This window comes from Lithobates pipiens, unplaced genomic scaffold (genome assembly GCF_037356315.1).
Source record: "Lithobates pipiens isolate NorthernLeopardFrog02 unplaced genomic scaffold, aLitPip1_a1.2 Scaffold_27, whole genome shotgun sequence".
In the NCBI taxonomy this organism is placed as follows: Eukaryota; Metazoa; Chordata; class Amphibia; order Anura; family Ranidae; genus Lithobates; species Lithobates pipiens.
The window spans coordinates 181,897,588-181,969,676 of record NW_027507788.1 but is presented as its reverse complement, the minus strand read 5'-3'; the positions used below and the strand labels follow the sequence as shown (position 1 = coordinate 181,969,676).

The window sequence follows — 72,089 nt, the reverse complement described above, 5'->3', positions numbered from 1 at the left end:
TCCCCGATTATCAGTGCAGCCCCAACAATGTCCATCAGTGTCGGAGAGAAATTAAATACAAAATTTTATAACAACCCAGCCACTCATTGGCCAGGCCGAGAATGTCGTCACTCCCGTGCTGTGAATGGTTTTAGTCAGCTCTGCATTGCTAAATTTGTGCAATGAGCTGCACGTGCACAGCTCACTGGTCAAGGGAAGACAGACAAGTAACTAATGCAAAGAGACAAAAGGAGGTTTCTTTACGAAAGGCAAATCCACTTTGCACTACAAGTGCACTTGGAAGTGCAGTCGCTGTAGATCTGAGGGGGACATGCAAGGGGGAAAAAAAAAAAAAAAAAAAACAAAAAAAAACACATTTTAGCTTGCACATGACCGGAAGATAAAAATCAGCAGCGCTTCCCCTCAGATCTACAGCGACTGCACATCCAAGTGCACTTGTAGTGCAGAGTGATTTTGCCTTTAGTAAATCAACCCCAAAGTGTCTAATGTGTTAAATTCTGGGCTTAAAGAGGGATTCCACCAAAAAAAAAAAAAAAAAAATTTATTAAAAGCCAGCAGCTATAAATACTACAGCTGCTGACTTTTAATAAATGGACACTCACCTGTCCCGGGTTCCAGCGATGCCGGCAGCCGAGGCCGATCGCTCGGCTCTCGGCTGCTGCCGCCACCATTCTAGGTGAGGGAATCAGGAAGTGAAGCGAATCGGCTTCACTTCCCGGTTCCCTGCTGCGCATGCGCGAGTAGCGCAGCGCAATAGGAATTCTCTGCGCTGTCACTGGGACCCGTGTGTGTCCCAGCAGACAGCGCGGCAGGACAGGAAGAGGCATAGACTCCCACGGGAGTGGGTGTAAATACCTGACAGGTATCTCCACCCCCCTCCCCCCTGAAAGGTGCCAATTGTGACACCGGAGGGGGGGGGGGGGGGGGAGGGATCTGATCAGTGGAGGTTCCACTTTAGGGTGGAACCCCGCTTTAAGCAGTGGATGTTATTCCTGCTGAGAGCTTAGAGTGACATTTAGATTTGACAAACTTTAGGTAACATACAGTGAGGGGGAAAAAAAAAAAAAAAAAAAAGGATTTGATCCCCTGCCGATTTTGTACATTTACCAACTGACAAAAATGCTCTAATTTTATTGGTAGGTTTATTTAAACAGTGAGACAGAACAAACAACCACCACACACACATAAATTGATTTGCATTTTAAAATTAGTGAAATAAATATTTGACCCTTTCACAAAACATGACTTGGTACTTGGTGGAGAAACCCTTGTTGGCAATCACAGAGGTCAGACGTTTCTTGTAGTTGGCCACCAGGTTTGTACATCTCAGGAGGGATTTTGTCCCACTTCTCTTTGCAGATCCTCTCAAAGTCATTAAGGTTTGACGTTTGGAAACTCGAACCTTCAGCTCTCTCCACATATTCTCTATGGAATTAAAGTCTGGCTAGGCCACTCCAGAACCTTAAAGTGGTTGTAAACTCTCCCCCACAACTTTGTCCTATGTAAATCAGCATAAAAAAACCCTAATGAACACTGCTTGTAGATATCTCCTTACTTGCTTAGTATTGTTGTAATCCTTTTTGTTCTTTAGAAAAAAATTTCACTGCGCATGCCCAGATCTCCCCTGATTTACGGCACACTCTATGTCTTATCTATCTGTTATCAGGACTTCCTACAGCACACAGCACTGAACTCCCAGGAGGCTGCTAATCACTCAGAGCTTCCTTCTACACACCATGTGACCTCACATACAATGTACCGTATATACTCGAGTATAGGCCGACCCGAATATAAGCCGAGGCCCCCAATTTACCCCCAAAAAAACTGGCAAACTTATTGACTCGTGTATAAGCCGAGGGTGAGACATGCCTGTCCATCCCTGTGTGTGTGTCCGTCCATCCCTGTGTGTCCGTCCATCCCTGTGTGTCCGTCCATCCCTGTGTGTCCGTCCATCCCTGTGTGTCCGTCCATCCATCCCTGTGTGTGTGTGTGTATCCATCCATCCATCCCTGTGTGTGTGTGTCTCCATCCATCCATCCATCCATCCATCCCTGTGTGTGTGTGTCTCCATCCATCCATCCATCCATCCCTGTGTGTGTGTGTGTGTGTGTGTGTGTGTGTGTGTGTGTGTGTGTGTGTGTGTGTGTGTGTGTGTGTGTCCAGCCTACCTTTGTCCCGAGCCTCCGTCCCGTGCCTTGCCTCCTTGCCTCCGTCCCGTGCCGTGACTTGCCTCCTTGCATCCGTCCCGTGTCGTGCCTTGCCTTGCCTTGCCGCCGCCGTCCCGTCCCGTGCCGTGCCTTCCCGTGCCCTCTTCGTCGGCGGCCATTGTAAAGTTCAAAAGCTGCGCCGCCGCCTTCGCCTGTGATAGGCGGAACACTGAATTTCCCAGCAGCCTGTGTTCCGCCTATCACAGACGTCGTATCATCCTCGTCCGTAGTACGAGGATGATACGATGTCCGTGATAGGCGGAACACAGGCTGCTGGGAAATTCAGTGTTCCGCCTATCACAGGCGAAGGCGGAGCCGGAGGCGCGGCTTTTGAATAGAATGGCCGCTGTCTGTCTGCTCGACACGCTGATCGAGCGGGCAGACAGCGATGACTCGAGTATAAGCCGAGGGGGGCACTTTCAGCCTCAAAAAAGAGGCTGAAAATCTCGGCTTATACTCGAGTATATACGGTAAACCAGGGAATGGGACAGCAGTACTGCAGTCTTATCAGCTGAAGCGGATAGGACTCAGAGGCAAACACTAGGTAATCAGCACAAGTAAATACTATGAAATAAAACAAGTCAGCTATGAACAGGGAAGCAGGGTTGCCATAGAAACGTTGGATTGAGAAGGAGGCTTGGTCAACAGTACAGGAAGTGCTCAATGTAAGGGCGGAAATACACTCCACTGTGGACTCAGAAAACAATACTTAAGATGGCGCTGCATAACCCCTGCAAACAAGTTTTTTAAAGTTTCTTTAAACAGTAAGTAATATGCAATTTGGGCTGGATTACAGTGGCTATACTTTGATAATTACTTATTATAATGGACTAAATGAAAAGCAGCATCAGAGTGGTAGAGTTTACTTCCTCTTTAATATGCTTCTAGTTGAGCGACTCCTCTGTTGCCTTGGCTGTGTGTTTTGGGTCATTGTCATGCTGGAATAACCAGTCATGGCCCATTGTCAGAGGGAAGGAGGTTCTCTCCCAAGATTTGATGGTACATGGACCTGGTCCATCATCCCTTCGATTCGGTGAAGTGGTCTTGTCCCCCTAGCAGAAAAAGACCCTCAAAGTTGATGTCAAAGAGCTTGATTTTGGTCACATCTGACCACAACATTGTCACCCAATTTTCAGAATCATTTAGATGTTCATTAGAAAACTTCAGACGGGCCGGTACATGTGCTTTCTTGAGCAGGAGAACCTTGCGGGTACTGCAGGATTTCAGTCCTTCACAGCGTTCTGTGTTACCAATTGTTTTCTTGGTGATTATGGTCCCAGCTGCCATGAGATCATTGGCAAGACTCTCCTGTGTAGTTCTGGGCCGATTCCTCCCTGTTCTCAAGGTCACAAACGCCACAAGGGGGAATCTTGCAGAGCTCCAGACTGAGGGAGACTGACAGTTTTGGGGTTCTTCCTTTTGCGAATAATCGCACCAACTGTTGTCATCCTCTCACCAAGCCGCTTGGCAATGGTCTTGTAGCCCATTCCAGCCTTGTGTATGTCTACAATCTTGTCCCCGACATCCTTGGACAGCTCTTTGGTCTTGGCCATGGTGGAGAGATTGGAATCTGATTGCTTCCGTGGACAGGTCTCTTAAACAGGTAACAAGCTGAGATTAGGAGCACTCCCTTATTTCACTCATTAAAATGCAAATCAAATTAAAACTTTTTTGAAATGTGTTTTTTTCCTGCATTTTTGTTATACAGTAATGTCTCACTGTTAAAATAAACCTACCATTAAAATTAGACTGATCATTTGTCAGTGGGCAAAATGTACAAAGCAGAGGGATCACATACTTAAACCCCCTCCTCCTAAACCACTGTAGGTCTCACATTGAATCTCACCATGATTCTTATAACTCCCACTCTGCTCAAGCCTTTCATTATTTATCACATTCAATGAATGAAGATGCATGAATGAATGAATTAATGAAATACTTGTATAGTGCACAATGCGAACTGAATCGCCTCTAGGCATCACTGTAGATGCATCAGAACCAAGCCTCAGATTGCCTTTAGGCAGGCTGACTATGTGGCATTTTCACTACATGGGCAGAGAGGGGCATGAGAGCTGCCTGCCAGTTTACTAGCAGACAGCCAACTTCCTATACACAGCGTCAGGAATCTGTGGCAGTTTTCTACATTGAAAACTGATGCAGTCCCTTCATTATGTACAGAACCCGCACCAGTTCCTACGTCACACGGAATTAGGACTTTCTGTGCCACCCTCGCCAATTTCCATCTGCTTTTTATGCTTTGCCAGTTACCTGCACTGTTTGGTCTAATAGTACAGGAAGCTTTGTTAATTCCCCCGCTGAAGGGAAAGGGGCCACTAGAGCAGGATAGCAGTACTGTACCTTGCGTGGATTTGGGTGACTGCAGAGTGGGAGGTTTGCGATCATCTCTTGGTAAGAAAACTCGTCTCTCTCTGTGCATTGAATTAATCCGTCCAGAACCAGCACGTTCCCGTAAGTCTTACTGCGGAGAGTCAGATTGCATACACTCAGTGCACACGCCATAGACTGTCAGTCAATGTGCAATATCACAGCTTAGGACAGAGCCCAGCACTTGAATGAAAACAGATCCCCATTATGAGAGGGACAGGTGCAAACAGATAACATACATTAACCACTTAAGGACTGAGCCTCAGATTTTGTGTTTACAAGTTAGAAACAGTTTTATTTGCTAGAAAATTACTTACATATAATGAGAAAAAAAAAAAATATATTATATATTTTTATTTTTTTTTTGTAATGAGCATATAAAAATAACTTTGTCACACCATATTTGTGCAGCGGTCTTACAAGCTTTTTTTTTTAAAAAACATTTTAGAATCAAAAAATAAAACAGTAACATTAGCCCAATTTTTTTTATTTTGGGCAATATAATGTTACCCAACATGTCACGCTTCAAAATTGTACCCGCTCGTGGAATGGCAACAGACGTTTACCCTTAAAAATCGCCATAGGCAACGTTTAAAAAATTCTACAGGTTGCATGTTTTGAGTTAAAGGAGATCTAGGGCTAGAATTATCGCTCTCACTCTACCAATCGCAGTGATACCTCACATGTGTGAGGTTTGAACACCGTTTTCATATATGGGCACTGTTCGCAAACTTGACGGGACAGTACACGTTAAAAAAAAAAAAAAAAAAACACACACAAACATAAACACACACACACTTTTTTCCTACTTTATTGCAGTTTTACCCCAGATGTCATATTTAAGAGGACCCGTCATGCTTTCCCCCCCCCCCCCCCCCCTTCTATTGCAAGGGATGTTTACATTCCTTGCAATAGGAATAAAAGTGACCAAAAAAAAAAAAAAACACAATAGTGCCACTTTTATTCCTATTACACGGAGTTAGAGCTGCACAATGCTGGCTAAAATGAGAATCAGGGTTATTTTTTTTAGCTTAGAATAAAAAGAACACGATTCTCGCAACATAAAATCTTTCACATTATATAAAAAAAAAAAAAAAAAACAAGCCCCCAACTTTACTGGTTAGTGTTTTTTTTCATTAAAGTAATTTTTCCCCATAAAATTGCATTTGAAAGACCGCTGCGCACATACAGTGTGACTTAAAACATTGCAACAACCACCATTTTATTCTCTAGGATGTCTACTAAAAAAATAACGTTTGGGGTTCTAAGTAATTATTTATTTATTGCTAGAAAAAAATCTTGAAGCCAACAAATGTCAGAAAAAGGTTTATAGTGTTTAAAGAGGTTCTCCACCCTAAAGGGGAAGTTCCGCTAATCTGATCCCTCCCCCCTCCGGTGCCACAATTGGCACCTTTCAGGGGGGAGGGGGGTGCAGTTACCTGGAAAATCCAGGTATCTGCACCCACTTCCGGGACAGACCGCCGCAGACGCCCAAAAGTATTTTTAAGAGCTATGGGCGGAAGTGACGTTTTGACGTTGCTTCCACCCTGCAATGTTATGAGACGGGTGAGGACCATCTTCCCCTCACTCAGATCCATACCAAGCCAGGAAGAGGACCTGATCACCTCCGTTGCTCCCAACGGCTCTGGAGTGATCTTTTATCTGGAAGCGGACTGCCCGCTGAAAGGATACCGGGGTGAAGGTAGCTAGCTGCTGCCATAACAGTATCCCTCTTCAAAGCACCAACGTACAACAGCGGGCGATCCGGAAGTGGTTAAAGGAACAGTCCTTACACCACCTGCGCGCTGCTCTTGTGATCTGCATGCAGGTGGCAATGTATTGTTATAGCACCCCAAGCAGATCGCAAACTGTGCGTTTGTGCGCACCAAACTGCAGGCACTACTTTTTTTGCGGTCCAGTGCGTTTTACAACCCATTCAAATGAACAAGCATTGCTGGTGTTCCCATGGGAACATGCAAATTCCTATTTGAAACAACCCTGAAAGATGAGCTTAAAGAAGGCGTGCTCAACCTGTGGCCCTCAAGCTGTTGTGGAACTGCAAGCCCTAGCGTGCCTCCGTCGTTGGGACTTGTGCTTGTAACTGTCAGTGGCTTGCAATGCCTCATGGGACTTGTAGTTCCGCAGCAGCTGGAGGGCCACCAGTTGAGCACCCATGGCGTAAAGGACAAGTTCACCTTTTGAAACTGATAGAAAAAAAAATATAAGTGAATCCACCCCCAGGTAGCACTGCACCCACGATAGAACAATTCAGGGGTATAATGTAAGGCTCCTGCAGACTCAGGACAGTGATCTGTCTATACATCATATGGGAAGGGAGTTAATGGATAGACATGAGCACTGACGAAAAAGGTGTTATTTTTCATTTATTTTTGTTTGTCTCCCCCCCCCCCCCCCTTTTGATGGAGCATTCATCATTCCGGATAATTTGTTACGTTCACCAACAGCCAAATTCAAAAAGAAATTCCAATGCCTATAAATTTAATAGTTTAAAGTTATTTCATATTTTTGGGGATTTTGAAATTTACAGAAAAAAAAAAAAAAAAAAAAAAAGTGTTAAAAGTGGTTAAACAAAATTTTGAAAAAAACTAATACCACATATCTATTAATGGACTCACTAGCACCCTCACAGTTCATTGAGAACTACAAGCTGTCAGCTGCTTTGGCGCACAGTACTTGTAGGCATTCCTTCGCAGGAAACTGAACGAATGACGTGGCCATATGAGTGCAGCCCTGCGGTTTTCAAATTCTGACAGGGGGCGTGGGGGAGAGTCGTCCACAGAGGAGCTGCTCATCCTGAATACATTAAGCCCCAGGTCACACCGGTGCGACTTGCATGTGAATTTGACAGGTCCCAAAAATCACATGAAAAGTCGCACCCTACTGTCCGCAAGGGATGCGGTCACATTAGTGCGACCTCCCGACTCCATTGGAGTCGCACCGATTTTGAAAGGAGTCCAAGTGAAACTTGCTTAGACATCCGTGCATAAGGCCACACAGATGTCTTTCAAGTCGCACTGACGTGCAGCTTAGAAATTATGCAGCTTCAAGTGAAGTCACATGATTTCAAAGCCACATTCAGTGTGACCAAATGCGGACAGGTGCTGCAGGGACCGGACTATTCTGTTCTATATACAGAGTGGAGACGATGGGGGGGGGTTCTCCTTTATACCAGGTGATAGTCTTAGCCTGGGTTCACATTTAAGCATGCATCGCATGTAGGGACCTCGCATTCAGGGGTCTCTTATGTAGGATTGTGCCGCACCGACCCACATAGTGCTGCTGCACTACTGTAGTTTAGCACACACATCTGCCAAATTTGCAGGGGTACCATTAAGAAATAACAGCACCCCTCCCACGTATCCACTAAAGAGGGGTGCGATTCTGTGAATGTTCCCTGCAAGTAAGATGTGACCTTATGCAGTTGTGCGATTATATATTATGCACCCCCATACAGGACAGGCCCCACCCTCTGCACACACAGAGACAGCAGTCATACATATAGAGGTATATAGGGATGAGCAGTGTGCCGACCCCCCCCCCCCCCACCCCTAGGCTGGGCCCCTCACCTCCGGAACACCAGGATCTCCTGGAAGGGGCTCTTGCTGTGGTGCAGCACCTCATCCACCTGCAGGGACATGGCCTGCCCGGGCCACAGGCTGCACGTCTCCCGAAACCAGCCATCCCGCACCGGCACCTCCATTCTCAGTTCTGCCAGCAGCACCGCACTGCACACTAACATGTGCCGGGGCAGCCAATCAGACGGCGGGAGAGGCGGGGCCGGACGTCAAGCATGGTAGGATGCCTCGCCACGTGGGGAGCCGCAGGCTCTCTCGTACTGCGGCCGCCATCTTTAATAAGGGCACACAAAAAAAAGGGACCAGGCTGAGAGCCATGCAGCAATAACTGCTGCTAATCCACTCTTCAAAGAGATTTGCACGCAGGTTGTACTGTTGCGGCATTGTGAGAAGTAATATTCAGCTCTGTATATGCTGTATACACCATTCCTCAGTCCGCACCGTCACCACATCTCAGTGTGATCCTTCACAATCTCATCCTAAGATCCCTTTTCCTGTGACAGACAATCAACACTTAGGCTCCGCCTGGCGGCCATTTTGGGTAGGATAAAGTCCTAGCCTTACCAACATAGCAGGCAGTAGAGGTCAAACTAGTGTGGGAAAGAAATCCTGCTGGGGGTGGCCATTTTGGGTAGGACAAAGTCCTGATTATCTCCATATAACGGCCCAGGGGTCTCCGAACTTTCCAAAGGGCTGGTTTCCTGTCCCTCAGACTTTAGGGGGGCGGAACGTGACCATTGGGAGTAGAAAATATCCAAGGCCCTGCGTCAGTGAGAGCAAACACTGATGTTTAGTTGCATAGTGCCTGTGGAGGAGGAATAGTGCTCCATCATTGGTATCATTCTGAGGAATAGTGCCCCATCTAGGGTTGCCACCTGTCCGGGATTCACCCGGACAGTTCAGGTTTGGAGTCATGCATCCGGGTTTCAGACTGCCTGAAACCTGGACACATTATTCAGACTGGACTATGGCTTCACAGCAGAGTTGCTGGCTGCAGTTGTCTATGCTGAGAGTGTCTGTTACACTCTCTTTCAGACTGCCCAAAGCCAGCATTAACACCCCCCCCCCCCAAACACACACACAGACAGGAGAGGAGAGAGGGCTCTATCCTCACCTCTTCCTCCCGCCCTACCCCTCTGTGTCTGCCCATACTCCACTCCCCGGCACTGTGCCTCAGAAACTGAGGCCAGAAATCTGACATCCAGCAGCCTCAGATACATATGGATGAGAGGTGCTGACAGCCAAGGGGTGAGGGAGCTCACCATCCATCCCCGTCTGTTACTGAAGTCTCCCCCCTTTTCTCTCCTGCTTCTGAGTACACTAAGGTAAATCAGGGTTCTCAGAGCACCCCTTGCATCCGAGTTCTGCAGAGGCCCCCCTTACAGTGAAAGGGAACTCTGTGAGTTCAGATGTAAAAGGTGAAGTCTGTGGACTCTGATGTAAAGAGGGACTCTTGTTATTAATTTCATATAATTAGAAATGTTATTTATTAGTAAAATAGATGTACAAAAAAAAAAATGCTGTGTGCCACTAAAGGGTCCGGGTTTAATTTGAAGAAAAAGTGGCAACCCTAGCCCCATCATTGGTATCATTCTGAGGAATAGTGCCCCTTCATTGGTGTCGGTGAGAGGAATAGTGCTCCATCATTGGTACCGGTGGGAGGAATAGTGCCCCATCATTGGTATCGGTGGGAGGAATAGTGCCCCATCATTGGTGTCGGTGGGAGGAATAGTGCCCCATCATTGGTGTCGGTGGGAGGAATAGTGCCCCATCATTGGTGTCGGTGGGAGGAATAGTGCCCCATCATTGGTACCGGTGGGAGGAATAGTGCCCCATCATTGGTATCGGTGGGAGGAATAGTGCCCCATCATTGGTGTCGGTGGGAGGAATAGTGCCCCATCATTGGTGTCGGTGGGAGGAATAGTGCCCCATCATTGGTGTCGGTGGGAGGAATAGTGCCCCATCATTGGTGTCGGTGGGAGGAATAGTGCCCCATCATTGGTGTCGGTGGGAGGAATAGTGCCCCATCATTGGTGTCGGTGGGAGGAATAGTGCCCCATCATTGGTATCATTCTGAGGAAGAGTGCCCCTTCATTGGTGTCGGTGAGAGGAATAGTGCTCCATCATTGGTACCGGTGGGAGGAATAGTGCCCCATCATTGGTATAAGTGGGAAGAATAGTGACCCAACATTGGTGTCAGTGGGAGGAATAGTGCCCCATCATTGGTATCGGTGGGAGGAATAGTGCCCCATCATTGGTATCGGTGGGAGGAATAGTGCCCCATCACTGGTGTCGGTGGGAGGAATAGTGCCCCATCACTGGTGTCGGTGGGAGGAATAGTGGCCCATCATTGATAGCGGTGGGAGGAATAGTGGCCCATCATTAGTGTCAGTGGAAGGAATAGTGCCCCATCATTGGTATAAGTGGGAGGAATAGCGCCCCACCATTGGTGTCAGTGGGAGGAATAGTGCCCCACCATTGGTATAAGTGGGAGGAATAGCGTCCCATCATTGGTATCAGTGAGAGGAATAGCGTCCCATCATTGGTATCAGTGGGAGGAATAGTGCCCCATCATTGGTGTCAGTGGGAGGAATAGTGCCCCATCATTGGTGTCGGTGGGAGGAATAGTGCCCCATCATTGGTGTCGGTGGGAGGAATAGTGCCCCATCATTGGTGTCGGTGGGAGGAATAGTGCCCCATCATTGGTGTCGGTGGGAGGAATAGTGCCCCATCATTGGTGTCAGTGGGAGGAATAGTGCCCCATCATTGGTGTCGGTGGGAGGAATAGTGCCCCATCATTGGTTTCAGTGGATACAAAAGTGCCCATCCATAGGTGTGCGCAGCCTTTTGTACTAGGGTGTGCACCCCAAAGCTCAAATACAGAGCAACAGCGGCAGTAGCTAGGCAGCAATGAGAAGGAAAGCAAGTTTTGAAAATCAGAGGGCCGCTTGTCACGCTTCGGGCTCGGCCTCGCTGCGCTCGGCTCTTTTTTTATTCCTACTCTATGTCCACTTGGATGGTGGGGCTAGAACCTGGACTCATGGCGCAGGCACCGTTCATCCTCGGCTATTTTCAGAATATGTGTTGCTGTGTACTGCGCATGCGCAGTACACAGCGGACACTATCTGATGGGGGACCTTATATGATGGGACACCGGCAGCACTGCAATAGGAGGAGAAAGAGGATCAATATCTGCAGTAAGGCAGTACAGCCGATCCTCCTGCTCAGCAGGTGCCTGGGCCCCGCTTTTGAACTAATAGAACATAGGCCCTGTACAGGAGGGCAGGCTGCACTGCCTTATCATGTATATAACAAATATGTGGAAAAAAAACACGCTGTCTTATACAAATAGTGATAGCTGCCAGCACATCAGATAATCTATAGATAAGTGAACGAATAAAGTAATATAGTGCAGCGCTGATGAAAAATGAAATAAACCATGAGATTATTTCCAATAAAAATTGATACAGTATATAAATGTGCAGATAAATACAAAACAAATTAAGATTTCCCAACAACAATGAAAAACAGTGTTAGTGCATACAAAGTGCATATAGTCCATATAATATGGCAAAGAATAATGTGACTGTGAATCTGGGTGAGCTGGTTGTAGATAATCCACCACCGTAAGAAAAGGTTTACCAGACAGGTTGAACCCAGCTAGGCGTATGTCTGATGGGTCAACCAAGCTTTTGGTGTAACACACCCAAGGAAAGGTACAGCAACCACGACTTCCAATATAGACCAATCTGGTAAGGATCCGTTAAAGTGGATGTAAACCCTTACAAACCACTTTGACCTACAGGTAAGCCTAGATTAAGGCTTACCTGTAGGTCCAAGAAATATCTCCTAAATTTATACGGTTTAGGAGATATTTGCCCGAGGACAGCCACCGCTGTCTATGGCGCATGTGCCATAGACAGCGGCGCGCAGGGCAGGCTGCAGATCGCTGCGATATGCCGCTCATGCCGGCTCCCGTGTGCATGCGCGGGAGTGACGTCATCGCGGCTCCGGTGAATCACAGCGCCAGAGCAGCGAGACCCGGAAGTCACTCCAGGATACATGGCAGCGGCGAAGAGGAAGACGGAGGACCACTTCGGGGGCTTCGTTCTCAGGTAAGTTATTCATAATGAGCTAGTATGCTATGCATGCTAGCTCATTATGCCTTTGCCTTACAGGGTATGTTTTTTTTATTTTTTTTGCCTTTACTTCCTCTTTAAAGTAGTGACATCAATAGGTATCCACCAAAGGTATAATGACCGAAATTCATAACCGGTTCCTCTCAATATGGCAAAAGCAGAAACATGGGGCCACATAGTGTGATTCCATTTTAAATGTAAAACATTTATTGAAAAAAATTATAAAATAGTCACTCACATTTGAGAAGACATTAAAAGCATATGGATAAATCCAAGTAACACAGTGGCATCAGCAGAGCCCATCCCGACGTTTCGTCCTAATAAGGCATCCTCTGGGGTCCAGATCTCACCTCCCCAGTAACAGCTCTACTCCAGGATCTGGTTCCCGCTATTCCCATTGATAGAATGGAGTTTGACCGCATAAATCAAGCTCTTGACCCAGGAAGACCCAGGAACCCTGACACAGAGTCTTGCTCTCTCTTGCATCTTGCTTTGCCGAGTCCCCGGGACTCTTTTCTTATTACCATCCACTGCAGGTAATGGTAGAGACTAATGACTGATGTTCGCCCTTTTGCCCTCCCTTTTTTCCCCGTTTTTTTTTTTTGGTTTGTTTTTTTCAGGATGTTTGCTACTGACCATCAGCCCTATATATTATTTGCTGCACGACCCACATCCAGGGAGCTAGCGTTTTTTTTTTTTTGCACAGAACTGTAATGCCTCGTACACACAATGGGACTTTCCATCAACAAATCCGTGGAATTTTGTTGAAAGGGTGTTGGCTCAAACTTGTCTTGCATACACACAGTCACACAAATGTTGTTAGCCAACAATTACGAATGCAGTGATGTACTAGACGTACTACGTGTTTTTTCAGCTCTTTAGCTCCACACTTTTGGCTCCTTCTGCTAATTTTGTGTTAGTAGAAGCCTGGTGAGTGTTGATTCATGCTTCTGGCCCTGGAGTTATTGCTTTGACATATTTACTATTTTTTGGATGCATAGAATGCACTTTTTGGTGAATTTTTTTTTTTTAATGCACAAATAAAAAAATTGTGTAGAATAAGATTTAGCTATGCGTTTTACTTCAAATGACAGTTTGTATTTTTTAAAATGTAACTGCCTACTCCTAATGTAAAATTGACAAGGGACACCAACATAGTGTATCTTTGTTCTTAAAAACTACAGGATAATGGTGGTGTGGTAACTTGCACAAATAAAAAATATTATTATTCTTGATATCACTGGAAAAAAAAAAAAGCCTTTGAAAATTTGCAATAACTCCATCAGTATCACCAGCAAAGCAGCTTCATTATTATCCCATTAGAGAAGAAGAGAATCGTGCGCTGCATTCGGAGATTTCATAATTTGCCACTTCACAAATGTTAATTCTCCATTACGAACGCTAGTTTATAAGACCGACCGCTTCTGCTTCCGAGCATGTGCGTTTGTACTTTGGACTTTTATTTGACAACACACATTTCTTGGTGGAAAATTTAAAAACCTGCTAGCCAACATTTGTTGGCAGAAAGTCCGACAACAATAGACATGGTCAGACGCACACTGCTGGTCTCCTCCCATCCTTTGCGTCATTGGACGCCTGATGGGTGGATGCGTCTCACTGTGCGTCAACGTCACGCAATTCACGCAGGATGTGCAGCGTCTTTTTATTGCTGCTACGTCCTTGCAGTTGAGTTTTACACACTGCTGGCATTATGGGGGTAGTTCGGAGCCGCCAGACCGGAGATACATATTACCCGACTGACGGAAGCCCTTCTTTCCCCCACCCTGCCATGCGGCGTGACGGTGGTGGGATGACTTGTGGTGATGCTCATGGGGGCGGCTCTACAGGGGGTGTGGTTACTTGAGGCTTTTTATACACCAGATCACATGCAGTCTTTTCATTTAATCTCTCACTCCTTCACTGCATTCCTATCGCTAATAGGCACCACCGCACTTCCATTTACCGGCTTCATTGGCTTTTTTCTTTTCACCTAGTGTTTGTTCACGGTGGTTTATTTATCATCCCACCCTTATATTCACAGCTATGTTTGGTCCCCTCACCTTTTTGCTCGGCAAGCCCTCACTTTTATATATTTTTCTTTTTTTTCTCAACATTCAGCTCCCCTTATTATCTTTCTTAATCCTTCACTCTTTCCACATCTTGCAAATCTCCTAATGGTTCTAATTTTTCACTCTCTCTATAGAAGTGCCTCGTGGTGACTCCATGCCTGCTTGTGCTGCGGCCTTTGTGGCTATCTCCATTGAGTCACCCACCACGGCTCCCGGTTGGGGGTGTATATTGGACGGCTTGCGGCACCCACCTACTAGACCACTAGTACACTCACCTAAGTGAGTAAGCATGTATTATGTACGGGTGACTTGTTCACCCCACCCTCTTTCATGCGTTTTTTTATTACTTTTATATTTTTTTTAATTTACCTTACTTCTGAATATCATATTACTCTTTATTATAGATTGTACCACTCATCAGGAGCAGAGCACGTGTTCAAAGGCCACGAAACGTGCATAGAGCTATCATATGCCGTGCTTTTTAATACATTCAGATTCTGACGTTACTATATATGACCCTAATTGGTGCACAAAGACCTTGGTCCTGCAGGCATTATGCTACATATAGCTGCCACCATAAGTCTTGGTTATGCAATATCACCAGGGGACAGTATGTAAGATTAAGACGGAACTGCTCTCGTATGGATGATTTTGTGCATCAAGCCCATACTCTATCCTCTAAATTCCAAGAAAAGGGATATGATCGCTCTGTTCTTGAACATGAAATTTCTTTGGTCCAACAGATGGATAGATCCCTTTTGGTTAGAGATAAGATAAAAGAATCAGGAGTGGAAGGGGTTAATTTCAGAATGGTTCTTGATTATAACGTACAGTATAAGAAATTCGAAAAAGTTGTTGCCAAAAATTGGTTTATATTGAAACAGGATCGAGTGTTGGGCCCTCTGTTACCTGCACGGCCCTCTTTCATATATAAGAAGGCTCCATCAATACGTGACCAAATAGCACCGAGTGTTATCGATCCCCCTGTACAAACTGAAAGTAGACTTTTCTCTTTTTTATCCGGCTTCTATGCGTGCGGTAGGTGTACGGCATGCAGACACTCCAGATGCAATGTAAAAAGGAGAAAATCTTTTATAGCTACAAGTAACAATAAGGAATATAAGATCGATAAACTTATTACCTGTTCTACCACAGGGGTGGTATACATGTTACAATGTGAATGTGGTCTCCAATATATTGGCAGAACCTCCAGACCCCTACATGTGAGGTTGGGTGAACACGTAAATAATATCAAAAAGGGTCTTAAGACCCACAATGTGTCTCACCATTTCAAATTGGTGCATTCTCAGAATCCCAGAGGTTTGAGCTTTTGGGGGATTGAGAAGGTAACCAAACATTGGCGTGGAGGTAACTTCATACGCCAATTAAGCAAACGTGAATCTTATTGGATCCATGAAACAAGGGTTCTTGCCCCGAGAGGTCTAAACATGGATTTTGATTTAAATTGTTTCATTTCGGACAGATAATTGAATTGTTCTATTGTATTGAAATTTTTTTCTTTTTGTACTTGTATTTGTGATTTTTATGTATATTTATTTTTATTTTTATTTTTAATTTTATTTTTATTCATTTATTTTTATTTTTATATTATTTTGTCTTGATTTATATTTTGGTACTTATTTTTATTAATCCATGTGTGGATCAGTGTAGCGTTCTGATGGCGTCAGCGGCACTGCGGGTATATTTACTAGGTTTTTATTTTGGTCATATTTGACTTACCAGGAGATTATATTGTACTGCTTTTTTAAGCAATATCCTCTTTCTTTCTCCACGTAGTCTATGTGAGAATAATTAGAGGACTGTATCTTGTTGCTAATTAGCAGACTATATATTTTTGTTTCTCTCTGGTTTGGTTTTAATTTCTCCATAGCATATTTTTTAATATTTTCTCTCTCCTTCCTGTGTTTGGAGTGAGCGCAGATCTATGTTCCGGTGTCACGTTTGATACGTGCTGTCTACGGTATCTGTCCTGCGCATAACTCCGCTCTTGATTGGTTCTATATTAGTGTGTTGGTATAAAAGCGGCCGTCCGACGTCATTCCGTCACCGCTGATGAAGTCCCGCCTACTTTCTGGGACGCAACGCGTACGGACCACGTGACCTGCGTCGTGACGTCATCCGCCAGCTGACACACTGATCCATGCATGGTATTTTTCTGTCTTAGCACTCAGCACTGGAGATCAGTGCTTACAAATGTGAGTGGTATTTGTCTTTTATTTATTTGTTTTAATAAATTGGCATCAACGGAGAGCACTAGATTTGCCTGTTCTTTTTCATATATGATATCACATTGATCTGACGATACGGATGAGAACCTCACCTGGAAGTGCTTCCGCTTGGTCTGCTGTAACCTTATGATTTACCCTTGATGGGAACATGCGTTTCTGACCTGTCTGATATATCAGGGGTCCACTTGTTGAGGTGAGAGTTCAACTTGCTCAATGGTGAAGGGATCACATCGTCACTTGATATATTGATTGAAGACACATTGCACAAGTGGACTCTTTCTGAACTTCCCTTACTATTCACTATATGGACTTTTTATTTTTCACTTTATGGAATTTTTTTTGTATTGTTTTGTATTTGCGCTGTACTGATATTTTTTGATTTTGAGATGTGGGATTTGGTAATTTGACCTACAGTATTCTAGCTGCATTTTTATATATTTTTTCACTGTATTTGTTGTGTTTTTAGCGCTGGTTGATTTTTCACTTTATATTATGCTACATATGCTTTTATTCAATTCTGCTGCGGTGAACTTTTGGAGTTTTATTATGATACTTTGTAATATCCATGTTATTATCATGTTGTACCATTATTATTATTACCATTACCAGGTATTGTTTGTTTATTACTCTGTTTTACCATTGTATTTATCTCTTGTAAATCCAACGATTAATAAAATTCCTAGTAGTTCACCTTGTACCACATACTTCAAAGTCCCAATGTCCCCCTTTTTTTATACTCACCTAGGTGGATACTGCATCTGTCCCCCCACCAGCTCTGCAGTGAGAACTGAGCAAACACCACTGATCACTCAGTTGTCCCCCTTCCTCTCTGAGCAGAGAGCCGCATCTGTCAGTTAGCAACTCTGGTCTCCTCTCCAGCGCTCACTAGAGCGCTGGGCTGTGGATGGGGAGGGAGAGGATCGGATGAGGCTCTTAGTGGATCTAGAGACTTAGCCAGGTGCCTATTCAGGCTTCTGGGTGAATCCCAACCATATGGAATGCATGTCACAGGTGTGCAAAACTAACTGCACTCCTGTGATCCATAGAAGTATAGACAAAATTGATTTGTAAACCCTTACATATACCCAGTGAAGTGACTGGCCTCAGGTGATACACACAGATGAAACAAAATATCCCTACACCAGTTGTACCGGTTTATCTTCAGTCTTTTCTACATCCATTCATAGTCCAGAATTTATAAAACTTGAATAAAAAAAAAAAAAAAGAAGAAGGGGGGGGGGGGGGGGAGGGAGTGGAGAGATGAATCTAGACTCTGCGGAGCTCAGCTGATTGGATTAAAGACCCCCCCCCCCCCCCCCTCCACATAGCACACAGAGATGAGGCTGTCAACTACAGGCTGTATGCTGAAACTCCTTGTCACCATTTTACACTTGGTGTCAGGAAAACGTGTCAGAAGTGATTCATACTGATAGCAGAGGAACAAAGCAGCAGACAGAAATGACACTTAGTGCTCCTAGATGAGACAAGTACACTATATAGAGGAATAGGCTTCGTTCCAATTTCATGTCTGAGGTTTACAACCACCTTAATATTGAGCAACTACTGTTCATAGCAAAACCTTACAACTTATAATGGCTGCAATGGCTTGTTCAAATGATGGGACTCCTTGCAAGCAATTTTCAATTTTCATAATTTTTATTGAAAATGTTGACATTTCAAAAGAACATTACAAAAGTTGTGGATCCTCCGCTGTATAAAGTTCATACAAAAAAAAAACAAAAAAACAGACATAGACCAGTAAACTTTACAGCTATAATGAGCTACATTTTCTGTGAAGATGGCCCCAAGCATATTTCAATGGTGCTTTTATAGTATATACACTTTTATATACTCCCCCCCTTGCAGGCAATTTTATCTCCCAGCATGTGCCCCCCATTTTTCTGTAACCTTATCCAGATCTGTGCCTTGCAATAATCCTGTCTCTGAGCTCTGCAGGCACTTCTTTTGACCTTGTGGCTTTTGCTCTGATGCAGTATGCACTATCAGCTGTAAGGCCATTTATAGAGAGGGGTGCGCCTTTCCAAATCATGTCCAATTCACCACAAGTGGACTCCAATTAAGGTGTAGCGTCATCTCAGCAACGAACGAGAGAAATGGGAGGCCAGTGAGGAAGAGAGTCCCCAGAGAGCCAAGGCTCTTACACACATCGCTGGATCAAGATGGGGCTCAGGTAAGTATTAGGGGGGGCTGCTGCACAAAAAGTTTTTTTTTTTTTTTTTTTACCTTCATGTATAGAATACATGAAGGTAAAAAAACCTTGTGCCTTTACAATCACTTTAAACAACTGCAACATAACATTAAAAAAGTGAAGGAGGTCTGAATAGTTTATGAATGCACTGCAGATGTGCTAATAATTAGATCGGTACAAATATTTGCAGCTTTAATGGTACATCAACCCAAACTTTGTAAACACAGCCTGAAGGAGCTTGCTAATAAATGATCAATGGTTATTATTGATAATCCATCTCTGGCAATGTGATGCTTTTTACTTACTCCCTTGACAGTCATGTTCCTGCTTCTTTACCCACCAATCTCCACTTTACGTGCTTTATTGACACTTGGGTCTCTCTTCACAGAGGCAACGGTAAAAACCAGGCAGTTGATCACATTCCCCAAGGTTCATACAACCTAGAACCATTGTAATCTCCCCGTTTTGATTGTAAAACACTTTCAATAAAAAATACAATCTTAAAAAAAAAAAAAATTGAAAATAAAAAAAGGCACCTATTCTGAACCATTTATTACCATTTCTAAAGCGGAATTAAACTGTGGTGTGGGCAACCAGCATTTGTCTTGGATAAAAATTATATAGGACATCTCAGTTTCATAGAACAGAAGAAAACAAGAACAGGAAGAACAGCAGAAAATAAAAAATAAAACAAACAGGAGGAAATAGCTGGTTGTTTCAGTGGATGAAATACACGGTGCAGTATAAGGCCTCGTGCACACTGGAAGTTTTTGGCTTCAGATGTTTTTTTTCTACAGTCAAACTCTCCAGGATGTTATCCTATGTGTCCATGCATCCTGATGGGTGTTACTTCCTTTGTTTCCCTGCAAAGGTAAAGCATAAATGGGCTACTATGCATCGCATAGTAGCCCATTATGTGTCACTTACCTGCAGAAGAAGCCTGCGATGTCCCCGTCTTCCTCGCTAGTAGCAAGCGTCCATGCTTCATCTCTCTTCCTTCCGGGGCCGCAAACTCCAGCTCCATGACTGGCCGGAGTCATGTGACATCACTTCCATGCACGCGTGCCGGAGCCGCCTTTAAACGGCATGCCCCGAGCTAGAAAAAAGGCACAGTGCGCCCTTTCCATCTCTGATGCATGCGCAGAAGAAATCGCTGTACGGAGATTTGCAAATATCTCCTAGACCGTGCAGGTCTGGGATATTTCAAGCACCTACAGGTAAGCCTTAATCTAGGCGTACCTGTAGGTTAAAGTGGTTGTAAAGGGTTTACAACCACTTTAATGGCTTTTGGCTGTAAAACCCAAAACAAGTGGGTTATGAGGAGTTTAGCTGTAAAAATGCTCCAACGTCACAAATGAGAAGAAAGAGGAGGGGGGGGGGGGTGAGGAGGAGGGAGGACTCGCTGCAAAGCTACTGGTGTTTTTTAGGACGTCCAGTGTGCATGAGGCCTTAGTGTAGCAAAAACAAACTGAACATAAAGCCAGAAGGTGCTTCAGTTGATTAAAAGTTTATTTAAAAAACAAAAAAAACAAACAAAACCCAAGCAGTAATTAATTCAACAGTTCCATGTCCAACCCACAGGGGGCAGTTCTTATCTCCTCGGCCAACTGTGTTTGAAGCCCCTGGAAGTAAAAGAAATGTGCATAAAACTCCAACAGCTCAATTCTTCCTTAGACCTCATTCTAATAGACGTACTGTTCCATACACCCATGCAAAGGGATTTCTTTACCCGCAAGGAAGGCACAGGTGTTCCGTGCACCCGCTTACAGGTAGCATGTCCAAATCAATGACAGGCAGACAGTTGGACAGATCTCCAAGTGTATCCACAATAGCTACAGCCATGTGGGACTGATGCATAGATCAAAATGCAGTCTATTTTATAATGCATACATCGGTTCCGCATCGATTTGCACTGGAGATGTGTTTGCAGATGTGTGCAGCCAGCCACCTATCATTGATCTGAACAGGCTGCCTACATGGAACACCTGTGCCTTCCATGCAGATAAAGACTGCCCTATGCACGGGTGTATGGAATAGTACACACCTGTGTGAACGAAGCCTTTGGGGGGAAAGGGAAGAAAAAAAAAAAAAAAAAAAGAAAAAAAGGAAGGAAGATCAAAATTTGATGCAAGATAAACTATGATGCAACTTAAACATTTTTTTAATTGTATGTATGTATGTATGTATGTATGTATGTATGCATGCATATATATATATATATATATATATATATATATATATATATATATATATATATATATATATATATATATATATATATATATATATATATATATATATATATATATATATATATATATATATATATATATAAGGCCCAGGACCTATATCAAAAGTATACATTTATAATTACATTTGAGACTTGGGGAACATGCTGCGCGGTGATCTTTGCAGCATTCAAACCCTCAAAGTTGTAAACGAGCCTGAGGCATCCTGTTCTTGGGACCGGCAGCCATTTCTGCACTTTTTTTAGTACTAGTATTTTACAATAAATGACTACACAATGAACTTCTCCTCGGTCTGTGTGGTGAACACCCTTTTGACCAGGTTTGATGTGAGGAATTATTGCCTCTGTGGAAGAGATGCCAGATGATTGCGGGGAGCCCCTGTAAATGTTATTCTGATGTTATGCCATTAACCGATGGAAGGCTGCCGCAATCCTCAAAGGGTTGTTCTGATGACATTCCATTTACCAAAGGCATTCTGGGGACCTTTTTTTGCATGGAAGCACTTTTGTCACTTTATATATAGTGTGAATGATTGCCAAATTTTTTGGACACTTGTTGCATTTTGCAGACTATTTGGGATTATTAACCTCTTGCTTACTGAGCACTTATACCCCCCTCCCCCTTCCTGCCCAGCCCAATTTTCAGCGCTGTCATACTTTGAATGACAATTGCAGTCATGCAACACTGCACCCATATGACATTTTTATCATTCCCCCCCCCCCCCCCACACACACAAATAGCGCTTTCTTTTGGTGGTATTTAATTACCACCGATAGGCTGCACTCATAGATGGCACTGCAGGACACAGATTAATATATACATTATATATATATATATATATATATATATATATATATATATATATACACACACACACATACATATACATATTTTAGATTATAGAGATATAAAAAAAAAAAACAAAAGCCACACCAGTTATAGGACAATGCTGTACTGCAAAAAAAAAAAAAAAAAAAATTGTAGTGATGATCAATTACCACCAAAAGAAAACGCTATTCGTATGAAAAAAATTATAACATTTTCACTTGGGTATAGTGCATGACCGCCCAACTGTGAGACAGCGCTGAAAATTGGCCTGGGCAGGAGGGGGGAGGGGGGCAGTTTCAGGGCCCATTTACATCTACGCATTGAGATTCATTTTGAACACCACCACAACCTGCTAAGCAGTGTTAATTTTCTGCGACTAAAATATTTTAGTCGACCTAAATTATTTTTTTAGTCGACTAAAACACAACTAAAACAAGTGAAATGACTAAAATACGACTAAAACTAAAATGGCATTTTATTCAAAAGACTAAAATGGGACAAACTAAAATGGAATTTTAGTCAAAAGACTAAGACTAAAACTAAATTGAAATTTGACTTCAAAACGAACACTGGTCTGTAGTGCATGTTCATACCTCAATGTAATAGTAAATAACATTCAATTTTTCACTCCAGCAGTATATAATAAGTTTGCAAGTTGTAGAGAATTGTTAACTAATGCATTGCAATTGAATTACATCCATGAGATTTTAGACTACTAAAACGTACTGGAGATTTAGACGACTAAATACGACTAAAAAAATTTCAGAAGACTAAAAATGGGACTAAAAAACTAAAATGCCATTTTAGTCCTAAGACTAAAACTAAATAGAAATTTGCTGCCAAAATTAACACTGCTGCTAAGAATTGTGTCTTTATTAAACCTTATCTACTTTTTATTGCAATATAAAAGTAGAAGAGATGCCACTTACCGATTGGACTTCTCTGCCATAAAGGACATACTTTTGTTTCCGACGGATTGATGTCGTTTCTTGCCTGAAGTATTCTTCTGCTGTAAGGAAAGGGGGGGGCAGAAAATGTCAATGCAGCCATCAGATCCCATTTAGGTGTCTATTGCAAGTTCTTTCCTGTTCCTCTCTAAATATTTTAAGTGCATTCTGAATACGATGCCCCTAGTTTAGAATTATAATTTTTTTAGACCCCCAACACACCCTCGCCCAGTTTTTTTTTTTTTCTACAGGTTAGACAATAGACGCTGCCCCAAAAATTAAGTGCATTTTCAAGCAACCCTGTCACTAATGGTAGGAAATAAAAGAAAGAAAAAAAAAAATTGGCACCTAATGCACGGTACACACAATGAGATTATCGGACGAATGATCATTCATTTTGCACGCTAATCTCAGATCAAATCTGATGAGTTTACTAAAGTAACGAAAATTTGTGCACAACAGAATACAAATTTGGAAGTGATGTCATGTGTTTGTAATGCATTTGTATTGCATTTTCAAACAGCTGTACTGATTAAAAGGAAAATTGTACGATCTGGCATAGCACGAAAAAATTTTTTTGCGCATGGCCGATCAAATTATAAATCGAATGAACTGACCTGTTTGGCTCTCGAAAGCGCTGTACTAACAATCAGATTATCGTACGATCACTCTGAAATGGGCATTTTTCATACGATTTTCTGATCGTGTGTATGGGGCATTAATCTTCACAGGTGCCAGGGGCGTAACTATAGGGGGTGCAGCAGTCGTGACCGCAACCAGGCCCTGTGATGCAGGGGGCCCATGAGAGAGAGGTAGGCACAGTTTATGCCACTTGTGAATGGACCAGAAGTTCCCAGCTATTAGCTGCAGGTGGAAGCCCCATTTTACACACACACACACACACACACACACACACACACACACACACACACACTGGTGACTGATGGTATATTTAGTCATTGCATTAACTTTTCTAATCAGACATAATTCAATAAATACGAGTAAAAATCACCCCATACACTCCAAGGACCCCCACATAAGGAGGAAATACAACCCCCCCCCCCCAGCAATTCACTGCCATAGTGTATACAGCAGAAGATAAGTCATTATAAAGGGATCACTACATACATCTGCATCAGCAAAACATTGGACTGCACAACACCAAGCTCACCGATCAGATCACACAGACAGCGATCCCACACTGCAGGGACAGACACCTCAAACAGTCCAGGGATTTGCCGCTCCGAGAGGTAATCCTTCTCCTGCGATGTGTTCATCCTGCAGCTCCTGTACAATCTCTGAACCTGGATCACCATGATCTCTGAACGCCACCCCCTCCTCCTGCCTGAGCTGCCATCTCTGGAGCAATCCCGATCCTCACCTAAAACCCCACCAATGAGTGACCTCCTCCTCCGCGCCCAATAGGAGGATTGCTTCTCCTCTCAGCCAATCGGTCTCAGAACCGACTTCCTGACTAGCTTGGAGGAGAATCAGGAAGAAAAATAGCGAATATTACTTTGCTATTGTCACACAACTGGGTGGGCTCAGGGAGCAGCCTTTATTGAAGCCAATTAGAGCCCGCACCTCATTGGAATCCATGTGTCCGGCACCCTGCATGTAGATTAGGGACGGGACAACCTGCGCCCTGTATACATATATTATTTATAGATATTCAGTGTCTGGATGTTTATCAGCATCAACGGGCCCTTCCTCCAAATCTTAGGAAAACAGCACCAACTCAGAATAGTGAAGCCCCAAAATACAAGAAAATCCCCCACACAAAGGGTAAAGTGGCACCTTGATCTGTCACCTCTTAATATGGCTCTGTCACTTTAACATATATACAAAACATAAAACAAAGCCCAATTGCTGGAATACAGAAAGCATTTAAGATCATTTATGGTACTTACTTTTCCTGACTGCGCTTGTTTATTTGGGTCAAACTCAGACCGACCTTCCACACGGCTGCTACCTGTATGGGAAATACAATAACTCAAGGGTCAAGCTTGGCGAGGAAGAGAGATGAGAGAGTAATGTCTGCCCATAAATGACCTCTACTCACCTGCAAACACCTTGAAATCCGACTTGCTGTAGTCGAAGGGAATGAAGGGAACCTTGGCCATAGCCGCTTCCTCCTCTGCCTTCTCCACCTGTTTTAACCTCTTCTTGTCCGATTTTTTGGTTTCAGCTCCTGGCTCGCTGGCTATTCTCTCACGCTTCCTGCTTGCATCCTCCTGCTGTGGAAAAGAAAGAGGCATATAAAGCCAAGAACAAAAAAAACAAAAAACATAATACATTACAGCGTACCAGGCTGCATATGTGGTGGGTGCTCCAAAACCCATCTAACCTAGACTGACAATTTTGTGATCAGCTGCACTGCACATAACATGATCCTGTGCTTGTATATGAACACAAGTCATTTGTAAGAGTAAAATTACTCAGGATTCAAATAAACACACACATTTTATTTTTCTCCCCGTTATATGGTCTGGCAACTGTATTAAAAGCACAGAAAAGGGGATTCTGTACCACTGTATTACAATGCAACCAGAAAGTATTCACAGCGCTTCACTTTTTCCACATTTTGTTACAACCTTACTCCAGAGTGGATTCAATTATTATCCTCAAAATTCTACAAACAATACCCAATAAGGACACTGTGAATGTTTCTTTGAAATCTTTGCAAAAAAAAAATCCCATGTACATAATTATTCACAGCCTTTGCTCAATACTTTGGTGAAGCCCCTTTGGCACCAATTACAGCCTCAAGTCTGAGTATGATGCTACAAGCTTGGCACGCCTATTTTTGGGAGGTTTCTCCCATTCTTCTTTGCAGGATCTCTCAAGCTCAATCAGGTTGGATGGGGAGGGTTGGTGCACAGCCATTTTCAGACCATTCCAGATACGTTCGGGTTCAAGTCTGGTCTCTGGCTGGGCCACTAAAGGACATTCACACAGAGTTGTCCCGTAGCCACTCCTTTGTTATCTTGGCTGTGTGCTTAGGGTAGTTCTCCTGTTGGAAAATGAACCTTTGCCCCAGTATGAGGTGCAGGGCACTCTGGAGTAAGTTTTCAGCAAGGATGTCACTGTACATTGTTGCATTCATCTTTCCCTCAATCCTGACTAGTCTCCCAGTTCCAAACAAACACACACACACACACACACACACACACACACACACACACACACACACACACACACACACACACACACACACACACACACCTCCACAGCATGATGCTGCCATCACCATGCTTCACTGTAGGGATGGTATTGGCCAGGTGACGAGCAGACATGACACTTGCCATTCAGGCCTAAGAATTCAATCTTTGTTTCATCAGACCAGATTATTTTGTTTCTTTTGGTCAGAGTCCTTCAGGTGCCTTTTGGCGAATGGTGGGGTCATGTAAGCCACTACTCAGTAAAAGGCACATCTGGCCAGTCTACCATAGAGGCCTGATTGGTAGAGTGCTGCAGAGATGGCTGTTCTTCTGGAAGGTTCTCCTCTCTACAGAAAAAAAACGCTGGAGCTTGGTCAGAGTGACCATCGGGTTCTTGGTCACCTCCCTGACTAAGGCCCTTCTCCTCCAATTGCTCAGTTTGGCTGGGAAGCTTGCTCTAGCAAGAGTCCTGGTGGTTCCAAACTTCTACCATTTATGGATGATGGAGGCTACTGTGCTCATTGGGACCTTCAATGCTGCAGAAAGTTTTCTGTACCCTTGCCCAGATCTGTGCCTCCATACAATCCTCTCTCAGACGTCTACAGAATTCTATGAAACTTCATGGCTAAAGCTGGCCATACACCATACAATTTTCTTATTCAATTTCCTTTAGATTTACCTTCAACTGTGTAGTACAAAGGCCTACCTGATTGCACACAAACTGAAAGTGTTTAGATGTGACCTCATATTATATGGTTTTGGTAAATCTAAAGAAAATCTATTGAAGAAAATTGTATAATGTATGGCCAGCCTTAGTTTGTGCTCTGACATGCACCGGTAATGGTGGGGCCTTATATAGACAGGTGTGTGCCTTTCCAAATCATGTCCGATCAACTGTATTTACCACAGGTGGACTCCAATCATGTTGTAGAAACATCTCAAGATGATCAGTGGAAACAGGATGCCCCTGAGCTCAATTCTGAGTGTCATAGCAAAGGCTGTGAATACTTATGTACATGGGATGTTTTTCCCATTTTTAATAAATTTGCAAAGATTTCAAAAAAAAATTGTGTTGTCCTTATGGGGTATTGTTTGTAGAATTTTGAGAAAAAGAATGAATTTAAACCAATTTTGGAATAAGGCTGTTATATAACAAAATGTGGAAACAGTGAAGCTTTGTGAATACTTTCTGGATGCATTAATTGACTGCATGTTGGTGTTGCGACTTTCCCCTTTGTCACACGCCAGTTTACTGCACCGGCTGAAACACAGAAGAGTGGCAACCACTGTTGACCAGTCACCTAGAGCTGTATAAGCTTTCTTGTGTATTATAAACCAGTGTACTCCTTTTAACCATTTCAGTTCCTTAAGGTTTTACTGCCTTAATGACCAGGCCATTTTTTGCCAATTTAGTGCTGCACTAATTTAACTGGTAACTGCGCAGTCATGCAACACTGTAACAAAATAAAAGAGAGAGATATATATATATATATATATATATATATATATATATATCTATCTATCTCATTTGTTTTCACACAAATCAAGCTTTCTTTTGGTGGTATTCGATCACCACCAGTTTATTTTTTGAGATATAAATAAAAAAAAATAAAAAAAATAAAAAAAAAATCCAAAAATAAAACCATTAAAGCAGTTGTACGGTTGTATACCCGCTGATTTTTTTTAAATTTATTTATTTATTTTTTTTATTACTCACCTGCAAAAGAAAAGGCATAATGAGCTAGTAGTATACTAGCTCATTATGAAATACTTGCCTTAGAATGAGGCCCCGACATCTGGCCCGATCCACGCTGAGGAAACTGACATGTTCCCTCCGGTTATTGTGGCTCCGGCGCTGTGAGTGGCCAGAGCCGCGATATCGTCACTCCCGCGCATGTGCGTGGGAGATTTCTTCCCGACAGGGTCCGGCGTCTTGCGAGGGGAATATCTCCTAAACCGTACAGGTTTAGGAGATTTTTTTTTTACCTACAGGTAAGCCTTATTACTGCATCAGTATTTCGCTTTGCCTGCATGGATCATCTGTCTGCAGTACATTGTAGTCGGAGGGGGTCCGGAAGTGGTTAATCACTCACAAAGTACCAATATTTATCTATGCGGTATCCATTAATTAGGAAAATAATTTGTAAATGTACCTTTAGATTTACTTACCGATGTCTGCTCACGCACAGATGTCTGATTGGCAGCATTACTCTTAAACTCTTGTTCAGCTTTCTTCCTGGCAGCTGTAAATAGATATGACCAAGATAAAGGGAATGGCAAATCCTTCATTAATAAGGATCCCCCTGAATACTGCAAACCACTGCACCCGCACGCACCCCTCCCCACGAGGTCCTACCTTTTTCTGCCATCCTCTTCTGTTTGGTCTCTTCCTTGGCCTTTGCTTCCCGTTCTTGTTGCGCTATACTCACAAGCTTCCAGCGGTTGCTGATCTAAGGTAGGAAGGGGAATTAAAGTCAGATTTGGACCATTCAGCAGTGTTGGGAAATATATCATCACAATGTACCGAGTGGTCCCATGCTCACTTTAGAATACCCGCACACATGTTCTTATAGACCATTTTAAATTGTACCCCTAATGTATGTTACAACATGCATAATACACTGCATGCCATATTCTAGTTTAATTCTATGCTAGCCATACACCTCACATAATCTTTGTATTAGACCTCTACGAACCCCCCTCCCCCACCCCCTTACAGTTATGTACTTTTTTAACTTTTTGACAGATGAATGAACAAAACATATCAGAACCATGACCTAAATTATATATTGTGTTCTGTAGCTATTTCAGGGTTTTCTGAGCAAACATAACTTGTTAAAACGCGCTCACCTCAAACATTTTTGTGTTAGGATCCAGCTTAGCGGCCTGAGAAGCATGGGCACCTCGGATGTCAGATGGAAGGAACTAAAAGATGAAAGAAAGACTTTGAAATACATTTCAATCAAAATAAATGCATTTTTTTTCAGATAAACAATTTACATAAAAGTAAGGCTTACACCACAAGAAAACACTGGTTCATACTTGCCTACTCTCTGCAATGGTATTGCACAGAGTGGCCCCCTTACCACCTCCTCTCCTGGGGGCCCCTGCCCCAATGCTCTCTGTTCCTCCACTTTTCTGTGTGCCTCCCTAGCAAGTTGCTTGGTATGGGGGCACATGCGTTTGCTTGCTCTAGAGCTGGGCTGTGTGTCCATAGACACAGTGTGGTTCAGCCCCACCCCCCTCACTGGATTTGATTTATAGCAGTGGGAGTCATTGGCTCCTGCTGCTATCGGCAAAGCCTGTGAGACCAGGAAGAGAGGGAGAGAAGACTTGCAACCGGGCACAGCACTGGATTGATAAAAGGACAGCTCAGCATAAGGGGGAGGGCAAACATACAGTGCAAAGGTTTTTACCCCAATACAGAAAATGCAAAGATAATATGTTCACCTTTCATAATATGTTAGAGGTTACACCTATATTCAGGGTGTAACATAACATGTTACAAATAGACGAGCCCCTGCGCCTCCCAGTTCCCCGCTGTGACAGCTAGCAGGGTTATTCTCCCTCCCTGCCCGCTGTCACAATTTTAAAAATACATGACCGACCAGGGCTCTGCCCGCATCACTGACAGGGCTCTGGGCATGGAAACAAGGTCATAGTTTTCAATGAACTACCACGGAGCTGTGGAGCACTGTAGTAGTTCATTCAGGTTTCCAGTCAAATGTCAGACAGGATGTACGGGCAAGCAGATACACTGGCAGATCTGCATGGCATCGCTGGTGCAACACTTTACAGGCTGCAAAAAAAAAAAAAAAAAAAAAAAGAAGATTAAAAAAAAAAAAAAAAAATTTGCAAAACTAAATAAATGCACATTATTTTTTACCTGTAAAAAAAAAAAAAAAAATGTGCCTTTATTATTTTTCCAAATAGTGAACTTACTGTAGGAAAAAAATAAAAAAACCCTTTAGTGTTTAGAAACACTTTAAAGGGTGACTGGTCTTTAGATGTTCATGCACAGATAACTTACCATACGGAACGGGTTGTCAAAAGACTCAATTATACTTCTGGCCTTTTGCTTTGCTACTGAGATGTCGCTTTCATGCTTCATTGTTTCATCAGAATCCTGATAAGGAGAACAAAAAGGAATTAGTGTATTTCTGAAGTAAAAAAAAATTTGTAACAATCACAATCGGGCTGGCTTCAGAAAAAGAAAACATGCTTTATGGAGTGGCCCAAAAAGAGCCCAGACCTGAACCCCATAGAGATGACGTGGAATGACCTTAAGACAGCCGTTCACATCATACATCTTACTAATGTGTCTGAACTGAAGCAATTTTGTGAAAAAGGAATGGTCAAAAAATTCCTCCTGAACATTGTGCAGGTCTGATATAAAGCTAATGAATTCCTAGGGGTTCACATGCTTTTTCTTCCCATTGTATCTGTATTAGGCTGTATCCCAATTAATAAAATAGCCACTTGAAGTCCGCAATCAGAGCAGCTACAGGCATCATCCTGGTACTGTTTGTTTCTGCCGGTGGCCAGCTTTTCCCCCCCCCCCAAAGCCATTCTAGCGCAGCTAATTAGCTGCTGGGATTGTTTTTACAAGCAGCCGATGCCTCGCCAATCAGCTCTATGGTATAGGAAACCTGAAGCAACCTGTACTTTGTCACTTCCAGTTTCCCCGGATGTAAACAGCGCCATTTTTGAAGTGGTAAAGCATTTCACTTGGCGTCACTGGCGGCGGCTCCTCCTCCTCCTGACGAATTTCCCTTGAGAATGTCACATGACCTGTGACGCCAAGCCTGCAGTGTAGTGAAGCACAGGGAGGCTGTGAGGAGGAGTATAATCTGACAGTTGCCATCAATCTATGCTCCAAACAAGAGATGTTTTGTGAGTGGAACGGCGAGTATGAAGTAGCTCATTTTTCCTTGCAGTATCACGCTATGCCCTGTCTCTCTTTTTTCCTTTGCGTGTGAACGGTGGAAATAAGAGGAGGAGGAAATTAGAAAGTTAAGAGATACATTCAGCACAGCGTTTGAACACTGCAGGGGCATGAGGTTTATGGACTCACTATAGGAGACTGCAAAATCTGATTTTTGTAAAGCTCTTAATGCAAATGCAAGCTGCTATAGTTGAGGTTTATTAGAATTATTGCACGGAAGTATTACGATTGCAAAAATAAACTATTATTTGTGATCCATCCATCCCCTGTGCAGCCGCCCGCCTAATATAGTGGTTGGGGACTTTTTAATTTGGCTCATTATTTAGATGCATTTATGGAGCACGTTGTGTGAAGTATTTATGTTTTTTTTTTTTTTTTTATACACACAGATTTTTATTTACTTTATTTATTCGGTTTGGCACGGTGCCATATATGGTATTGGCGCACTAATATTCTTGTTTTAATTTTGTATTTTAGAAGTGAGGGTTCACTACAATTGGTGCAGCTTTTATTTTTATTTTACATCACAGATTTAATTATTATATATATTTACGCACTTTACCAGTGCTTGAGCATTTTGCACTTTATTAATATTTCAAGTACCGGGTCACTTCAGTACCTCTCCATTAGTAAACGGTAAGGCTTTTAAAGCATGGCTTATGGAGATTTTTAAATACCGTAGTTTGGCGCCATTCCGCAACCACGCACATTTTAAAGCGTGACATATTAGGTATCCATTTACTTGGCATAACACCAGCTTTTACATTTTCCAAAACACTTTGTACAGGCGTACCCCACTTTTACGCACACAATGGGGTTTATTTACTAAAGCTGGAAAGAGCAAAATCAGGCTCACTTCTGCATAGAAACCAAATGAGCTTCTAACCCCGGCTTGTTCAATTAAGCTTTGGTAATAAAACCTGGAAGCTCATTGGTTTCTATGCAGAAGTGAGCCTGATTTTGCACTTTCTAGCTTTAGAAAATAAACCCCATTGTGTACTTAAAAGTGGGGTATGCCTGTATTATGTTGCGTTTGTGTGCATTCAAATTCATTAAAGTGTAAAACTGCTCTGCCGATATCATGCGACCTAAAAGAAAAAAAAAAAAAAAAAATGCAAAACCCACTATGTTTGGGGTTCCGTGTAAATTTTCTAGTAAACAAAAAAAAAAAGCTGTTTTCATGCAAACAAAACAAAAAAAATAAATAAATAAAAAAATTGTCAGAAAAGGCCTGGTCTTAAATAGGATTAACCTATTAGTGTCCTGGATCTAAAGCTGGCCACACACTTTACAGTGACAGATCTCTGCATCAACACAAGTGGTGTGTGATGTAGGGATCTCTCCTGCTGACACACTGTATTCTGATCTCCACCTTACTCCCCACCAAAATACACTGATCCGAGCTCACAGCCATTGACTGCGAGTACTGATAATGCTTGTTTTCCATTCCAGTTGCACATTATACAGAAGTTAGTTCTTTTGAACAGACAGCTGTACAAATAGACGGAAAACCGGTCGGTTCCTGCTGAACTGACTGATTTTCAGAGCAAGAGGTGAGGTCATTAGCCTCACCCCCCCTGCACGATCAGTGATACTTACATTGAATATAGAGATAGTGGCGCATGGCAGTACTTTGACAGGGCTGAGCGGTCTTGCAGGGACTGGCTCCTCATCATTGAACAGGCTGCCGGCTGCTAATGGTACCGCTTGGGAAACAAATGATACAGATTTAAGATTGATGAACACGTTAGTTTGAAAACAATTTTACAGTTGAAGGTAGTGGGCAGCAGATGTGGTCAGATGTCTCACCTGCCCCAGTGTACGGGTCATGTAGATATGGAGAATAGGTCGTGTCATGTGGCCCGAACAGCTGGTTCTCTATTTTCTGAGTAAGAAAAGGAAAATAAGCTCACAGAAAGTAGCTCACTAAATTGCACAAATTGCAGACGGATATGAAACTTACCTCTAAATTTGGCATGGGACTTTTCTTCTTTGCTGAGATAACGTCTGACTGTAACAAAAGACAAAAAAAAAATAAAAAACACACACACACACAGTATTAGTCTATCCATAATAACTACAATGGGCCAATATTGGTCATGTAAACCAAGCATGGTGGGACAAACTAGTATTACACAATACTCTTGTGCTTTATGGCCCCAGTGCTCCAATTGGCTACAGAGTTGTTGAACTGAAAAAGTTAGGATACTCCCATTAGCTGAAAATGTGTCTAGCATGTGAAGGATGACCTTCTCCGATTGCTTAAAAAGGAGAAGTACAGCCAAAGCTCTTTTGGCTGTATTGCTCCTGTGGCTAACAGGAGTGTGGTTCATTCTGCACTACTGTGATCCATTTTCAGACAGCGGGCTGAAGCCGACGTCGCAGAGCCGATCCAAACTCAGAAAAATTCATGGCCATATGGTCGGGATCGGCACCCGGCTCAGCCTTTGAAACGGTGAGAGGCCCCCTCCAAATCCTAACGCTCTGACGAGCTTGGAAGGGCAAGGGTAGAAAGCTGCTGGCTGACAGTCACCAGCTCTCTGCTCAGGGAGCTCTGAGAACCGAGTTTGATTGCTCAGTTCTCCGTGTTAGAGCCAGCAGGGAACAAATGCAGCATCAGACCGATGCTGCATCCACCTAGGCAACTACGAATCGGGGGGGGGGGGAACCCTCACCATACTTCTCTTTTAACCCCTTCCCGACCAGCCGCCGCAACAACTGCGGCGGATTAGCCTCCTGACCACTAGGGGGCGTGCGCCTCTGGAGGAACCTTTGCCACCGGAGACGTTGTGAGTGCCCGGGCGAGCACAATGACTGCCGTGCACCTGCGATCGCTTGCGAGAGCAAAAAACGGTATCAGTGTTTACACAGGGGGAGAGGAGACAGATTGTGTGTTCATACTAAGTATGAAAACCGATCTCTCTCTCCTCCTAGTCCGTCCCATCCACCCCTCCCACAGTTAAAACACACCTAGGGAACACAGTTAACACCTTCCCTGCAAGTGACATTTATACAGTAATCAGTGCATTTTTATAGCACCGATCGCTGTATAATCCCGATTTAAATGGGGAAAAAAAAAATAAAAAAATTTATATATATATATATATATATATATATATATATATATATATATATATATATATATATATATATATATATATATATATATAAAATGTCATAAATCTATACCCTATTTTGTAGATGCTATAACTTTTGCGCAAAACAATAAATGCTTATTGCGTTTTTTTTAACCAAAAATATCAAGAAGAATACATATCAGCCTAAACTGAGGGAATAAAAAATAAAATTTATAATATATATATATATATATATATATATATATATATATATATATATACATATATACATATATACATACACACACACACACACACACATACGTGTGTGTGTGTGTGTGTACCGGCCTGCAGCCAGGTCTGCTCATGATCAAGGCTGGCTTCATCCCGTAACAATTCATTATATTAAAACATTCAAAGTAATGCTCTGTACCTTCAGTAGCGGGACCTCTCTGGCTTCCTGAATAAGCAATATTAATTCATTTATTTGTTGTCTCACAAGAGGTGGCACTGGGTTACAGCAAGCCATGATGCCCTGTGGCTCCCTAAACACAGAAGAGACAAATCATTTCAAAAACAGATTTCACACAGAAACAGTTCAAACAAACTGCACTCGAGTCAATTGACAAATGTCTATCATCTAGGGGTAGCTGTATACACCTCGAAGGGTTATTAAACCCTTAAAGACTAAATATACATTGTATGCAACAGCAGAATTCACACGTTTCTCATATTGCTGGTACATTTTTCTGAGAATCCCTGCTTTTCAGAACAATTTTGCATCCACACAGATACCTATAGTACTTCCTCCTATAGGGTGACTGTACTGCTAAATGGGGTCTTTCTGGAGCCCCAGTCACCCTAATGTGCACTCCCCTGGTCAGGACCATGCACAAAACAGTACTGAAGCCCTTAACACTAAGGCACTGCCCTGCCCACCAGTACAGCGATTGACAGCAGCTTCCTTTAACCACTTCAATACCAGACACTTAACCTCTTCCTGCCCAGGTCAACTTTCAGCGCTGCCACACTTTAAAGATCAGTCATGCAACACTGTACCCAAATGAAATGTTGATTGGTAAGTAACCACTCTGTGATTACCACTGTAATAAGTAATCATTTCTCTGTGTGCTGGCATCCAATATTAAAGTGTTTACTACTACAATTGCTGCGATAAGCCACAGCAATCACATGGTACAGGGAAGCTGTGATTGGCCCTGTACCATGTGATCACGATTACCAATCACAGTAGAAAACAATAGCGTCATGAATGACAGCCTAGTACAGACAAGAGGTCCATTTGGCCTCATTACTATTAGTGGGGGGGGGGGGGATAACTTACCTGGGAAGCTCCTCAGAGATCTTGAGCATCATGTGATTGGGCAGGACATACCTGAAACAACACACAAAATTGATGGTGAGAAACCCTAAAACAGAGATTAGAGAGCTTCTTCTTGCATGGTTTACTCCTCTGGTTGTCCGTACCCTGTACTTTCGTCCTCCTGGCGCGCCATCTTGTCCCTCCAGGCATACAGGAGACGGAAGGCTGATAGCTGCTGGGTGTTGAGGTGCCTCTTCTGCTTCTGGTACAGCTCCAGATAGGATTCATCCGTGAAGATGGGTTTCACAAATTTCTATAAAAGAAAAGAGGAAAAAATATAAAAGAGGGATCTAAAAGATAAAGTGCAAGTAAATCGCAAAAAAAAAAAAAAAAAAAAAAAAAAAAAGGGGATCTTATTTGGTCCCTTTTGGAGGGGCAGATATCCTCATCAGCCATAAATCTACCAGTAGCCGTTAACAGTGGCGAAAAAAAAATAATTATATATCTCAAGAAAAACATTTATTCTTGTAAGGACACTAAGCTCCACATTAATATTTTTCAGTAATCTTTTCCCAGAGCTCTGATAATGCCACCTGTTCTTACAATGGACTATTACTGGAGACCAGATGGCCTCTACTGATCACGACAGGGGTTCTGTAATCTGGGGGACATGTAGTCACCTACAGGAAAAGTACTGGAGCCGAGGAGGAAAAGAGCACAAAGCTGGGATTATGAAATGATTGAAAAAATTCAAATGAAAGTGTCAATTGACTATGTGGCTAAAATAATCTCTAAAATGTTTTTTTTTTATTTTTTCTACTTTCATAGCCAAGAGTAGTTTGGCTAACCTGCTTTAATCCCTAAAGAGTGAACATTAGTTTTGCATTAAATATTACATCATTTTGGAAAATCGAAATGAAATTACACAATTTGTAACGTGTATTGCCAGCTGTAAACCTTTTGCTGCTACTGACATACAGTAGGTCATACATGGACAGCGGCAGGTTTTATACACACTCCGTGGGATGGAAGCGATCAGTCACCTGTACAGCTGTCCAATTACTACCCACACACCCCTGCAACAGCTTATCCCCCCCCCCCCCCCCCCAACATGCACCCCTGGTATATTTCCCAGGCTCCCATCAGCAGAACAGGGAATTGGCATGACAGTGGCCCTGGGTAGAGGGGAGGAAGGCCAGAGAACATCCGTTCATTGCACTCCCCCCCTCCCCAACCTGGAAGCCACATCTAAAACATTACTTCTGGGTTCTGTCGTCACATTCCCCGACCTCTATGGTCAGGGAAGAAGCTAATGGAGAGATCTAATAGCATGAGCAATTGCAGAGGATTGCAAAATGAGCGAACAGTGTGATCAGACAGTGGGAAAAGCAAATAGAATTCAAGGATGCATGACTAGAGGGATCACCAGCCGGAGGAGGGAGGTCCCGATTCCTCTATATAGATCTTTAGAGAGGTCTCATAGAATACTGAGGTTGATTTACTAAAAAACTGGAGAATGTAAAATCTGGTGCAGCTCTACATAGGAACCGTTCAGCTTCCAGTTTTTTTTTTTTTTTTTGTCAAAAGCTTTATTGAACAAGCTTTATTTAGAAGCCGATTGGCTACTATGCAGAGCTGCACCAGACTTTGCATTCTCCAGTTTTATTAAAATCAACATGACTGCGTAGCGTTCTAGAGACATTACTTCTTACAAAAAGATGTTAAGATAGGAGTAGACGGGTAACAAAAGTGGTGAAAGGTCTGGGAGATAGAACATATCGAGAGCGACTTCAGGAACATCTACCCCCTTTATGACCAGGCCATTTTTGCAATATGGTGTAATTTTAACAAATTGCGTCACTGTACCCATATAAAATGTAGGTCATGTTTTATCCCCACAAATAGAGCTTTCTTTTGATGGTATTTGAGAACCACTTTTATTCATTTATTTTTGAGCTCTAAACAAAGAGCCACAATTTTGAAAATATACATTTTAAACTTTTTACTATAAAACATATGAAATTACATTTTTTTTTTTTTTTTTTAAATCGAATTTGTGCATAAATTTAGGCCAATATATTCTGCTACATATTTTTGGTAAGAAAAAAAATCCTAATAAGTGTATATTGATTGGTTTACCTGAATGTTATAACGTATACAAAATATGAGATATATTTATGAAATACATGACACATATATACACACACACACTTTTTTTTTTTTATCACACACACACACACACACACACGTAATGGTGGCGATCAGTGTCTTATAGCAGGCCTGCGATATTGCGACAGACTTTCAGACACTGATACTTTGCAGGAACCAGTGACCCCGGCTGGGAAAGGGTTAAACATCTAGGGCGATCAAATCGTTAACTGTGTTTCTAGCCAGTGTTTTTGTGTACACAGTGTGGTGCTTTCACTAGGGGAAGAAATAGGTTCTAGTCTGCTTTGCAGAGACACAGGATCACCCCTTCCCCCGTCAGAACTGAGCTATGCCTTGTTTACAAAGTAAAACACAGAGAACCAAAATCTGCCTAACGATCGACGTGCGCTACAGGACAGTCCTAGTGAACTACAGATAAGCTTCTGCTGTGAATTATCACAGCAGAAGCGGCACGCCCTCTGCAGGTGGAAATGCAAAAACACACACACACACACGGGAAAGCATGATTGAAACCTTCAAGAGGCAAGGATTTTCAATATAAAACCAAAATCAAAAATACCTTAACATGAACTCAAACTAACTTGCGGAAAGTTCAAAAATAATCTTGGAAAGCATTATTTTACTGAAAGGGTAGCTTGGAATAGAGTTTCAGCAAAGGTAGCGAGTCAATCAACAGTATGGGGTTTCAAACATGCTTGGAACAAACAGATCAAAACCAGTGAAAATGAAATATTACACACACACCAAAATTCACAGTAGCGCAACAACACCACCTAATTAGTTCAGTGTTCAATTGAACACTGAATTATTAGGTGTTATTGTTGCGCTATTGTGAATTTTGAGAATTTATATAATATATATATATATATATATCTCTCTATCTATCTATATATATATATCATTTCATTTTCACTGGTTTTGATATTTATGGTTGCAAGTAGCAGCATTGGTTGGAAAAAAGAACCAGTCTCAAAAAAATCATCACATAGGGCTCTTTTTGCCTAAGTTTACTGGGAGAAAAAAAATTAATTAATAAATAAGGGGAAAAATGCAGTTACATCCAAGCAATTAAAACCCTCCTCAAAACCTTTCCTACCTTCAGACAGATCTCCTTGCTCTTTTGCCAGACCAGTTGTAGAAGGTTCTGTTTGCCGTTGGCAGCATCCAGAAGATCTGCCCTCATGCGATCGTAGATGTACAGCAGATAGTGAGTGTCTGACCGGGCATACTCGATCATCTCCTGTGGTAATGGGCTGTTGGTCAGAAATAGCTGGTTAGGATTGACTGCATTCTCAAGTATTTGTTGCGTTTATTGGTTGGGGACGACTCACCGGATCCTCCAGTCAGCCAGTTGGTACTTCTTATCAGACACAACGCTGCAGTAGTGTTTGAGGAGGTGATCTAGAGAATTCCTCGCAAGGTTCAGCAAGCGAGATCCTTGGTGGGTGTCAAACAAGTTTACAATATACAAGCCAAAATCTTTTTGTAGCCACTCAATATCAGAATCTGCACCATGTAGGACCTGGCAGTGGGGAAAAAAAAAAAAAAAAAAGAAATTTAGTATCAGATAAGTACGATTACAAACAAACAAAAAAAAAATAAAAAATAAATTGTACACACTGGTTAAAAAGATATTTATTGAAGATTTACAGAAAAAAAGAAATACAGGAATAAATTGCTGATGGCAGGAACAGGTAGGTGCTTCATAAAACTCAAAAGTTTAGGACACCGACTTCAGTCCCCCACAGCTACATTATACAAAGTCCCAAAAGGAATATTAACAAAGACGTTTTGTCCCAGTGCATACATGTTGGAGATGCTCTTGGTCTGTTCCCGGAGACCTCTGTCCATCCTCTTCTGCACTCTGTTGGGCTTTTTATGCATGTCTACTTCGATGGAACCTTTATGAATATTTCATGTTTTAAATCACTTTGACCAGTGTTGGGTCATTAGTGTTGAGGACACTATGTACCACATTTAAGACTTCACCAATTGCCATAAGAGCCACCAAAATATATATAAAATTTAATGAAGGGTTTTAACTGGCCGGTCACTGCCAAGTGTTTTTTCACCTTAATGCATAGGATACATCATTAAGGTGAAACACTTACCTTTACAACCCCTTTAATTGCAAAAAACTATCCCTGAGGAAGGAGCCAAGATGACTTTGAAACGCGTAAGATATGTTATGTTGACAACTCTTTATAAACATTGGATAGATTTTCTGTAAAAATATGGTGCAGTAAAATGTACCCAATTCTTTTTACTGTATTTTTACAGGCTCTTCGACTTTTTGTAAACCAATCTGATCCAATTCAACTTTTAATTTTAATGCAAATATTTGTTACTTGCTCATGCCTTTAAAGTCGCATTTTAAAAAGGGGGAAACTGCTTTTCCATATAGTCTCTCTCTGTTGAGGCCCCCCAAGGTTCTGTTCTTGGGCCTCTCCTATTTTCAATCTACACCTCCTCCCTGGGTGAGCCGATAGCCTCTCATTGCTTCAAATACCATCTCTATCCTGACGAAACCCAAATCTATTTCTCTACTCCTCGGCTCACTCCCTCTGTCTCCTCACGTATCACTAATTTACTATCAGATATATCAGTCTGGATGTCACACCACTTCCTCAAACGCAATCTATCCAAAACCGAACTTATAATTTTTCCTCCACCACTTGCCCCTTCCCCTGATCTCACTGTCAAAAATCAATGGCACATCTATCAGCCCATCCCCGCACGCCAAGGTCCTAGGTATAGGCCTGGACTCCGATGTATCGTTTAAGCCCCATGTCCAATCACTGTCCAAATCTTGCCACCTCAACATCTCCAAAATATGCCCCTTTCTAACCAATGAAACCACAAAGCTCTTAATTCACTCCCTGGTTATCTCTCTTCTGGACTATTGCAACTCTCTCCTCATTGGCTTACTTTTATACAAGCTATTCCTCCTTTAATCCATCATGAATGCTGCTGCCAGACTCGTCCACCTTACCAATCGCTGTGTCTGCTACTCTTCTCCATCAATTCTTCCACTGGCTTCCACTCACCCAACTAAATAAATTCAAACTACCACCAGCTATAATCACTAGCCTAGTCTCAAAATACCAACCTAATCATTCCTCTCAAGACCCTCCTGTTCTCTAGCTCCCTCGTCACCTCCTCCTTTGCTTGCCCCCAGGACTTCTCCAGAGCCTCTCCAATCCTATGGAACTCCTTACCCCAATCTGTCCGATTATCTCCTACTCTCTTAGCTTTTAGATGAACGTTAAAAAACACTTGTCTTGTCGACCCTGCCCCACCTAACAACTGTATTTTCAATTTCTCCATCAGTTCATCCCCCCCACAGCTATTACATTTTTATATGAGAGGAGAGAACAGAATTGGGATTTTAAATGAAGCATTTTGGATTGTAAATTATTGTGAAATATTAGTCCATGACTCACTGTATGGAGGCTGTATGCCCAGAGCATTTTAGAGGTTGATGCCCAAAAGGTTTGTATGACTTATCATGGACTATACAAAATAAATACTCATTGCAGTCACTTGACTTATTCTCTTACTGATGTGTGCTTTATTTAAAGTCCCAATTCTGTTCTCTCCTCTCATATAACATTGATAGGGATGGAGGCAGGCATTCCTTTAGTGCCAGCCTCATTCAAAAAATCCAAAATCCTCCTATTTTCAGCTATTACATTTTGTTTCACTTAACCCTCCCTTCTAGATTGTAACTGTACTGTCTGCCCTCAGGTTATAAAGCACTACACAAACTCTTTGCCCTATATAAACCCTGAATAAGAATAAGAATAAGAATAACATTCCAGGGATGTGGCAGATAAGTGAAACCTCCACTTTTTTTTTTTTTTTTTTTTTGAGTACTAACAAAAGATGTTAACGAAACCATTGAGATATAGGACTCTGTACAAGGGCTTACCAAACACAGCGATACCAGTCTGACATAGCAGCACTATAACTGGAATGCCAGGAGGCAAGCAGCTGAGAAACAATATACATTCCTAACATATTAAGACCCCCCCAAGCATAACCACTAAATTGGAGGCCAAACGATTGCTACCACCACAACCAAGATTCATTCAGTCCTACCACGTTAACACTAGAGACAGAAAGCATTATATATGTCATTCACGATTTAGCTCATAGTTACAACTTTAAGCGTTCAGGTGGTTTACAACAGTTCTTCTAACCTTGACAATGGAGGGATCCGTAAAACTCTCATTCAAGATGTAAAGGTCACTGCGGAGCTCAAAAGGATCAATAATAAAATCCTCACTGCGGGTGGAGATTTGCATGAGACAGGTGAGGCCCATGAAGCTGCGGTACGAATGGTGCTGCAAGAGGAAGAGGGCAAATTATTAACGAACAGGCAACAAACACTAAAGATTCTCCTTAACCTCTTACTGTTCATGCAATGCTTGTGAGCGGCAGCAAGGAAGGCGGGCTTTACCGACCACATGCTACACATATGAGTCCATGGGCGGCCCAGGTTTCTGTACTAAAAGCTCGCTCACAACACAGTGATCTGGCTTTCAAAGACAGTTTCCAGTCTTTAGTAATATTCGGGAGCCGGCGTCAGTTCCTGATCATGGAACCATGGTGACAGCCAATCACAGCGGTCACGTGATTGGGGTTTGATAGTAAATGTTAAGAAACATGTTTGCAGTGCCCATAGTAACAAGAAATTGGCTTCTCCATCTGAAAAACCTCAGGTTTCTATTCCTACAGATAATATAAAAACAATTCCAGTATCGGATGGCGTCTCACCTCCAGATCCACAGCAAACTCTGAGCATTTTAACAACTTCTCATTTAGCGCTACAAGATCGTCCAGCGTGGTGATGAAATGGTAGGGGGCGGAGTTCAAAGGTGCAAATGGCTGGTAAAAACAAAGCAACAGATTAGTTTTGCTGCCATACTGTCTTTGCATTATAAAAGTTACAACTGCATATTGATAAAAATGACTGGATGTAGGCACACAGCTGTGGCAACCATTGAACCTTCACTATATTTTTATACCGATTGATTCTCTATAACAATCATGAATGTGGTCAAAAAAGTACTGAAGTATCAAACAATGGCACAGAATGTCAGATCTAAAAATAGACTTCGAACAAGGCCAAGGAGGCATGACTATGGTTACCTGAGTAATGACAGGAGGTCCTTACATGCAACATGTAGTGATAGACTGAAAATTATCAGTCGAAAATAGGGTTTTCAGCGCCAAAAAAGGGGGGGGGGGGTCATATATAAAATATTCCCATTGCACACATTCCCAGGAGATGTCAAAAATAAATAAAAATCAAGCATGTAGCAACTTCCAGATGGTAACATAAGCAAGAGAATACAGTATATTGTCAATACACTATAGATCTTTAGGATAAAGTCCAAACGTTTAATCTGGTGATCACATCACATCACAGCGGTAAGGTACAACATTGTAGAGACCCCTTTGTGGCTCCGAAACATTGCAGGATACCGCTGTGAGCTCTTGGAAAAAATGTAAATAATAAAAAAAAAAAAAAAAGATTGGGATATTATCTTAAAGCTCCATGGTGTGCTGGTGCTACGTGCTAAAAATGGAAAGGGCTGAAAAAAAATAAATAAAAAAAACACACACAGCAACTGAAAAATTGAGAAAAAAATTTCTCTCTCTCTCCCATCACCCCCTCTCCCCCCCCCCCCCCCCCCCCCAAACCTTTATTTTTTTCGAGAAACTTTGGAAATATGTTCTTTTACAATTATAAATAATACTTCCAAATGTTGCAAGGATGGCAAAACACATTCTTTCATGCCAGAGATGCCCTAAGGCAGGCGCTATATAGTTAGAAATAGCTCCTGCAATCCGCACCATTGTCTGTAGTGTGAAAGCCCGAGGGCTTTCACACTGCATCGGTGCGCTGGCAGGACGTCAGGAAAAGTCCTGCCAGCAGCTTCTTTGGAGCGATGAAGGAGCGGTGTTTACCACTCCTCCACCGCTGCTCCCCATTGAAATCAATGGGGCAGCGATGTAATACGGCTGGCAAAACACCGCTACTGCGGCGTATTGCCGGCGGTTTTAACCCTTTCTCGGCCGCTAGCGGGGGTAAAAGCGCCCCGCTAGCAGCCGAAGTGCACCGCAAATCCGGCGGTAAAACGTCGCTAAAAATATCGGCGTTTTACTGCCCACGCTATCAGCGGTGTGGTGTGAAAGGGGTCTCAAGACATTAAAAAATACTTTATGGAATTAAATGAGGACCATAACTAAAGAGGAGCTTTTCCCTCCAGAGTTCATTCCAGAAAAACTTTTTGCAGCTTCTGGATCATCACAAAGCATTTCATCAACAGCATCTTCAATAGGACTTTAAATTTGAAAAATTGCTCCAGACCGATTCCCTCCCCCCATTAATGCTGCTGCTGACTATGATTAAGAACACCATCCCTACAGTCAAGCACAGAGGTGGAAACATGCTTTGGGGCTGTTTCTCTGCTAAAGGTACAGGCCGACTTTGCTGCATTAATGGGTCAATGTATTGTAAAATCTTGGATGAGAACCTTCTTCCCTCAGTCGGAAACACTAAAGATGGGTCTTCCAGCATGAGAATGACCCAAAACATATCACCAACGCAACAAAGGAGTGGTTCAAGAAGAAGCATGGAGTGGCCTAGCCCCTCCATAGACCTTAATCCTATAGAAAATGTATGGCGGAAGCTGAAACTTTGAGCTGCCAAGGGAAAGCCAAGAGACCTGAAGGATTTAGAGAAGACTTGTAAAGAGTGGACAAAAAACCCTCCCGAGATGTGTGCAAACCTGGTCACCAACTACAAGAAACGTCTTACCTCTGTGCTTGCCAACAAGGGTTTCTCCACCAAGTACCAAGTCATGTTTGCTTTGTAATCAAATACTTATTTTACTCACTGAACTGCAACTCAATTTATAACATTAGCGTCATTTTTTTTTGTCTGGATTTTTGGTTGATATTCTGTCTCTATCATTTAAAATACACCTATGATAAAAATTATAGACCCTTAATTTTTTTGCAAGTAGGCAAACTTACAAAATCTACAGGGGATCAAATAATAAATTTTGCCCACTGTGTATGATGATTCAGGGATTAGTCAATTAAGACCACACTCTACAGGGGAGACACCTGACAATTTTTGGGATGTTTCAAGAGAACTTAGGCAGCACTGACATCATATATTAAGGATAAAATGCAATTAGGTAGTTCCTCGATGAGTAGGCTGCAAAACTCACCTGTATGTCTGGCATTTCCATATATTTCTCCAGAGGATTAAAGTGATCCAATTCATACCGATAAGGGTGAGCCAGCCTGAAAAAAAACATCATTAATGTTAGAGAAGACTATAAATTATGAGGAAAAAAAATTGCTAAAAAGGACGGCTGACCAGCCAATAAAACCATCATTACAGCAGTACCATTGGTATCCAGAAACACCTAATGGTGGATGTTAAGTGTGTGCAGACTGAATCACTCTCAATGGTCTGCATAAGGAGTCACTATTGTGTGTTTTATTTGAATGGGCAAGCTGCCAAAATGACTAAGCACAACAATGAGTCAACTCATTTCCTTTTCAATAGGAAAGCAAGCAATATGCCTTAAATAAGGCGTTTCTGTTCCATTAAACTGGTTACCTCCTTCTAGAACAGAAAAAAAAAAAAAAGCCTTTCTCCACCAATTCAGGAAAAAGGGTTACAAATCTGTGTGTGGGACTGCTACAGCCTACATCCTTCTTTCTGCTTGTGCAGTGTCCACACTACACAAGCAGAGCCTAAAGACTTAACAACCCTCCTCCATCCTCTCACTTTGAGCTGAGTGGGAGGGCAGGAACAGGCAGAGAGATCAGAGGATGCAGTTCCAGTTCTACTGTTCCCTGTGATGTCTGTCATAGAAACGCTAGAACATACAACTGATCCTAACAAAGGGACGTCAGCGCCTTTTGTTTAGGGGCAGCATCTGCTGTATTTTCCCTGTTTATGCTCGCACCCCTCTTCATTATGCTCCCACCCCCCCCCCCCCCATGCATCTTACATGTCATTTTCAGGCTGCTTTAATCGCTGTTGGTGGATAAAATCTGCTAGGGCTGCCGGGACATCCAGGTCTTCAGGGCGCTTCTCCCGCTTAGTCCTGAGAACTGGGGGGGGAAGAAGAAAGGAAGAAGGAAGAAAGGAAGAAAGGAAGAAGGAAGAAAGGAAGAAGGAAGAAAGGAAGAAGGAAGAAGGAAGAAGGAGGAGAAGAAGGAGAAGGAGAAGGAGAAGGAGAAGATCAATTATACAGGCAAGTAGCCGACAGGCTGCAATCTAATGTATTGACAATTTGAGGAATTCTAAATGCAAATTACAGCTCCAAGAAAATTTGCAAGTAACATTACACCGAGCCTCACAAATCAAACAGAGGTTGATTTAATAAAGGCAAATATACTGTGCACTGCAAGTGCAGTTGCTCTAGATCTGAGGGGAAGCTCCGATTTCTATCATATAATTACGTGCAAGCAAAAATGCTGTTTTTTTTTTTATTTCCCTTGCACATGATTATTCTTTGAATTATGAATTTGAATTATTATGAATGGGTATTCTTTGAAGCGTTACCTCATTTACTAAGCTCTCGAGCAACTGCACTTGCAGTACACAATAGATTTTGCCTTTAGTAAATCAACCCCATATTTTATTTGTACCAACTATCAAGATGCAAGTATGGAAAAAATAAAAATAAAAAAAAAGAAAAGAAAATTCCTGGAATTAAGTAGTCTAATTTAAATGTTCTTGATTTTGAGTAGTGTGGGTAAGGGTTAGAAGTCATGTCAAGTTTTGTTTGTTTGTATTCTTTATTTAAGTGCTGTACAGAAGTCACACATGACATTGGCAACCATGAAAATCAGTTGAAAGTCCAATGTGTAGTAACCATATCTGTTACATTAAAGTAAAACTATGGCATATATTTTGGATAGAGTAAAGGGAGGGTAATAACGCCTGTAAGGTTAAGTTTTACCATCTTTGTCCCATTGGGGAGATTACCCTTCACTTCCTGTCCCATAGCCAAACAGGAAGAGAAGTGAACAGGAAATCCTTGCAAGTTAAGGGAATTCTTTGGGGATCCCAAGGTCACCAGAACTAGTGTCCCCCATTGGAAGATTTCCCTTCTATTACTTTTCTGGGGACAACCCAAAACGTGTTTTTAACTTTTACTTTCAATGATAATGGTAAACAGGACAAATAGAGAGGGTGAATCTCCCTAATGGGGGCACAGACAGCAACAACTGGCGGTGTTCCAATCCTTCTCCTCTATCCAAAGCTAAAAAAATTAAAACAAAATAAAAAAGTTTTACCTTTAGTTATAACTTTAAAGTAATAATAAAATCTCATTTTGATTTATTTACTTACCTCTTGTGTGCAGTGGTTTTGCAGAAACCGCCTCCTCCCCCTGTCAAGTGCCCCCATAGCAAGCCGCTTGTTTTTGGAACAGACGTACATGCTCGCTCCCAAGCCCTGCTTTGTGTCTAAAAAACAGCAGAGCATGGCTTGGCTCCACCTGACCCCCCCCCCCCCCCCCCCCCCGGGAAAAAAATCCCAGTGGTAATATGTGGCAAGCTCAGAGACTTAGAGCTGTGAAAGGTGGCTCTACAAAGTATTGACTTTAGGGGGGTGAACATTGCATATTGACTTTTTCTGTTATTTTGTCCTATATGTTGCTTGCTTTACAGTAACAAAAAAAATAAAAATATCTTCAAAAGTTGTGGGCATGTTCTGCAAATTAAATGATGCAAAGCCTCAAACAAGCCATTTTAATTCCAGGCTGTGAGGTAACAAAAACACTAAAAATGCCAACGGGGGGGTGGGGGGTGAATACTTTTGCAAGGCACTGTATATATTTAGGGAGGCTGCGGGGGAAGCTGCAAGCAGAAGGTTCTTTTACCTTATGCACAGAATACAGTAAGGTAAAAAAAAAAGAAGTGTTTTTTTTTCTCTTTTTAAAACCAAGTATGAGTTTTTTGCAGCTTTATACTTGCCTAGGTAGATGCAGCATCATTCCCCTGATGCCTCTTAGACTGAAAACCGAGTGATCTAACAGTGCAGTTTGCTTTGGGAAATGTGAGAACCGAGCGGAGAGTTACTGTCAGTCACTGCTCTCTCCCCTCCTTGCTCACTGGAGCACTGGGCTGTGAAGGGGGTGAGAGTGGCCGGCTCAGGCTCTCAGTGGCTTGCTGGCAGACTCCCTGACCTTACCCAACTCTGTGACGTCAGCAGACAGCAGATTTCAACCTGCTCTCTGCTCAAAATTAGTGACACGAGTGCAAAACGAATTGCACTCCTGTGATCCATAAGAGAAGTAAAGCCAAACAAGCTTCGGCTGTACACCTTTAACAGGTAAACATTTCCTATCAAATTTTTACTGCTATTCAGGGATTTGTTAGAGAGATTTCAACTCTCTTCCTTTCCTGCCAACATGCTACTGTAGAGGAAATTAGTGCAACTTTCCAACAGCAAACTAGACAAAACACATTTCTTTAGTAGAGTAAGGGGAAGGCTAATACCCCTGTCACTTTATTTCTGTGTCCCTGGTGCCGATTTCCCCTCACTTCCTGTCTGGTAAAGCGGTTGTTAGCATTACAGCAAGCAAAGGCAAATGTCTCTAACCGAGCCCCAAATAGCAGTAGGTAGGTGGGTTCACTTCCCAAGTTGTGAGTGCCATCAAGGAACATGAACTGGTAGCGACAATAAAATTTCCCAGTGCTATGGCAAGTCCTTACTCTCTGGAAGCGGTTTCTGCGCGTTTGGCTTTATAAATATTTTTGGAACAAAAGGAGTGTTCGTGTTGTCTATCTTTTCTTTGAACTTCAGCTGTGGCCGCACAATGTTCTTGGCCTGTAGCAGATGGAACATCTGTGTCTTTCTTGTGTCCTGGCTCTGCAAATACAAAACAAATAGGCACATTAAGAGTATCACCACCAGAATAACAGTGATAATCTGAAAGAAGTCCGGGGTTTGTGGGTTCTGCTTACCTTGCGATTCCAGCTGGAGATAATGGTCTTTGGTGCCTGAAGGCCTGTAGGTAGAATGGGCTCCTGGCTCCGGTGCACCCCTGAAGCTTCATCCAGCATCATGCCCTGCAAAATAAGAGTACCTGTCACTGCTTCTGAATGACTACCCAGCACTCAGCCCAACTTAAAGCAGTAGCAAACTCAGTATTAAAAAACCCGCAGTAGCACAATATCACTATGTAATGCATTTATGAACACCAAGATATACTCTTTAGCATCATATCAGCAGCCTTGTTATTGATGCAGCTTGTTTTGTTAGTTGTCTGTTCCGGCTGAAGCCGGCGCCATCTTTGCAGCAACCTCCCTATTCCTTCCACATGTGTACTTCTGCCCTTTCTCCTACATCACTGCAAAAACATCATATGCTCAGTACAAGTAAACCAAGCCTCGTTTTCATCTAAAGGTTACCATGGTGCCTTAGCCCTGCATTACCAATCAGAATACACATGTAAATATCTTACTCCTGATTGGTTACTGCACAGCCAGCAATCAAATCAGTGTCTTTCCTTGATGCTTTGTAAACACCCCATGACGTAAACAGTCACATGGGGTTTTTCAGGAAATTATGAGAACACTTGTGGGATTACAAAGACACGGCACATAGTTGTACAGTAATGGCATACTCTATGTGCCGTCAATCTGGATACCAATGAGCATGCACCAATGACGTAACTGAAAGAAGGAAGGGATACCATCTTCTAAACACCGCACCTGGACTAGATTTCTTTTTAAATTAGAAGTATGGTTTCTCCCCCCCCCCCCCCCCCCAAATCATACTTACCTAGGTGGATGCTGCATCTTTCCCCCACCAGCTCTAAGACTGAGAACCAAGCGATCAATCACCACTGATCATACAGTTCTCAGAGCTTAGTCAAAAGGCTCTCAGCAGCTTGTCGAGAGGCTGAGCTGGGTGCCGATCATGTCATGTGGGCAGATCTCAACTTCATTGTCATGATCTTTCCCCAGCCTGGACTGGCTCTGTGACGTTAGCTTACTGTCTGCAGAAAACAGGTCACTGGTCAAGCTTTGGCTGTACTTCTCCTTTAAAGCCGTTAATAAGGAATAGGAAAATAAAGTCAGCAACTACAAATACCATAGCTGCTGACATTTAAAAGGAGAAGTCCAGCCTAAGCTCGTTGGGCTGGGCTTCTCCTATGGATCACAGGAGTGTAGTTTGTTTTGCACTCCTGTGACCCGTTTTGAGCAGAGCGGTCTGAAGTCTGCGCTCTCTGTTGACTTCACAGAAATCAGTCCAGGCATTGCGTCATCCCAAAAACAGAAGTCTGGCTCCAGCCTCCACACCTCAGCGCTCCAGTGAGCGCGGGAAAGGGGGGGGGCAGAGCGGAGAGCTGCTGACTGACAGTCAGCAGCTCTCTGCTAGGGGAGCTGAGAGAACCAAGCCATCAGCGTTGCTCAATCGCTCGGTTCTCAGTGCAGAGGTGCAGCATCGGACCAATGGTGCATCCATCTACCCAAGTATGATTCTGAAGAAAAAAAAAAAAAAGTACATTTAATAGGGTTGCACCGATAACAAGTACCGATATTTTCGGTCAAGTACTCACTGATATCGAGTACCACAACTTTGCGGTGCGATTTGCGTCAATACAAAATAAATGGCCACAAATTGCACTGCCCTAGCATTTAATTAAATTAGAAGGAGAATGCAGAGCATTGCACCTACAATCACCAGATAGCATGTACAATCTCAGGCTCCTACAGACTCTCAGCATAGCGGTCTGCTCATACAGACAGATCAATGGACTACAAGAGAACTCACCAGCTCAGCACATTGAGAACTACAAGCCGGCAGCTGCAATGAATGACTGTACTTGTAGGCATTCATTCACAGGACACTGAATTCAATGACACAGCCATGTGGCTACAGATGCTGGAACATGTTACATGTTCCACCCTAAAAACATGTTTTTAACATGTTCTAAAAAGGTGAACTTAACCTTTAGAAAACATATACATAACAGTCCCTGGAGTCCAGCGTTGTCTTTTATGCAGAAGATTCTGATCAGGGCATCTGCTCCTCTGCACAGCCATTTTGGTTTTAGGAGTCAGCTGTGACTTCCTGATGCGCATGCACAAGCAGCAGCCTGCAGTGAGACTGTTCCTACAGCCTCCTGGAGTATGATCCCAGGAGGCTGCTGGAAGTCAATAGAAACTCAGATAACTAGTTCCACAGTGACTTCTATTGTATGCAGTACCGGATGTGGCCAGAGGTAGGGGAGTGCCAGAGACACTTGAAAACCAATTGGATGCACTCGGAAACACCCGAAGAGGCTCGAAAACAGTCCGTTCCCGAGTGGCTTTGAGTGTCACCGGCGCCCCCGCACCTTTGGCCAAATGCAGTACTGCACACCACAAAAGCTTGAATCCTGCTCGTTTTGCGATACAACGCTTGCAAACCGAGTCAGGATTCTTCAAAATTAATAGCTCCTATTGCAAAACGCTCTTTAACCGCATTACCCACAATCCAAGGTATTATTGTATAGGTTTAATTTTTTACTTCATAGTGCTATATATTGGTATTATTCTTATATATAGTTGGCTACAAAAGTAAGCACCCACCACTCTCTCCAGAATGGCGTCATTAGCATCCACCAGCAAATCCATCTTGTCTTCCAGGGCACTGTCCTTATTGCGATGCCCGGTGTAACTGCGGCAGCCATGATACTGCATAATCCGACTCATGCTGCGTGTGAAGACCACCAGATCCAAAAGAAAGTAAAAACAAAACCCGGGACATTAATGAAGAAGATAAGGAAGGAGTTATTGCTTATGCTGTACATTGTTCTTGGTAGATGTAAAAGTAAGCAAAATTAAAAAAAAAAAAAAAAAAAACATCTCCCTCAAGGCCAGTGTTTCTCAAATAAACAGGATATAGAACCCTGTGGCGCCTCCTGAAGTTGCTAGGGGTTCCTAAGGCAGTGGCAACTTTATCTCCCATCTACAATGACACCAAATACAGAGTGCCAATTTGCCATGGACCACCAAAGTATTGTTTTTTTTTTCTCCTTTAAAAATAACAAACATGCTACACTTACCTGCTCTGTGTAGTGGTTTTGCACACAGCAGCCCTGATCCTCCTCTTCTCAGGTCCCTCCCTCCCTCCCGTTAAGTGCTCCCACAGCAAGCATCTTGCTATGGGGGCACCCGAGCCGTGTCACAGCTCCGTGTGTTAATTCAGACACGGAGCCGCTGCCCAGCCCCGCCCCTCTCTCTACTCATTGGCTCACTGATTTTGACTTTTGACAGCAGTGGGAGCCAATGGCACTTCTCTGCTGTTTCAGCCAATGGGGGGGGGGGGGGAAGAGTCCCAGACAGCCAAGTCGCTCCTGCAACAATTGCTGGATAGAGATGGGGGACAGCATTAGGGGGGCTGCTGCACACAGAAGGCTTTTTCTCTATAAGGCATAGAATACCTAAAAAAATAAAAATAAATAAATAAAACCTTCTGCCTTTACAAACAATTGAAAATACACTAGTAGAATTGAATTCAACCTTTTTTCGTTGTAAGATAGAAAAACAAACTATTAGTGGGATCAAATCAACGTTTGTTTTTAATTTCAGTGAAGAGAACATTTAAAGGGGTAGGATGTAAATCTAAAAATGTATCAGTGAACGTGCATTTCTTTTTATAGTCCATTTATTCCAAATGTTAATGGAAAACAAAACCTTGAACTAAATTAATTAGATATTAATGTATTGCATTTTTTTATTTATTTTTTTGGAATCATACTTACCCTAGGTGGATGCAGCATTGATCCTACGCTGCATTGGTCCCCTGCTGGCTCTAACACTGAAAACCGAGCAAACATCGCCGATTTCTCGGTTTCTCAAAGCTCTGTCAGCAGAGAGCCAGTGACTATCAGTCACTGGCTCCCTGCTCTAAACCTCCCCCTGTGCTCGCTCACTGGAGCACTGGGCTGTGAAGGGGCAGAAATGGGGGGGGCTCAGGCTCTCAGTGCCTCACCGAGAGGCTGAGCTAGGTGACAGTCAATGTGTGCAAATCCCGGGCCTGGACCGGCTCTGTGACATCAATCGCCAGTGGGCTTCAGCCTGCTGAAAACGGGTCACAGGTGTGCATAACAACCTGCACTCCTGTGATCCACAGCCAAACAAGCTTTAGCTTTACTTTCCCTTTAGTGAGTGTGAGTGTGTGTACACAGATATTAAATTATAATTATGTAGTCATTTCAAGGTCTTTACCAAAAATAATTCTGTTATACACAGCAGGTGGGTGTAAATCTGTTGTGGAGGTCAAATATGCAATTTTTTTTCTTGTATTGAAAACTTTCTACAACATATAAAGCAAACGTACTACAAGCTGTATGTATAATTAGACTTATCTGGAGTTCCTTTGAACCTATTTTTTTTTAAACAGGTTCCTCTGGGGTATAAAAAAAAAAAAAAAAAAAAAAAAAAGGGGGGGAGGTTGGGAAAGACCAAGCTTGTCTGGCCAAACTAAAGAAGGAACAGTCAATCAAAACTCAGTCCGGTATTTTTTGCTGTGCCCCAGAGTCTAAAAATAAAACTTTCAGAGCCAGTCTGAGCAAAGACCACCTCCTCATTAAACCTCTGTGTGTCTCTAACAGGCGGTAATGACGTACCAGTGAAGCAGGCGGTCGCCCTGTGTTTCGCAGAAGGAGCGGAAACCGGGAAAGCTGCGATAGAAGTCATACTCATCTCCAGACTGTGGAAGACCGGTCGATGACTTTGTGGTGGCGACGACCTTCCCCAGAGCATACTGCAAGAAACAAACCAATGAGAAAATGGCAGTCTATGTCATAAACAGTGCGAGAATAGTCCAGGACAGTACATAGGCTAAGCCCAGCACAGAGTACAGTACACAGTTCTTTGCCCCGCAGTGATAATAGTGCAGTACAATCACAGCCCAGTAGGGCAGAAATAATTGGCAAATCAATTATAATTTATATGCTAAATAATTGTCAATTATTTTATCAATTAGTTGGCCTGCATACAGAAAACATTGTTTACATATCAGTATACACAGTGCAGTAGGTATTAGGTACACCCTGCTAGTACCGGGTTGGACCCCCTTTTCCCCTTCATGGCATAGATTCAACAAAGTGTCGGAAACATTCCTCAGAGATTTTGCTCCATATTGACACAATACCATCACTCTGTTGCTGCAGATTTGTCGGCTGCACATCTATGATGCGAATCTCCTGTCCCAATACATCCCAATGAGATGTGGTGAGTGTGGAGGCCATTGGAGGACAGGGACGTCATTGTCCAGTGGTGAGATGATCTGAGCTTTGTGACATGGTGCATTATCCTGCTGGAAGGAGCCAACAGAAGATGAGTACACTGCAGTCAAAGGAATGGACATGGTCATCAATAGTCAAAGTCAGCTTTGTTTAAGCGCCACGGTAGGCCGTGGCATTTAAACGAAGAGTTGGTACTAAGGAGACAAAACGTATGCCAAGAAAATATCCACCACCAGTCTGAACTGGTGATACAGGGCAGGATGGATCTATGCTTTCATGTTTACACCAAATTCTGACCCGACCATCTGAATGTCACAGCTGAAGCCCCGACTCATCAGACCGGGCAACGTTTTTCCAATCTTCTATTGTCCAATTTTAGTGAGCCTGTGCAAATTGTAGCCTCAGTTTCCTGTTCTTAGCTAACGGGAGTGTCACCCGGTGTGGTCTTCTGCTGCTGTAGCCCATCTGCTTCAAGGTTGGATGTGTTGTGTGTTCAGAAATGGTATTCTGCATACCTTGGCTGTAACGAGCGGTTATTTGAGTTACTGTTGCCCTTCTATCATCTCAAACCAGTCTGCCCATTCTCCTCTGACATCAACAAGGAATTTCATCCACACAACTCCCGCTCACTGGATATTTTCTCTGACCAGTCTCTGTAAATCCTAGAGATGGTTCTAGAGATCAGCAGTTTTTGAATCAGATCAGTTTATCTGGCACCAACAACAGTGCCCCGTTTAAGTAGTGAGTGTACAGCTTGTATAACAGGGTAAATTTGCTGTCCCCTCAAAATAACTCAACACACAGCCATTAATGTCTAAACCGCTGGTAACAAAAGTGAGTACATCCCTAAGTGAAAATGTCCAAATTGGGCCCAAAGTGTCAATATTTTGTGTGGCCACCATTATTTTCCAGCACTGCCTTAACCCTCTTGGGCCTGGAGTTCACCAGAGCTTCACAGGTTACCACTGGAGTCCTCTTCCCCTCCTCCATGATGACATCACAGAGCTGGTGAATGTTAGAGATCTTGCGCTCCTCCACCTTCCGGTTGAGGATGCCCCACAGATGCTCAATAGGGTTTAGGTCTGGAGACATGCTTGGCCAGTCCATCACCTTTACCCTCAAGGGGGTCACTGGTGTTATTGGGGAGTGAATACAATAATGTAAGGGAACAGTGATATAAAGGTTCCCCCTTATATCAGTAACCCCCCTTACATTAGTGTATTCACGCTGCAGAAGGTGGACTCTGGTCAGTGGTCATTTTGGAGGTGTGTTTGGGGTCACCGTTATGTTGGAATACTGCCCTGAAGGGAGGGGATCATACTCTGCTTCTGTATGTCACAGTACATGTTGGCATTCATGGTTCCCTCAATGAACTGTAGCTCCCCAGTGCCGGTGTTCTGGCAGATAGTGTCCTGCCATCATATAGTGTCCGCTGTGTACTGCGCATGCGCAGTATGGGGCAGAAGAAGCTTCGGAAAATCTCCGAAGCTGAACGGCGCCTGCGCCGTGAGTGGAGGTGGTATCCCCACCATCCAAGAGGACATAGGGTTGTGAAAATTAGATGGCCGCTCGCCACGCTTCGGGCTCGCTGCGCTCGGCTCTTTTATATTCCTACTCTATGTCCACTTGGATGGTGGGGATAGAACCTGGACTCACGGCGCAGGCGCTGTTCATCTTCGGCTATTTTCGGAATCTGTGTTGCTGTGTACTGAGCATGCACAGTACACAGAGGACACTATCTGATGGGGGACCTTATATGATAGGACACCGGCAGCACTAATGCAGCCCCAAACCATGCCAGGGGTAGATCCAGGGGGGGGGGGGGCAAAGGGGAAATTGCCCCCTCCGAGAATTGCAGATGAATACGGCCGGGTGGGTGCCAGCGCGGCCAGTTCCGCGTGTGCCTGCGCTGAGTGCTGGTGAGTGGACGGGTGAGGGGGGGGGGGGGGGGGGGCAGCTGGGCGGCTTAGGGTCTGAGGGCTGCTAGCCAATCAGGAAGCCAGCGGGAAGGGGAGCAGGGAGATGACGGCATCTCTCACTGCCCTGCATCCCTCCAGTTCGGCCCTCACTGTGCAGGAAGCTGTGTGCAGCAGAGAGATTACATCATCTCTCTGCTGCCTATCTTCACTCTGGGACACAACAAAAGACCACCTTAGCAGAAAAGTGACACAGTAGATGACAATCTGCAATGTGTGGCAGGTGACATTCCGCATTTGGTGACAAGTGACGTGGCAAGTGACAGTCTGCAATGTGTGGCAGGCGACGTGGCCAGTATGAGAGAGTTAGAGTGATAACGCAAAATGTAACACACCTGCTCCCCATTCACACCTGAGACCTTGTAACACTAACAAGTCACATGAAACCGGGGAGGGAAAATGGCTATTTGGGCCCAATTTAGACATTCTCCCTCAGGGGTGTACTCACTTTTGTTGCCAGTGGTTTAGACATTAATGGCTGTGTGTTGAGTTATTTTGAGGGGACAGCAAATTTACACTGTTATACAAGCTGTACACTCACTACTTTACATTGTAGACAAGTGTCATTTCTTCAGTGTTGTCACATGAAAAGATAGAAGAAAATATTTACACAAATGTGAGGGGGTGTACTCACTTATGTGAGATACTGTGTATATATATATATTCAAAATTAATTTGTTTTAGATGTTACATTTTATCTAGACTGCACTGCACACGGGGGTGCTATCAGATAGGCTGTATTGGGGGAGGGGGGGGGGGGTTAGGGTGCTTGTTGGGCAGTGGCAGGTTAAGGGGGGGGTGGGGGGGGAAATTAGGGTTCTAAGCAGGCGGTATGGGGGGGATTTCCCCTCATGAATCTCTATAAATACCCCCCGGAAGTGATCTCAGTACTTAGGCACCTTCACAAAGCTCTCGGTGTCGGGATATCCCGGGAACAGTCCCGCTTCCTCCTCCATCTTGCTCGTCATACCACCTACGGGCGCCGCCATGCTGCCACCGAGTACCGAGCGCGGTCATAAAAGTGGGACCGGTCAACGGACTTTGACGTCACGCGCCTGCCCTCCTTTACGCGGCCATGTTTGTTGAGGGCAGTGCTGGAATCCTCCCTCTGTGATGTGTTCGGGAAATTCCTTGTCTTTGGAGAATTACTTTTACCGCTCCTGATCGGCCGATTTCTGGGGATATCGCTCCATGCTCCATCTTAGTAGAATTGTTCCTGGAAACCTGCCCACAATTCCCTCCTATTATGATGCCCATTCTGCTGGTTTTAGTTATTTGGTGAAAAGCTTAAAAATGACTAAATAAAGTTTTTGAACAATAATGATGATGATGATGATGACAACAATGATGACGATTACGACAATGATGAAGATGATGACTATGGCAACAATGATGATGATGATGACGACGACGACGACGATGATGGTGATGACATCAATGACGATGGCAACAATGATGATGATGACAACAATGATGGCGCAGACGTCGACAATGACGATGATGATGACGACAACAATGATGACAATGGCGATGACAAGGATGACAATGACGTCAATGACGATGATGATGATGATGACAACAATAATGATGATGATGATGACAACAATGATGATGACAATGATGATGATGACGACGACAATGATGATGGCGATAACGACAATGATGATGATGGCGACGACAATGATGATGATGGCAACGACAGTGATGATGATGACGACAATGATGATGATGGCGATGACGACAATGATGACGATGACGACAATGATGACGATGACGACAATGATGATGATGACGACAATGATGATGACAATGATGATGACGACAATGATGACGATGACGACAATGATGACGACGATGACGACAATGATGATGGTGATGACAACAATGATGACGACGACAATGATGATGATGACGACAATGATGATGATGACGACAATGATGACAACAATGATGGCGCATACGACAATGATGAAGATGATGATGGCGATGACTATGGCAACAATGATGACAACAACAACAATGATGACGATGACAATGATGATGACGACGATGATGGCGATGACATCAATGACAATGATGACGATGGCGACAATGATGATGATGACAACAATGATGGCGCAGACGTCGACAATGACGATGATGATGACGACAACAATGATGACAATGACGACGACAAGGATGACAATGACGTCAATGACGATGATGATGATGACGACAATAATGATGATGATGACAATGATGATGATGACAACAATTATGGCGATGACGATGATGGTGATGACGACAACAATGATGACAATGACGACATCAATGATGATGATGACGACAATGATGAAGACAATGATGATGATGACAACAATGATGATGATGATGACGACGACAATGATGATGGCGATAACGACAATGATGATGATGGCGACGACAATGATGATGATGGCGATAACGACAATGATGACGATGACGACAATGATGATGACGATGACGACAATGATGACGATGACGACAATGATGATGACGATGACGACAATGATGATGATGACGACAATGATGATGATGATGATGACAATGATGATGACGATGACGACAATGATGATGGTGATGACGAGAATGATGATGACGACGACGATGATGGCGATGACATCAATGACGACAATGATGATGATGATGATGACGACAATGATGATGATGACAACAATGATGGCGCAGACGTTGACAATGACGATGATGATGACGACAACAATGATGACAATGACGACATCAATGATGATGATGACGACAATGATGAAGACAATGATGATGATGACAACAATGATGATGATGATGACGACGACAATGATGATGGCGATAACGACAATGATGATGATGGCGACGACAATGATGATGATGGCGATAACGACAATGATGACGATGACGACAATGATGATGACGATGACGACAATGATGACGATGACGACAATGATGATGACGATGACGACAATGATGATGATGACGACAATGATGATGATGATGATGACAATGATGATGACGATGACGACAATGATGATGGTGATGACGAGAATGATGATGACGACGACGATGATGGCGATGACATCAATGACGACAATGATGATGATGATGATGACGACAATGATGATGATGACAACAATGATGGCGCAGACGTCGACAATGACGATGATGATGACGACAACAATGATGGCGCAGACGTTGACAATGACGATGATGATGACGACAACAATGATGACAATGACGACGACAAGGATGATGATGATGATGATGACGACGACAATAATGATGATGATGATGACAACAATGATGGCGATGACGACGACGATGATGGTGATGACGATGATGACGACAACAATGATGACAATGACGACATCAATGATGATGATGACGACAATGATGATGATGATGACAACAATGCTGGAGATGATGACAATGATGATAATGATGACGACGACAATGATGATGGCGATAACGACAATGATGATGATGGCGACGACAATGATGATGATGGCGACGACAGTGATGATGATGATGATGACAACAATGACGACAATGATGATGATGGCGATGACGACAATGATGACAACAATGATGATGATGACGACAATGATGACGATGATGACAACAATGATGATGATGACGACGATGACGACAATGATGATGGTGATGACAACAATGATGACATTGATGGTGATGATGATGATGACGATGACAATGATGATGACGGCGACGATGATGATGATGACGACAATGATGATGGTGATGACAACAATGATGACATTGATGATGGCGGTGACGTCAATGATGACGATGACGACAATGATGATGATGATGACGACAATGGTGACGATGATGATGATGACAATGATGAAGACAATGATGACGATAACAATGATGAGGACGATGATGATGACAACAACAATGATGATGATGACGACAATGATGATGATGGCGACAACAATGATGATGATGACAACAATGACGACAATGATGAGGATGGCGACAACAATGATGATGATGACAACAATGACGACAATGATGATGACAATGATGATGACAACAATTATGATGGTGATGACAACAATGATGACATTGATGGTGATGATGAAGATGACGATGATGATGATGATGATGACGATGATGATGATGATGATGACAATGATGATGACGATGAAGACAATGATGATGGTGATGACAACAATGATGACATTGATGATGATGATGATGATGACAATGATGATGACGACGAAGATGATGATGACAATGAGGATGATGGCGATGATGATGACAATGAGGATGACGACGATGATGATGATTACAATGAGGATGATGATAATGAGGATGATGATGACAATGAGGATGACGATGACAATGAGGATGACGATGGATGTAATAAAGAATCATTGTCCTGACTGTTAATAATGATCCAGGGGGCCAGACAGAGAGAACCGGTGAAACAAACAACAGAGACTCCATCACCAGACCAATTGATTCACCACCATTCTCCTCATAGGATCCCCCCCCCTCCACATTAAGGCCGCGTACACACGCGGGGACTGTTCGCCCAACTTTGTCCGCTGAACAGTGTTTCGGCGGACAGTCCGCTCGTGTGTGGGCTTTCAGCGGACAGTTTCAGCGAACAGTCCGCTGAACAAGGTTTTTCGGAAATTCCGTAAAACTGTCCGCTGAAACTTTGTTTCAGCGAACAGTCCCCTCGTGTGTAGGCTTGTTCGTCAAACTAAGTTCCGCGCATGCTCAGAAAGGATTTACACACCGAGGTTTGCATTGCAGTGTATTGGACGTCGTTTTCTAGTCCCGTCGTACGTGCCGTTCACGTCATCGCGCACGGTTTCAGCAAACTGTTCGTCCGTCGTGTGTGGCCATGTCCGTCCATGCTAATTTTGAGCGGACTGTTTGCCGAAACTGTTTGACGGACAAAGTTGGGCGAACAGTCCCCGCGTGTGTACGCGGCCTAATAGAGGACGCATTCATACGTGCCGCTATTATTGCCACCCCTCTTAAAAGTGATATGTGTGGATCGCTTTTGACAAGAGGTGATATGTCGCCACCTCAATGCCCCTTATGCTCTGCCTCCACACGACTGGTCTTTCCATATGAATAAACTCTGATGGTCTTTCTGACGGAGTTCTGCTGAAACTGTCTCGTCTACACACGATCACACCAAAGTCCGACCGTCAAGAACGCGGTGACGTACAACACGTACGATGGGACTAGAAAAAGGAAGTTCAATAGCCAGTAGCCAATAGCTTCCCTTGCGTCGTTTTTGGTCCGTCTGAACAGCATACAGGCGAACGGTTTTCCTGATAGGAATTGATTCCTTTGGAAAGATTTATAACATGTTCTATTTCTAGGTCCCTCAGACTTTTTGAAAAAAAAAGTCAGATGAAGCCCACACACAATTGGAATATCCGATGAAATGATTCCGTCTGACCTTTTCTGCTGGAAAGTCCAACTGTGTACACATGGCATTAGTGCTCATTCGCATGTATGGTTGGGGAGGGGGGGCAGTAAAACCAGGCAGTTGAGCGGGAGTTATGTCAGCCTGAACACTTACATACAGCCACATAATGAATCATAGAAATCAGCATCCAACGAACTACAATTCCTATAAGGATTACGCATGCCTAGTGATGTCATGTATTCTGACTCGAACTTACGCGTTTCATCACAAATTATGTCATCAGGGACACAGAAGAGACACGAGTCCCCACATCTCTTTATATTGTCATTGCTGAAATGTCATGACATCACCACGCATGCTAGATAGGTAATGTAGTTTGTTGGATGCTGATTTCTGTGTACATGTTTGTAAGTGATTTTTAACGAGGGATGCCCCGATACCTGTTTTTGGAGTGAGTACGAGTATCGATATCTGTGCTTAAGTATACTGATACCGATACATTTGTGGTGCGATTTGAGCCCATACAAGATGAATGAGCTCAAATCGCACCACAATAAAACTCCATGTGATTTGAACAAGAATGCATTGTGATTCCTGTCCAAATTGCATGTGGTTTCCCACCCCGCTCCTGTGTGAGCCCAGGCTGAAGTCACTATAACACACCTGGGTTTACAGAGGAGCGGCAAACTGCATGCGATTCTTTGCAGTAGACATGTGCAATTTGTTTCGTTCCGAAATTGTTTTTCGACAAAATTCAACAAATTCAGAAAGACTCGAATTTACAAAAACCCGCTTAACAAATTCATTCGGAAATTCTAAATTTTAAAATTCAAAAGAGCGAAAACTTTAAATAATAAGTAACAATTTTAACTATTACTAATTATTAAATTATAGGTAATATAATACTTAGTAATATATAGGAATTTAATACTTAGTAATATATAGGAAATTTAATACTTAGTAATATATAGGAATTTAATACTTAGTAATATATAGGTAATTTAATGCTTAGTAATTTATAGGAATTTAATACTTAGTAATATATAGGTAATTTAATACTTAGTAATATATAGGAATTTAATATTTCGTAATATATAGGTAATTTAATACTTAGTAATATATAGGAATTTAATACTTAGTAATATATAGGTAATTTAATGCTTAGTAATTTATAGGAATTTAATACTTAATAATATATAGGTAATTTAATACTTAGTAATATATAAGAATTTAATACTTAGTAATATATAGGTAATTTAATACTTGGTAATATATAGGAATTTAATACTTAGTAATATATAGGTAATTTAATACTTAGTAATATATAGGAATTTAATACTTAGTAATATATAGGTAATTTAATGCTTAGTAATTTATAGGAATTTAATACTTAGTAATATATAGGTAATTTAATACTTAGTAATATATAGGAATTTAATACTTAGTAATATATAGGTAATTTAATGCTTAGTAATTTATAGGAATTTAATACTTAATAATATATAGGTAATTTAATACTTAGTAATATATAAGAATTTAATACTTAGTAATATATAGGTAATTTAATACTTGGTAATATATAGGAATTTAATACTTAGTAATATATAGGTAATTTAATACTTAGTAATATATAGGAATTTAATATTTAGTAATATATAGGAATTTAATACTTAGTAATATATAGGAATTTAATACTTAGTAATATATAGGAATTTAATACTTAGTAATATATAGGTAATTTAATGCTTAGTAATTTATAGGAATTTAATACTTAGTAATATATAGGTAATTTAATACTTAGTAATATATAGGAATTTAATATTTAGTAATATATAGGTAATTTAATACTTAGTAATATATAGGAATTTAATACTTAGTAATATATAGGTAATTTAATACTTAGTAATATATAGGAATTTAATATTTAGTAATATATAGGAATTTAATACTTAGTAATATATAGGAATTTAATACTTAGTAATATATAGGTAATTTAATGCTTAGTAATTTATAGGAATTTAATACTTAGTAATATATAGGTAATTTAATACTTAGTAATATATAGGAATTTAATATTTAGTAATATATAGGTAATTTAATACTTAGTAATATATAGGAATTTAATACTTAGTAATATATAGGTAATTTAATGCTTAGTAATTTATAGGAATTTAATACTTAGTAATATATAGGTAATTTAATACTTAGTAATATATAGGAATTTAATACTTAGTAATATATAGGTAATTTAATGCTTAGTAATTTATAGGAATTTAATAATAATATATAGGTAATTTAATACTTAGTAATATATAAGAATTTAATACTTAGTAATATATAGGTAATTTAATACTTGGTAATATATAGGAATTTAATACTTAGTAATATATAGGATAATACTTGGTAATATATAGGAATTTAATACTTGGTAATATATAGGTCATTTAATACTTGGTAATATATAAGAATTTAATACTTGGTAATATATAGGAATTTAATACTTAGTAATATATAGGTCATTTAATACTTAGTAATATATAGGTTATTTAATACTTAGTAGTATATATAGGAATTTCCTTTCAAATTTGGCTGTTAGTGAATGTAACGAATACAAATTTATCCTAAGTTGTGAATTATCCGAAATAACAAATGCCACATCTAAATTAATAGAACATAACAAATTAATGATAATAAATAATAATAATTTAAAAAAATATTATAATTAATATTATTAATTTGTTACATTTCATTCATTTAGATGCAGCATTCATTATTTCGGATAATTTGTAACTTCGGATAAATTCGTATTTGTTACCTTTATTAGTAGCCAAATTTGAAAGGAAATTCCAATACCTATAATTTAATACTTATGCTGGCCATATATGGATTGAAAATTGTTTGTCAAAAACTTTTGGAATTTAAAAAAAATCTGTCGAACGTGCATGCGATAAACGCCAATCATTGTATAAATAGATGTCGCCCAATTATCAACATATTTTTTTCTCTACTAATTTTGGGATGTGGAGACCTCAAACATCTGATCCTGCAGGTCTTGGAATCTTTTTTTAAATTTAATTATCGACATATTATCGATGGATAACAACATAAACTGTAGATTTTTCATCGACCGATTACACGATCCGGGGTTACATTTTAACACGCACATGCGCTGTATACGAACTGTTCTCGATCGATTCCACTATTAAATCGTTCGTTCCGGCACAGAAAATCCGACATGTTGCTTCGTTTTTTTAATTTTGGTGTAGAATTTGCATTTCGAGAATCAAAATTTGCCCACTAAAGTTCCGAAAGTCGAACGATTGAGCGCTTTTTCAAATAATTTTCTGTGAATGGACAGCATAAGTTATTAATAGTTAGCTATTATTTGGGATTTTCATTCTTATTTTCAAATTTCGGATTTTTCCGAATTATCGAAATAACGTCTACCGCATCTACACGAATGGAACAAAACTAATTCAAATTTTTCCAAAGTTACAAATTTATTCGAAATAATTAATTTAGATCATAACGAATGGACCGAAAAACAAAAAAAAACTAAAATAAAACGAATGAAACGAAAACGAATACAATTTTTTGGCAGTGCACATGTCTACTTTGCAGTGTGATTTGAGCTCATTCATTTTGTATGGGCTCGAATCGCACCGCGCGGGCTCCGGTACTCGTGCGAATGCTCGGTATTGGCAGTAATACCGGTATCGGTGTGCTCCTTTTTTTTTTTTCTGCCTTCCCAGAGCATTGGATCAGAGAGGTGCATGTGAGTGAGCTGTGAAAGTGATGGTGAATCTCCATATACCACTGTTTGATGGTCACATGTATGTAAGCGTGTCACATACACATGAGTTGTCATACTCTAGGATTGCCACCTGTCCGAAATTCACCCGGACAGTTCGGGTTTGGAATCATGCGTCCGGGTTTCAGACTGTCTGAAACCCGGACACATTATTCACACTGGACTATGACTTCCCAGCAGGGTTGCTGGCTGCAGTTGTCTAAGCCAGAAGTCTCTGTTACACTCTCTCTAACACTCCCCCTCCCCTCCACATACAGGTGGGAGAGGAGAGAGGGATCGATCTGCTCCTCTTCCTCCCGCCCCTACCACTCTATGTCTGCCCACACTCCAATCCTGTGCCTCAGAAAAGGAAAGTGGGGGGCTGGAAATTTGAACCCCAATGGCCACAGATACATCTAGATGAGAGGTGCTGACTGCCAAGGGGTGAGTGAGCTCACCATCCATCCCTGTCTGTAACTGAAGTCTCCCGTCTCCCACCCCACCCCCATTCTCTCTCCTGCCTCTGAGTGAATACACTAAGGTAAATCAGGGTTCTCAGAGCACCCCTTACATCAGAGTTCCCCTATACACCAGAGTCAGCAATGTTCCCCCTTACATCAGAGTCCTCTCCATACATCAGAGTTCTCAGTGTTCCCCTTAAATCATGGTTTCCAGAGCATCCCTAATGTTAGAGTCCCCAGAGTTCTCCCTTACATCAATCTGTAGTATAATGGGAAATCTGCAAGTTCAGATGTAAAGGGGGACTATGTAGATTCAGATGTAAAAGGGGAACTCTGTAGACTCTGATGTAAAGGGGGATTCCATGGACTTTGATGTAAAAGGGGAACTCCGTGGATTCTGATGTAAGGGGGAACTCCGTGGACTCTGATGTAAAGGGGGAACTCTATGGACTCTGATGTAAAGAGGGACTCTGTGGGCTCTAATGTAAAGGGGGAACTCTATGGACTCTGATGTAAAGGGGCACTCCGTGGACTCTGATGTAAAGGGGGAACTCTATGGACTCTGATGTAAAGGGGGACTCCGTGGACTCTGATGTAAAGGGGGACTCCGTGGACTCTGATGTAAAGGGGGAACTCTGTGGACTCTGATGTAAAGGGGAACTCTATGGACTCTGATGTAAAGGGGGACTCCGTGGACTCTGATGTAAAGGGGGAACTCCGTGGACTCTGATGTAAAGGGGGACTCTTGTGATTAACGTCACGTGATTAGAAATGTTATTTAATCACAAAGTATATCTGTAGTTTATACAACAAAAAAAATAGCTGTGAGCCGCTGAAGTGTTTGGGTCTTGAAGAAAAGGTGGCACCCCTACCATACACTGAGAGTCCCATCGTTTCTGGTAAGCTCATACTTGTGGAGTTTGGAGTGAGCACTGAGTGATTCACTTAGAAAGCCCATTTAACCACTTCCCACTCAAGGTATGTACCGGTACGTCCTCGGGTGTCAGTAGTTATACCAGGATGGCGGGGGCACCTACAGGCATCATCCCGGTGTGGATCTTTTCAGCCAGAGATTTTCATTTTTGCAGAAGTGATCTGAGTGGCTAATTAGCCACTTGATAACTTCACTTCTGCAGGTGACCACAGCCGCCGGGCTCTCCTGTCCCATGGTGGAGGTCGGCGCCGGTGGCTACCCTGTACAGAGGGAGAGGAACTAACGTCACTCCCCTCTCTCTCTGTAGCCCTGGAATCGGGAGTGACAAGTAGTTTGTCACTTCCGGTGCTTCCTGTTTGTTTAGTGACCAGTGGCCAGAAAAGCAGAGGATTGGACTCATCTCAGTGTGATCGCCTGCATGGGAGGCCAGAGGGGAGATTTGGACCCCAACTCTCTCCATAAAGAGGGGCTGTCATGATCCATGCTGTCAGCGATTGTTCATCCCTTGTGATAGAAATAAAGTTAGTAAAAAAAAAAAGTGTAAAATAAAAAATGTAAGCGCCACTGTCCCACAGCGTTTACGCAAACGCATATGTTGCTTCTGCATGGATATATAAACGGTGTTTGCACCACACATGTGAGGTATTGTCGTGAACGTCAGAGTGAGAGCAATAATTCTAGCAACCAGACCTCCTGTCCAAACGATATTTCTTGGGCATTATACAAGGCACATGAAAAAAACATATTTTTTCAAGACATGCTAGAGTGATCAGGAATCACCAAACTATGGCTTTCCAGCTGTTGAGGAACTACACATCCCATGAGGCATTGTATAACTCTGACATTCACAGACATGACTAGGCATGATGGGAATTGTAGTTCCTGAACAACTGGAGGACCACAGTTTGAAGACCCGTGTGCTAGACCATTATTATACCTCCAGAATTGGGAGTGTGGCATCTACCCAACTGCTGGTGGACACAAGAATCTACATCTATAGATATATCTATACACACACACACACACACACACACACACACACACACACACACTGAAGCAGGAAGCAGGAAGCAATATGCATTGGCCCGGAAGTGAATCTGTACATAGGAAGTAGGTGTGTGTTTTAAAGCCAAATCATTTAGACATATACACATGACCCACACAAATACCACCCTATGTAAAAATAAATAAAACATTATCTTAATTTGCAAATAAGAATCATCTCTTCCTCAGAGAACAGTGAGCGGGGAATGGTGGTGGGGAGAAATTAGCAGCAGGACAAGCAATTTCCTGGAGGGGCATGATGTCATTCCTGTGTGCTGGTCACCACTTCCAGGAACCAGATGTGCACCACGGGTACATACCTCCGTGAATACAGCAGTTGCGCATCTCACATACACAGTGGTCGTGCGTCTAGATGCATTTGGCACATGTAGCTGCAGGAATCCAATTTTTATGGAAATTAATAGTAAAGCAGATGCAGATTTCCAGGACTGGACTAACAAATGTTTCTAGTGAAAGGCAACTGGTGTTTTCTATTAATCAAACTCTAAATGGGCCATTGACATGCATCACAGTTGAACTTAGGAATGTGTCATTGCAAAGTTAAACTAAATGAAATCCTTTCTTATTTTCGCTTGGGGATAGAGTGTGGAGGGATTAGAAGTCTTGTCAGTCTTTGGGGATGTCTGAATCCCTAATAGGGTGAAGACACCTCACACATTTTGCAACTTTCTTCTTCAAATGTATTTGACTATGTGACAGGAAGTTTGGCTATGTGACAGGAAGTGAGGGTAAAACCCTACCCATGTCTTTCATTTGGGAAACACAGGTCAATCTAAATAGTTTGCACATTAGGGAAATTGCGGCTTCACTTCCCGGTTCCCTACTGCGCATGCGCGAGTCGCGCTGCGCAATAACGATGATCCATGTGTTTCCCAGCAGACAGCGGGGGCCCTGCAAGAAGTGGTGTAAATACCCACAGAATCTGCGGCTATCTATGCCAGAAGTGGGTGCAAATACCTGTATTATACAGGTATCTACACCCCCTCCCCCCTGAAAGGTGCCAATTGTAGCACCGGAGGGGGGGGGGGAGGGTGCCAATGAGCGGAAGTTCCACTTTAGGGTGGAGCTCCGCTTTAAGGATTTAAACATTTTGTAGTCACAACAGCTTGAGGAAGATTTTGCTAATTAATACAGCACAGACAATTAAAGAGGAAGTAAACCCTCCTGCAAAAAATAAATAAAAACACCCTGCCAGATAAAGGCATAATGAGCTAGTATGCATAGCATACTAGCTCATTATGAATTACTTACCCAAGAACGAATACCCCACAGCCATCCTTGCGGGTATCACGACTCTGGCGCTGTGATTGGCTGGAGCCGCGATTACATCACTCCTGCGCAACGGCGCGTACTGCCATTGCTTCAGTTGGCTTAAGTGTGCATGTGCCGCATGACGTCAGCACATGCAAATACAGGGGATATCTCCTAAACCGTGCAGGTTTAGGAGATATCCAGTGCAGCTACAGGCAAGCCTAATTATAGGTTTCCTGTAGTTTAAAGTGGTTGTAAAGGGTTTACAACCACTTTAAGTCAAAGTGAAAATAAACAACCTACAAACAACACATGATTGACAACATCAAAAATATTTCAGTGAAAAATGTCCCACTCAAAAAATAAAAATAAAAAAAAATACTTGCTCTAAAACACATCTGTTTTACAAAGACATACAAACGAGATACAAAGAGAAAATACATGTTACAAACACTATAAAAACACCCAAATGCACTCTTTTTTTACTGACTCTCTGACAAACGCACGCGCCTCTTTTCAGGGCAAGGTAAAGAATGCTATCTGCAAGCTCATGGGAACTGACTTGTTAATTTTGCTAGTCCCTACTTGGCTGGCTTATATTCTAGTTATTGGCCCAGGTCCCACCCTGAGCGACATATATCAATGTCACCAATTTGGACAACCCCAAATACGAAACAAGAAGTGCCTGTAAAAATGCTAAATTTCTTAAAAGCTAATAACTTAGGGGGTTTACTCTGCCTGTAAAGTGGTGCATCTGTAGATGTATCCAAAATGCTGTATCAAAGATGTACGGCTTTAGAGAAAACTTACAAATCTACATTTCAGCTGCAAGATTTTAACACAAAACAAAAAATAGCCCCCCCCCCCCAATACATACAAGACCATTTGGGTCTGTTAAGGCTTAAAAGTACCACCCCAAACTAAAAAAATATTGTGCCCCCTTCCACACACTAACAAACCCCTAGCCAAACGCACAGCAAGCCAGCCCATGAAAGGGGGGATGGATGCTTGGGGGCAGGAGGGGCTCGGGCACCCCAAAAATCAACCACCTTGTTCCCATATTCAGGGGGGCAAGGGCCTCTTCCACACAACCCAAAGTTGGGGTTGTGGCGGGCTGCAGACAGGGGGCTTTATGGAATGTGGAAAGCCCCTTTAAACTAGTGGGTGCAAGGTGCTTTGTGGTTGGTATTGGGTTGAGCCCAACATGCCCAAAGGCAGCCAGCTATGTTGAGTACATGTGGCCTTGCACGATTTGGGGGGGGGGGGGGGGTTGGGCACTTGCTCTTCCTGTATAATACAGTTATTTGCACCCACTTCTGGCATAGATAGCCGCAGATTCTGCGGGTATTTACACCACTTCTTGCGGGGCACTTGCTCTTCTTGCCCATTTCCTAGCTGGCCCTGTTGTATCCCTCTGAAAAGGGATGTGGTTTGGATTGGTGAAGGCAGCTCACAGTCTTTTGAGAATGGAGTGGAGTGTGGAGTTCCCCTTTAAAACCAAAAGTTAGCCCATGGAAATCCAAGGGGTTAGAGGGGGGAGACAAGAGCATTGTAGAATGGGGTGTGGAGTTCCCCTTTAAAAACAAAAGCTAGCCCAAGGAAATCATATGCATTAGAGGAAAAGGTTAAATGTCCTTTTAGGAGGAGCTAGAGGAGCGAGCGTCTTTTTAAATAATTTTAATAAGGTGTATGTCACATGTTGGCAGCGTAACATGCCAACATGACCTGTGTGCAAATCTCCTTAAAAAAAAGACATAAAGGTGAACCAGCGTAAAAAAAAAAATTGGCAAGTTTAGAGGTGCGCCCGTACAACCCGTGCAATTGCATATATGTTGCTTAACATTTCCTAAGATTTTGGCCGCGCAGTGAACAAGTGCATTTGAACGAGCGCAAGAGCCGCTTCTGCATGCAAACGGCTTACACTGATCTCGCACAGTTCTAAACGTAATTGCGGGCACAGCAGGCTTTCTCTGAAAAAGTTACTTTCTAGTTCTATTTTGGGCATATTTGTTACTTGGGCAGTTGTTACTAAACTTCCTCACATCACCCCATAATATTGGCACCTCCATCTTCTGTCAATATTGATTTGGCGATGCCGTGCACCGTGTCCATAGTGGCACACAGATTGCATTCTCCCGTGCGCCGAGATCACTATAGTAAATGGGGGATTCATGCTCTGTTACTGGCGCACCATTTTGTAAATATGTAAATGTGCGTTGCCCCTCACCGTGCACCCCCAATCACCCGCAAGGTTCTTTGTTTTGTCACAAGAACTTTATTTTCACTGGTGTATGGACTTTTAGGAAGTTTGACAACCTACACATGATTTCTGCTGCTTAGTTGTATAGTATTTTATTTTAATTTTATTCATTTAAGTGGGCTATAAAGGTGCACCTCAGAAAATTTCATCAAATATCATCAAAAAGTTAATTTATTTCAGTAATTCAGTTCAAAAAGTGGACTCATATATTTTATATAGATGCGTTACACACAGAGCAATATATTTCAAGGATTTCTTTCTTTTAATTTTGATGATTGTGGCTTACAGCTAGTGAAAACCCCAAATTCAGTATCTCAGAAAAACAGAATATTACATAAGACCAATAATAAAAAATAAAAAAAAGGATTGTTAATACAGAAATGTTGGCTTACTGAAAAGTATGTCCATGTACAATATAGAATGCACTCAATACTAGGTTGGGGCTCCTAATGCATGAATTACGGCATCAATGCGGTGTGGCATGGAGGCGATCAGCCTGTGGCACTGCTGAGGTGTTATGGAAGCCCAGGTTTCTTTGATAGTGGCCTTCAGCTCATCTGCATTGTTGGGTCTGGTATCTCTCATCTTCCTCTTGACAATACCCAACAGATTCTCGATGAGGTTTAGGTCAGGCAAGTTTGCTGGCCAATCAAGCCATACCATGATTATTAAACCAGAACCGATACTTTTGGCAGTGTGGGCAGGTGCCAAGTCCTGCTGAAAAATGAAATCAGCATCTCCAAAAAGCTGGCCAGTAGAAGGAAGCATGAAGTGCTCTAGAATTTCCTGGTGGAGGGCTACACTGGCTTTGGATTTGATAAAACACAGTGGACCAACACCATTTGATGACATGGCTCCTCAAATCATCCCCAACTGTGGAAAATATTGCATTTCATTTGGAAATTAAGGTCCCAGAGTCTGGAGGAAGAGGGGAGAGGCACAGAATCCAAGTTGCATGAAGTCCAGTGTGAAGTTTCTACAGTCAATAATGATTTGGGGAGCCATGTCATCTACTGGTGTTGGTCAACTGGGTTTTATGAAGATGCACCTGTATTTGTGTATTACTTACAGGTACACGCAGCAG

At 42.4% G+C, this 72,089-nt stretch overlaps 2 protein-coding genes across 3 annotated transcripts in view; both read right to left on the bottom strand.

Moving 5' to 3' along the window:
* Nucleotides 1–8,364, bottom strand: part of SRM (spermidine synthase) — a 24,218-nt gene extending 15,854 nt beyond the window's left edge. The window contains exons 1-2 of the mRNA XM_077457978.1: nt 8,180–8,364; nt 4,566–4,686 (exon numbers count right to left, since the gene is read on the bottom strand). Of these exons, the coding sequence (XP_077314104.1) occupies nt 4,566–4,686; nt 8,180–8,352 (294 nt within the window). The 5' untranslated portion in view covers nt 8,353–8,364. The remainder of the gene's footprint in view (nt 1–4,565; nt 4,687–8,179) is intronic.
* Nucleotides 8,365–20,345: 11,981 nt separating this feature from the next.
* On the bottom strand, nt 20,346–56,862 carry EXOSC10 (exosome component 10). 2 transcript variants are annotated; one of them, XM_077457976.1, is made up of 25 exons: nt 56,716–56,862; nt 53,220–53,356; nt 51,178–51,301; nt 48,562–48,666; nt 48,310–48,466; nt 45,594–45,696; nt 44,799–44,874; nt 42,331–42,441; nt 41,754–41,897; nt 38,883–39,073; nt 38,648–38,804; nt 35,547–35,695; nt 35,404–35,454; nt 34,495–34,606; nt 32,948–32,995; nt 32,794–32,869; nt 32,584–32,690; nt 30,070–30,165; nt 28,890–28,964; nt 28,396–28,489; nt 28,209–28,282; nt 24,941–25,115; nt 24,789–24,850; nt 22,861–22,940; nt 20,346–20,476 (listed from the first exon to the last, which is right to left on the bottom strand). In XM_077457976.1, exons 1-25 carry the CDS (start codon nt 56,803–56,805, stop codon nt 20,446–20,448), a joined length of 2,625 nt encoding a protein of 874 aa, XP_077314102.1. In that variant the 5' UTR covers nt 56,806–56,862; the 3' UTR covers nt 20,346–20,445. The 2 variants fall into 2 exon arrangements, with proteins under 2 accessions (XP_077314102.1, XP_077314103.1); XM_077457977.1 differs by having other exon boundaries at nt 22,861–22,937.
* Nucleotides 56,863–72,089: the final 15,227 nt, after the last annotated feature.

What these genes read in the sequence shown, in the direction of transcription:
- EXOSC10 (XM_077457976.1), bottom strand. Translation starts at nt 56,805, where the DNA reads ATGGCGGCGCCCGTAGGTGGTATGACGAGCAAGATGGAGGAGGAAGCG. An exon ending in ACACCGAGAGCTTTGTGAAG is followed by an intron (nt 53,357 to 56,715) that starts GTGCCTAAGTAC and finishes TGTTTCTTGCAG; the next exon opens with TATGCTCTGGGGAAGGTCGT. An exon ending in CTGGCTGACTGGAGGATCCG is followed by an intron (nt 38,805 to 38,882) that starts GTGAGTCGTCCC and finishes TCTGACCAACAG; the next exon opens with CCCATTACCACAGGAGATGA.